The sequence below is a fragment of the Strix uralensis genome, chromosome 3 (genome assembly GCF_047716275.1).
Source record: "Strix uralensis isolate ZFMK-TIS-50842 chromosome 3, bStrUra1, whole genome shotgun sequence".
In the NCBI taxonomy this organism is placed as follows: Eukaryota; Metazoa; Chordata; class Aves; order Strigiformes; family Strigidae; genus Strix; species Strix uralensis.
The window spans coordinates 41,264,696-41,336,784 of record NC_133974.1 but is presented as its reverse complement, the minus strand read 5'-3'; the positions used below and the strand labels follow the sequence as shown (position 1 = coordinate 41,336,784).

General features: G+C 43.4%; 1 protein-coding gene across 5 annotated transcripts; it reads left to right on the top strand.

Annotated features, from left to right (window-relative positions):
- The first annotated feature begins 41,813 nt into the window (after positions 1 to 41,813).
- CNR1 (cannabinoid receptor 1) lies at positions 41,814 to 60,458 on the top strand. Of its 5 annotated transcripts, XM_074862045.1 has the most exons (4): positions 42,521 to 43,039; positions 49,316 to 49,408; positions 49,852 to 49,908; positions 54,926 to 60,458. In XM_074862045.1, the coding sequence occupies exon 4, from the start codon at positions 54,987 to 54,989 to the stop codon at positions 56,406 to 56,408; it is 1,422 nt and encodes a 473-aa protein (XP_074718146.1). In that variant the 5' UTR covers positions 42,521 to 43,039; positions 49,316 to 49,408; positions 49,852 to 49,908; positions 54,926 to 54,986; the 3' UTR covers positions 56,409 to 60,458. The 5 variants fall into 5 exon arrangements, with proteins under 5 accessions (XP_074718145.1, XP_074718147.1, XP_074718146.1 ...); XM_074862044.1 differs by lacking the exons at positions 42,521 to 43,039; positions 49,852 to 49,908 and adding an exon at positions 41,814 to 42,091; XM_074862043.1 differs by lacking the exon at positions 49,852 to 49,908 and having other exon boundaries at positions 42,522 to 43,039.
- The last annotated feature ends 11,631 nt before the right edge of the window (positions 60,459 to 72,089 follow it).

The window sequence follows — 72,089 nt, the reverse complement described above, 5'->3', positions numbered from 1 at the left end:
TGGTGGTAGCTGAGTTTCCCAACTACTCCAGTGAGTGTCCAAATATACTTCAGAGCGCACCACCTCTTTACATTATTTGTACCATGAGAGCACCTGAATACCTGAGTCAGGTGGTGCTCCATGGCCTGGCACAAACACTGAGTCAGAGACATTTCTCACTTTGAGTGGCTGATGTAAGAGCCACCACTTTGGTCATCACTGGGGCTGCCGTGTCTAAAGAGAAACTAGAGCCAAAACCCTGATTCATCTTCTGAGATATACATGAATGCTCAGCTTCAAGTGCACACTCTAGTCTTACAGAAATGACCTGAGAGAACTAACGCTGTGAAATTTTGGTTGTCCTCTACTGCACAAGAAGAAACATTGTGTTTAGTTACATATAGGGTTTCCATGATTAGAAAGACTTGTTCTTTTCTGACTGAAGAAGAGAGGAAGACACAAGACAGACCTATTTGCTGCCTAGTAAGCATCATATTCAACCTTTCCCTTTCACACTGATGCAATAATTGTATGTGTATGCTCTGTCTCACTGTGAAGGCTGTGGTTAGGTCCTTGCTTGAGTTATTAAATGTCTGACTTTCCCATCTCTTGCCAAGGGATGTGGCAAGAGACTCCTGTTTGCCATGGAGACCGTCCCCTGTCTCATCTATCAAGATGAGATCCTCCTGCGAGCTGCAGCAAGGAAACGTCCCCAGCCTGCGGGTCCCTGGGGTCACTGCTCTGCTCTGCTCATAGCCAGTGCTTCAGGGCAGCCCCCAGACAGTGTAAAACATGCACTGCCAGCTCCGCTCAACCCACTGTCTGGCTCCGGGACTGTGGCATGGTGGTGCACCTGTGTCCCAACTGAGGTGTGACACACTCCAATGCCAACTGGTCTTGGAGCTGCAAATAACAGGCTAAGGCCAAGAGTTGACTTCCTTTGGCAAGTTCATGTCCTCACACCATGCCTCAGTTTACCCTTCCGTTACATGGAGGCGATCACACCTGCTTGCCTCACAGACTTGTAAATGCTATCTTCAAGGTTTCAAATGGGAAATGTTGTAAATGTCAGCTCTAATAATTTATATGTCACAAGCTGGAAATACACTTTCATGTGTTCCCATCAGGAAAAGTCGGCATTCAGGGAGTTAGGAAGAGTTGGGCATCTCTGCTGCATTGCTGTGCTCCTTTCCTTCCCATTGCAACAATGCAAGCGAAGGTAAAACTCGGTAAAGGGAGTTTAAAAATGAATTGAAGTGTAGAATGCAAGAAAAGGTGGCTGAGGTCGCAGCACAGCTAATATGCAAGAGCCAGACCTATCCAGGCTGGTGGATAATGAGTTGTCAGGATTATATGTGGCAGCAGAATGGCTGGATTTGAAGTGGAATTATTGAACTGATTATGGGCAAGTTCTTGTATCTACATCCTGCCGGAGTGCAAATAATGAGCATCAAACAAGGCGAGAGGCACGCCAAGCCAGGAGAACAGGGAGACAAAGTATTATCTGTCAGAGAGAGACACAAATTGAAAAAAGGGAGTCATTAACAGAAGGAGATAAATCTGTGGAAGGAGAAGAGTGACAAGAAAGAGAGACGATTTTGCTGTAGAATAGGAAGTACTCATTTTTTAATGCTATGTATTCCCAACGAGTGAGCGGTTGTATCCCACACCTGGCTGCTGTGGTGTATCTGAGATTTCATGTGTCATGCCACAACGCTGCTGCATGTACCTTCCCTGGTCTGACATGTGCGTGTCTCCCAGTCCGTATGTGCTGCTGTGAGCATGGTGTATCCCTGTGAGTGATGAACTACTTTCATCAGTCCGCACTAAATGTTGAGAATTAGTGGAGCTATAAGCCATATTTCATGTTAGGTTACAGGGGAAAACAGTAGGAGATAGGATTTATGCTCTCTGCATAAATGAACTTCATAAGCTTTTCTTCGCAAGGGAAAAAGAAATTGTGTCTGATAAAGTTCTGCACTAGAAAAAAAATGCAACATTTCTAAAGTGGGAAAAAAACAACTTTTGTTATCACTGGTGATTAATTGAATTGATGCGTAACTGGTGTTCCAGAGCAGTGGAGATTAGAAACAGTGACAGAGTATGCCCCAGTGGTCCCCATTCTGCTATTACCTGAAATTACAGTCCAAAGCAGACTGACTTGTGTGCCCCACAAATTCATAAAAATTCAAGAGCCACTCTCACCAGTCTACTTTTGATAAATTCTTTTTGATTCAGTAACCTTTCTTAATGGAATTTCTCTCTCTGTTCCTCTCTTTTCTTTTACCCTTTTTTTTCAACTTTGGTCCACACATTTATTATTCCCTCCCACTCTCCTCCGTGGGAGTGCAGACCTCTGACTAAACATCCATGTGGTAATCTGTACAGGAATTTACTGATGGTGCATGACAGAAGGGACTTAAAGAAAATTATGCATTTCTCAGATCTACCCTAGGGCACACAAATCAAAGTCTCCCCTGAACACTATATAGTAAAACTGAAAGTAGCTACACTTTATATGGAAATTAGATGATCCTAGGACATAATACAACTAAACATATATCAAAACACAGCGACAACGAACACAGAAACTGCCTTTTCTTTAGTGAGGATATAAACCTCTATTTTGTTTTAGTTCTCCTAATGTATGTCTTTTTCTCAGGTGATGGGAAAAAGCCCACTAGGAATACACACTCACTGAACAAGCTCCAGAGCTTGCGATTCTTTTTTCATTTTTATTTTGCTTATAGGCCACCTCTACTTTTCACCACCTTAAGAAAGGTATTTATAATAGGTCACACAATAGCAAATACCTTGATCTCCTATGGACTCAATCAGAAGGGAAGAACATAATTGGGGGGCGGGGGGGCAATATCTCATGGTACTTCTAGGGTAGGGGAGATGCAAGGGAACATTTTTGTTTTCTTTTTCACTGATTTCTTGCTTGTTTTATAACAAAAGGAAACGTACAGCGTGGCAATGTGATATCTTGTACGTAATGCCTGCTGCTTTTCCTCACACTAGTTCCTTCCCCGGGGGATGAGCCATTAACAGCAGAGCCCCTCCAGCTGCTATTGTTGATGGCTGTGCAAAAGCAGCTGCCACATGCAGGTTCATTGCAGCTGGGACATAGATCCTACAACATCTGGGATTGTGTCACTTCCCTCCAGGGCTTCTGCGGACCTTTCATACTCCATTTTTTTGATGAAATGGGGAGTGGAGGCTGGAGAGATCCATGTATGATTTGTGCACTGAAACAAGCTGAAAACGGACAGAGAAGGTTTGATGTCAAAACCAAACAGAAAAGCAGACTATAAGGAAGATTATGTTTATTCCACTAGTATTCCTTGTTCAGCATTTGAAGAATTAACTTTCTGCAATGCTTCATATTGTCATGTTATAGTATGAGGAATCAGCTCGTTTTGAGGCAGCATAAGAAAAAAAGGGAGATGCCAAAGTTCAGCACCCCTTGGGGCTATCAGTTTTGATGGGCTGACGGATTAGCCCAAACCCTTTCCCACTTCCATAGGTGCGTGGGATCAGATGGCAGCTTGCAACATGTCTCAACAGAGTGCGGTGATACAGGTCAGCTCATCTCTGAACGCAGCGGGACACCAAAATAGAAGCAGGAAAGAACAAATAGCCAGAACATAGAGTGTGTTTGCTGAACAGCTATGGGTTCAGACTCCTATTCTGTGACAAACTTTCTGTGGGCAAGTCTATTAGTTTTTCTGTGCCTCATTTACATATTCATAAATTCAAAATGAAACTAGTTTCCTGTCTCACAGGACCACTATGAAAGGTAAATTATATTAAATATTGTGACCTACTCTAGTGCTGTGATACCAGAGGCTATTTAAGTACTGAAGAGAAAAGGAGGGAAATTTTATACACAGTTTCCCATTGTGGCAAAAGAAGAGCAGACGGTGCTGTCAGCCTTTAAAAGACCAACATGACACTGGAAAAAACCATTTGTGATTTCCCCCAAAATAAGCAAAGGCCTCAAGAAGTGGGAACCCATTGAGGGCCCAACTGGAACAAACAAATCACTGGAACATCTAACTGCCTGCTGCTTGCATATATTATGGAAATATATTTCCATGTGGTGCAGGTGATGGTGGTGGGTGACTCCCTACTGTGGGGCAGGCAGATGATGGAGGCAAGGGATTATCCCTCTTTATTCATTAGATCACATAGAATATCCCATCCAGTTTTGAGCTCCTCGATACACAGGAAAGACACTGGTTAACAGGAACAAATTCAGCAGAGAGCCAGCAAGATGGCTGGGGGCACTTGCCCCATGAGGAAGTGCTGAGGGAGCTGGGCTTATTCAGCCTGGAAAAGAGGTGACTTTGGGGGCACCTAACAGCCACCTACCACCTGGGAGGAAGCCATTATGACATGTCCTGGGGTCCCTTCCCACCTGAATGACTCCATGCATTAAAATATCTTTCTTAACAGTAAAGAAGGAGAGGCACAGTCCTCTTCTGTGGAAAAGTATTTTGTTTATGCTTAAAGATATCGCATGTATAGATATAATCTTTGGAAAAAGCCCTGCCAGTATACTGTATCCTGTAAATATCTGAGGATATGGAACAAGACCTGTTCAGTGCCTGGGCCATCTTTCTCAGCAGATGTTATCTCTTAATTTCTTTTACATGGCAGATGAGATGTTTCCCCTTCAGTAACACACACATTTTTAACAGATATCACAGGTGTCACTGAGAAAAAGTTTCCTGCCTTGTTTTTTCTTTTCCCATTTTAAACAATACATAAACTGTCCTACTGAAGACAGAAAAAAAGCTCAGAGTTAAAAATGCCCCTATTTACAGCAGTGCCTCAATACTGCTGATATTACAATGTTATCATTCATGCAAGCAATGGTACTAAGAAATCAAGGCAATCAAGAAGGAACTGGAGATGATGCTTCTGCTAATTAAAAGGAAAATACAGGTACCACAGCAAGACCCCGGCTGCCCCTTCTGTCTCCCCATCAGCTGTGTGCAGATGTTTCTGCTGGGCTGAGGAAGAGGCACGGTGACAGAGGAGCCTGCTTTTCTCCATGAGAAAGGGAAAGGGCAGTGAGTGTTTCCACCCCAGGTGACCAGCCCATACAAACCTGCAAGTCCCTGCAGCCCTGTCCTCTCTGCTGCTGGCTCCGCTGGCCCCACCAGGAGCATTAGCATTGTTGTGGCACACAAAGATACAGCCCTGGCTTCTTTATGGCTCAAGAAGATTGTTAATTCCAACATTTTGGCAATTCGCTTCCCACTTCACAGGCCCAGTGCCCACCATACACAACTAACACTGACTTTAGGTAGATCCCTTGCCCTTTGGGTGCTTCTCATGTATCCTCCTGTGTATCTAAGACTTGCCCATGACACAGACATCTGGGCAGGATTCACTCATGAATCTCTGGGCAGACACACATAAAGGGTTATTATTTATCACTTCTTTTCATGTGAAAACGGCTGTGCGGCAGTGCGGACAAAATCCCATCTCAGCACTGGAAGGATAGCTGATGCTGTCCTGTGTCTGTATCATCTGAAAATGCTTTAGTATCCTGCAGGATAAAAACATAGGAGTATGGTTACAGTGTTCATTGCATAGGCTAGATGTAGCTAGGCAGTATATCATCCTTCCAGAAAATGTCCAGGAGAGCAACTCTGAGATAGGCTATCTTCGTATTAAACAGCACTCTGTATTATAGCAGTTGAAACTCAGCCATTTGCTTCCCAAAGAGGAAAGCATGGCAGATGCCTTCACCATTGTGACCTGTCACGTGAAGATTTATAAGCCATGAGGATGCAAACAATTCAGCCCTCCCACTTGGCCAGCAAAACAAAATACTTGCTATTTGTTGGGAAAGTAAGTAGTTCCGGACTGGTGCAGCCATCGTGGCTGCTTAGAGGAGTAGAGCCCATCACCCCACTTCTCTGCTGGCACCACAATGCCAGCAACTCTCTCCTCCTGTGAGCAAGGATTTGAGGAGGATCATGGGCTTCAAGGAGTGAATGGTGCTTGCCAGCTGAATCACAGCAGTTGGTACAGACAAGATTGATGGAAGGGCAGAGGGAGGTAACTTCACCAGGAAATATGATCGGTTGTCTTTGGGAGGGAGACCTTTGCTATAGAAGAGAAAATTATAGCAAGAATGAGTGGAAGAGTATCCTGGATAAACTGCAATTGGAGTAGACATACCTCTGAATGAGAAATGGGAAAATAGACCAGGAAAAGAGCAGAACAGGAAGGACCAAAGTTTAGAGAAGACATGAGGGTTTGCTTAAGGTGGTCAAGGAAAGATAAAGAAGATATAAAGGGAAATGAAGAATTTGGCTAGGGGGTAGAAGGCAAACAGGAAGACTGTGGTGAGGCAGGGTGGGGGAAATACAGTGAAGAAAAAGAAGCAAAACAGAGGGCAGGAAAAAAACAGGAGAGATGTTGCTGCACCAAGTTTTCACAGGCGCTTGTGATGATAGTTACCCGGGTGTCTATGTGCTGTTCTCCCCACCTCCTTCAGGCTGGGAGCATGGTACAGATGCCCATGTCAGCCCTGCATGAAGCCAGCACAGACCCGCAGGCCTTACAGGATGTGCAGCACATCTTCCTTGCCTCAGATTTGTACCTCACTAAGAAGGCCTGCTTACAGATTGGTAGCCATGTGCTGTAGAGCCCGGGACCCAATACCTGAAATACAATTATTTACTTAATGTTCACAAATTAATATCCACCAGCTCCTGGAGTAATCTGGCTCTTCAGTTTTTGGCAAGCTGCTGTGTCTCTCTTTTCCACTATTTTTTTCTTTTTTTGTCCCAGTGCACACAAGATAGTGTGGAGCTGTTGATGTGTTTAGTACAGGTTTATCTTGAAGACATCTGCTTATGCCAAGGGAATAGTATGAACTCCCAGTGACCTGTAGAGCCTGCATTCCTAATTAGCGGAAAAATATTCCGTAATCAGGGTATTGCCATTTCAATGGAGTCTAAAGATAGAAAGGTTATGTTCTTGTCTGGGGTCACGAATAATCACTTCTGACTATATAGTTTCATTCTGATCTAGAGTTAACCAGGTGCAAAGCTGGTAAGCGTCAGGACCAGATTACACTGTTTTACAGAGTACATCTACCCTGAGGGCTTGCCTTATGTTTTTACTCACATTTTTGCTTCCAACCTCTAACAACATGTACAAACCCTTTAAGCATGACTGGGTAAGTGCTTTGAAACAATGCCTGCTTTTACAGCTGCTTTGCTGCAGGCCATCAGCCCTGAGAAGGTGCAACAAGCACGAAGAGCTGAGCATGTGCCCTCCAGCATCCTCACACCATCCCCAGCATCTGCCAGCCCTTCTTGCCTCTAGTTCCCCATCTGCATCCTACCCACCTGCCTTTTTTTTTTTTTTTTTTTTTTTTGTATTTGACTCCTGCCCACCTGCCTTTTTATATTCTCCAGAGCAGCATTCAGCTCCTGGAGCCACCCAGCCTCTTCCATCCTCTGCACCACTTCACCACAGCGAGGGGTCAGAAACTGGCTTCTCTCATGTTGAACGTCTCCACTGCAGGGTTTGGGCAGTAGCAGGCCTGCCTGCAGCAGGCATGGGGAACCATTCCCAGGGCCATTCAAATTACTGAGTGTGGTGGCAGCATTTTGGTTTGGAGTTTGACAATGCTGACTGTACCTTCCCCAAGGAAGGGCTTTGCTATCCCTGGTTTAAATACCCTGTGAGTATCTTCTGTGGTGCAAACATAGTCACAAATGCACAGCTCAGAGGAGCGAGGGGAAAGGCAAAAGTGATATACCATAATACACCATTGGGATATATCATAGCTGGATGGCTAATACGGGTAGGAGAAAAAAAAAAGATGGCCATAGACAGTTACAGAGCTGCTCATCCAGGCTGCAAGCTAACATTCTGCTGTGTCTTCTCTTCTGTCCCAGCCTTCTCCCCAGCTGGCAAATCCATCACTACATACCTACGTCGGAGAACATCAAAAACTGTAAATCTCCATAACTATGCCTTGCTTCTTCCTTTGACTGAGCTGTTTCAGGCACAAATGTATGTTAGAACATTTCTCATATGTCTAAGCATTAGTTTGTAGCTGGGGAAAGACACTCTGCTCTGATTTTATGCTATTTCTGGAGGGTGTCTCCCCACCTTCAGAACATCTATTTCACAACAGGGACTGAGAATTGCAATGAGTTTAGGTGATGGGTCTATATGGCTTCTCTATAGAAAGAACTCTGAAAGCAGTGCATCGTTTGTATGATTGTAAGGATGGCCTCCCAAACTGTAAAGCAGTGGCACAAAAGCCACCAAGAAGAGTCCTCCCAACACAAGAACAGTGTCCAGGAAATTGTGGGTTGGTGCTATGGAAATTATAATTACAGTTCAGTTAACATATGAAGAATAGCTTTTTCTCTTTGCCAGTGGTCAGGCTCCCTGTTGTCACCTGTAAGAACTCTGCTGTGATTTATTAAATAAGATGACATGATCTCAGATAGGTATGCCTCTGTCCATCCTCCTCTCAGCTACACATAGTCAAAACTCCTTGAAATCCTGCTGGGAGACCTTGAGAAATGTTCTTGCTTATTTAAAAAAAAAAAAAAATCGGACACAAAAAAAGAAGAATTTGTTGGTGAAATAAGTTACATTGTGGAAAATACCATTGGCCACCTCCAGGAAATCCACAATGACCGTTCCTTTGTCCAGGATTTGTGTCTCTCGGGCATGTTCCCTTACAGAGTGCATACATTTGTGGATGCTCACTGTTATCTTTGTTGTTTTATTTGCACAGGGGAACAGTGTCAATATTCCATGGTTCAGGTTGTCTAGAGGACAGGGAAGCAGTGATGGCAGACTTAGTTCTTTCAGGAGTAGTGTCCAAACACTGATTATCAGAGCCGAATAATTCAGAAAGTTTTCAGATAATCTTAATTTAGGCCCTAATCTTCCCAAGACAATGCTTATACTTCATTTTTTCCTTGGACAGTCATACTGAATCCAATGGGAGCAGGGCAGCACATTTAAAACAGCTTATCACAAATCACCTTTCTGCCTCAATCATAGCCTGTTTATAGATATTCCGTGGGGAAAAAAAAAGTAAGTTTGCTTTGGCCCCACTTTAATTCCTTTTGTGTTAATTTTCTGTGACAGTTTGGGGAATAGAACTTCAGTAACAACAACAACAACAACAAAAAAGCATGAGGAAACAGGTTTTAAAGCCACATATGGAAGTTCTTGTGAAAACCCAGTTGTATGTTTGCATAAACAAGGTTTCAGGCTAGGTATTTGCACAGTGTTCCTGTCAGGAAACAGAAACGATGCATATGATTTATCAGAGCTCCAGCAACTACGTACTGTGGATATTTGCTTTCAATCCACAGAGTTAAAGATTAGAAAAGGTATCTGTTGAATTCATTTGAATAACAAATAGACCAGGGAATCACAATCTGTTCTCAGCTATTCAATGGATGAAGAACAGTAATTCATTGAATATATTAGTCTCTCAATTCTAGTAATTATTAGAGCAGAGTTAGAGATTTGAAAACAATAATTTCAGGAGCTATACATTATTTCTGTGAGCAACTAAGTGATGTTAGTGTATGTACTTCTTGGCTTCTGGCTCAGTCACAAGTAGTTTGTAACAAATCCTCCCCACTCACCGTTCAGTGGCTGGCTGACAGTGTACCCAGCCAAGCACAGGTATAAGGATTTTTAAGATCAAAGCGAGAGTTAGCTACATTATTCATGTGGTATTATATTTTTGACCCCTGCTTGTAACTCACAAATTACAGTTATAAAACTTAGTCACCTACAACAATTGCAAATGAATTTCAGCAACTATTTGAACAGTTGAGCTAATCTGTACCATGAGTACACAGGCAAGGAAATCTTGGACATTTTCATTTTGTAGGAAAGCATGAATGAAAGGACTTCAAGGACAACTGGTAAAAAAAAGCAAAAGCCTTCCTGAGAGAAGAGGGACAACACTGGAGATCTGTCAGCAGCTGGTATTTCCATGATCAAGGTTCAATTTTTGCAGAATTTGGCCAAAAATTAAGGCAGGTTTTGCAACCCTCCTATCAGGCAGCTTTTCCCCAGAGTGTCCATCTCTTTGTCAGCCCCTGTGGAGAGGTGCCAGGCTCCTGGGCTCCAGCAACCTTGGCTGCCAGAGGAGTCCTGGGAACCCCGGGCTCCTGCAGCCCCACCAATGGCACTAGGCTCCTGGGGGCTCCCAGAGGGGACCGGGGGCTGTGGCCTCTGAAGTCTGCAGGCTCATAATTTGGAGAACCAAGTGGAAGTTCTGCAGCTGTGTCTCACAGAGAGGATTTAGGAACCAGTTGTTCTTCCCTCAGAAGCCATTCCACCAACTCAAGTCAGAAGCAGCTGGATGCCTACAGAAAAATCTGGAAAACCAGCATTACATGTGGAAAGAAGAGGACAGAGCACTAAGAGAGATGACAGATTGCCATTTTGTACTCACCCAATTAATATGCTCCTTCCTCCATTTGCTCACTTTGTCTTTCCAGGCTTCATAATCTCTGGTGAACAGATCAAGGGGTGGAGCTGAACTGGCAACTGTCACCTTATAACATCGCTCCTATAAACACATAGTACTAGCACAGGCAGAAGGCACCGTCGTGCTGATCATCATCCTCTGAGTCAGCCATTTGCAAACACCTTCTCCAGGCTGTCATCTTGCCACTATGAATTCAAAATCTGAGTCAGAACCCAAATTAAACTGCTATAATTAACAGTCCAAATTTAACCAAACCTAGCAGTTTTGTCATGTTGCATTCTCTGCACACATCTGAGCATCTTGCGTTTGGACTTCTTTGTGCCCCTCTGCTCAGACCCTTGTGCCCAAAGAGCATCAGTGGTTTTATGCTCCCGTCAGGGCAGAGTCCAACAGCAGCTGAACAAAAAAACTCATCCATGCCGGATTCGTTTGCTTGTTAAATAGCAAAGTACCAAGAGTGATGGACTGGATGCTGCTGCGTGCTAATCTATAAATACCGATGAGTAAAAGGGGGATGAAACTTTGCAAGTTGTTTGTCAGTGAAGCAGAGCTATTGTATAACAGAGCGGCCCACTGCAATGAGGAAGCTCCAGGGCAAAGCCTGGGCTGGCAAGGGAAAAGCCTGGGTGCTGCATAAGGGAATGAGGGGTGGAAGCATCTTGCTTCATAGGAAACCCCAGGAAGCTTAGACCAGCCAAGATTCCTACGTAGAAGGTAACTGTATATCAAACAAGCTAAACATGAGCACTCTTTCCCTTATCGTTTCTAAAAGCTGTTGTTACGAATGAATGTTTCACTCTGAGGAAGGTCTCCGGTCACTGTGGATGATTTAGGAGTGTCACTGTGTTTATTTTTAGGGAATTCCCTGCATTTATTTTTAGGGGACTGCAAACAGGTGACTTACGGACTAACTTGTGTTTTTGCAGCCACAGGTGATGGCATGCCAAAACTGTGGGTGGAAACATATTTTTGAAAAACATGTCTTTTTAAGATTTAGAGAGAATTTTTCTTCCTCTGCTTTCTTTCCACTGCTTCCTTTCCTTTCTCTCGCCATCCAGTCTGAACAATGCATTGGTCTTTTGTGTTTTGTCAGTTACTTACTTTTACAGTTCTGCCTTGAGGCCACCACTAAGAGCTCCCGTTTCTTGACCCAAGTGTTGAGCAAGTGCAACTGGAGAACCATCCACTGTTCAGAAGTGCTTACAATCTGCATCGATTGGGAACACGTGAAGAGATTAACTCAAATTCATACAGCAGATGAGCAGCCAAGTTGGGATAAACTCCGTGTATCCAAATCTGATTTAGCTAGCCTATGCACTAAACCACACTCATTCTGCTGTCTCAACACTTCGCTGAGATTCCTCTCCATCCTGCAGCCTTCTGTGGATGCCCACCGTGTGTATCCCTCTGTGAACACACACCATTGAGCCTGTTGCAATGGAATTTTTTTTAATGATACTTATACAGTGCTCTACTTTCTTACAGAAATACCTACATGTCAAAAATTATGGAAATTTTTTAAGAAGTCACTGAGAAACCCATGACTCCCATGCTAGCTGTGTGAAACATACATATTTTGGTGTTAATCAATTTGCAGTCTTCTCATGATGTTCTCTTCATTATTTTCGCATCAATTTTACATATCACTGTATAAATGATCATTTCTTGTCTTTGGAGAGAAAGAGAAATTTATTTTTGACAATACATTTTTTAATGCCTACAACTGTACATTTCCACACTGAATCAGGAAAGTACACAGCGTTCTTCAAATCAAACTCTTGTCCTTCACTAGCTATTATAGAATCTGTGTATACACATAATAGACATATAGATAGTATTATATATCTGCATATACACTTACATATGCAGAAAAAATTCAATGGAGTTCTCATTTATACTCTCAATGACCAAGCTGAGACATAAAAAAATCTTGCCTCATCATACATCTTTCTACTCCAGTGAATTATTTTTTATTGATGTTGCAAGTCTTAATTTTAAATCCAGTTTTGATGAAAAAAGTGGCTGATCATCTGCCCTGTTATTATACAAAATATATTTCTATCAAGTGGAAGGAAATATAATTTGTAAAATGATCAATTACATAATGATTCTAGTGGAGAAATACATTCTCTAACATAATTTGTTAAATGGAGGAATTTAATATGAAATAGTAGATTTCCAAATTTATACAAATAACACCAGATGGTGAGTAGCTAGTTTTAATTAAATTAGGTTTGATAATTATAGCTGTTTAATTTTTAGGTTTGACTCAGATTAGAAAGAATGTATTATTTCCCTGTAAATTTATTTTTAGTTTCCTTCCAAGGTTGTGAATATTACATTATTCGCCGTGGTCTGAAGTGGCAGAGAGCTGTGGTCAGCTTTCTGGCGGCTCATGTTGGCCTGCCTCAGTCCTACTTCAGCAATCCAGAGGATGCAGCATGCTGCACTTGGGCTGGGACCCCCTGACGAGAGTCAGAGGGAGTTTTGCCAGTGGAAGCAGGATGGAGTTTCTACCACAGCACCGAAATATGTTTTTACAGCCCAGTCTATTGGCTCCAGCACTGCATTTCAGCTGCTTTTGAGCAAAGGAAGAAGCCTAGTGAGAATGAAGTCTTTTCCATTGCACAGAGTCAGATGACCCATGCTCGGCCACTTGCGTTTCCATGCTCTATCTTCAGTGACCTATTTACACACGCACACATTTGCACTCACTGCAGCTTGTGTCCTCTGCCATTTTATCAGGGAGGACTATGCAAGGGTGAAAGCCCGGCTAGCCACACACAGTTGTAAAGCGACGAGCTCTGGGACTTGTACTCCACTATAACACACCCTTTCTCATCACTACTGCTTTCCAGAAGTTCATCTGGTCTGATCCCAACTTTGAGCTCGCTGCATCGCAATGACTCCACTGAGCCATGGAAATAAGCTTAAAGCTACGAATGTGTCCAAGCCCTTTTTAGACCGTGGACAGAGTCCAAAGCCTATCTCACAGGACCAGCTCCCTGATAATCAATGCTCATGATCTTATGGGAATCACCTCCTGCCACTGGATCAAGCCAAGTGTAACATGGCCAAATTGGGATCCATATAATTGAGTCCATTGTCATTTACAGGTTTTGCAGTTTCAGCTACAAGCCCAAACAAATGTTTTCATCAACTTTTTAGTAACATCTGCAAAATGAGTGTTGGCCTCAGCGATGTCTTCGAATGCTCAGCTTCTCCCCAGCAGTGAGAAGTCGCAGGTAGAAATATCTGTATGGGAGTAACTGTGAGACATTTGCTCCTTCAGGCCTATCTGATGCTCAGTGGAAGAACTCTTCCACTGTGACTGAATTTGTGGCACGCTTCTCAATTTCTTGAGCTGTTAACCCATCTCCTGGAGCCTGTACACCATAAAAAGAGGTGGGGTGGGGAATGAAAAGATTTGATTCATTGGATCATCACAGTTCAAAGGCACTTAGAATATTGTAATTGTAATTGAATATTATAATTGAACATTATAATTTAGAATTTGAATATTGCAATTAAAAGACATGTTCAGGATCTGCCTATAACTCCTGGAAACCATCAGATGCTTATGACTTCCACCAAAGAACATATTAGACTGCAAGAATCCAGTCCAAGGGCTTACTTGCCTTTTCAGATGACATTATGAAACTTAAAAGATGCTTTAAATCATCTCCCCCACTGCAGCTTTCTTAGAGCTGGCACTTGGGTTGGCACGCAGGCAAGGTGGTGCTGTCCTGCCTCCTCTCTCTAAAGTCCTTTTTCTTTTATCTCAGTTTTCTCTCGGCAGGGTTCTTCTTCCATTATCTGCCTACTGCAAATCCTGTCTCCTGCTCTGCTTTCCTTTTTTGTGTGTGCTGAAAAGTGGCCTCCTTGAATTTGTATTATATTGATTATGTAAATCAGCACTTCTCCTCTAGATTGCTTTTTCTTTGTGAACCGGGAGTATAATTTGCAGTCTTCTACCTGATAATTGTGAGGATAATTTGAGCTGTCTCTTTGTGGAGTCATCAGTGACTGTTTTAATTTCCATATGTGAGCAGTGCTCTTTTTTTTTAACTTTTTCCCTAATCCTGCCTCTTTCCAAACTACTGGATTTATTATGTTGTTCATAATAGCATCACCTGAAGTGTATTTTGGAATTTCCACTGCTAGTGAGATTGAAATTTATCTACAATGTGACAGGTTTTTCAACATTTCCAGAAAAGACATAATCCCGTAACTATCAGCCTGACAATAAAATTGTCTATCTGTAATGGAAAACTGAGGACTCAAATACGGTCATTTCTTTCTCTGTGAAAATGTTTCAAAATGAAGTAAAACAATACAATTTTGTTGTGAATACTACATGTCTTTCATCGACTTGAAATGCCAACTATAGATATCAAAATTAAAATAATGAGAGGTTCATGACATACTGTTCTTTTATTCAGCACCGAATGCAACCCACTTATGAAGTGCCATGTATCACATTTAACAGCAAATGAGATTTAATAAATCTATTCACAAGGTTTCTAAAGGATAAAGGAAAAAAATATAACAGCCTCTTACTGGCAAGTGTCTCAGAAAAGAAGACCATTGCTTTATGATACCATTTTTAAAAAAGCACTGCAGGCAGTTTCATTCTCCCTTGTTGATATGATGCCGGTAGTGGCTGAGCACTGAAAATATGCTGAAGGTTTTATAAGATACAGGTGAAGAGGAACTCTGAGCTAATATGTTTAGGTGTGAGACCCTAAGCCAGTTCCCTTTGGTGTCAGTGGTCCTCTGGAGAGAGCTCCCAGAGCATCCAGAGGCTGCCTAGAGTGTAAAGCCAGGATGTCTCTACAGTGCCCTGGGCAGGACTAATGAAAATATGACCATGGCTCTCTCTTCAGCTTTTCATTCAAGATCAGACATTTCAAGCCTTCCCCCATGGAAAATCCATGTAAGATGTGGTTATGATTGAACTAGTTTCTTTGGGGCCGAGTTTCACTAGGAATTGAACCATTATAAAAAGAGAAAAATCTCTTAAGCTGCAGCAAAATCTAAAAAACTCTCTCAAATTTCTCACAAAAACATTTCTCCACAAAAAAACCCCAACTTATGTTGACTAAGGAGTTTTATTTTTATAAACTCACAATATTTCCTTCTGCTATTTTAATTAATAAAAAAATGTATCAAACGCTACATAGACTTTTCTAAATGCAAAGTAGTTTGGAAAAAGTATCAGTATGTTCCATTCCAAAAATGTCCAAAATGGATCACATCTTGACCCAATCAATATGCTTTTTTTATTTCTGTCTGCAAGAGAAATGTCATTGTAATTAGTACATTTTCATGAAATATTTCCCTTTGGACAAACTGGCATTTTCTAATGAAAATATTCTCTTAGAAAATTTCATATCAGTGCTACTGAATGCACTGCTCAGTTGCACCTGCAAATAAACTCACACATCTGGACTCTGTTGAAATCAGTGGTAACTCTGTCAGAGGCTTCAAAGAGTCCAGAATTACAAATGTGTAGGTACGTGTGTATGAATATACGTATCTGTATCATTTATGTGTATCATCTATCTTTTACATATCTATACCTAGATAATTATAGCTCTTGCTATATACACACCAGGAAAATGACTGGTCTAACAGATGGGAGTCCTGCAGGAAACCCTAAGAAGCGCCAGGGTTGGGGGAGAAGCGAGGCAAAGGCATATGTTTTGTTGTAGCTTGAATTACCAGAGAGCTAATCCCCAGGAAGAGGGTACATTTGACCTTCTGCAGCATGGGGAAGGTTAACCTTTAATATTTCTCAATCAACACATTCCAGGGGAAACTTTCTGTTTCATTGCAGTATTAAAAAAGCATCAAGATATTTGCATTTTTAGCAAGATGGAGATTCTAGGGGATTTTTTTTTTTCAGCACTAGTCATGCAATTTGTCAACACTGTACTAGCTGAACAGTCAGTCAAATGATACTCTCTCTTAATTCTTGAAATGTGGCCAGTTTCCCAAATTTAAACAGTGTCCCAAGATGTTTATTTTCATTCTTGGTTAGTTGGTTAATGGTTTGAATGTGATATTAAGCATCATTATCAACTGGTGAAAGGTGAAATGATTGAAATGAATAAGAAATGCTACATTTCAAAATGTATGGGGCAGTACTGCTCCCATGAGAACTCCCTGATAGATTTCGGGTACGGAGAGTCAATACTTTATCATCATGACTGCTCTGTTCTTAAATATTCTGACATCAAACTGAACACTAAAGTATAACACTGAAATATACTGTGCAAGTAGTAACTTAGTGATAGAAACTGGTATCCTTATAGGAAAAATTTCAGAAGAAGGTGAAGTTTTTTGAATGGTAGGATTGGGAAAAAAAGTGTGAATGACCATTAAGAACACATTTTCAATGCATGCACAATAGTGCTAAAAACTACAGATACAAATACAATAGGCTAAGAAATAAGCTAACAAATTTTCAATGCATACACAATAGTACTAAAAAATACAGCTGTAAATACAATAAGCTAAAAAATACAGATATATGTTCTCTGTTAGCAGTGTGCAAGCACATGCATGTCTTATGTCTGTATGTGTAAGTGCATGTCTGCGCACATACGCATGGAGCTATGAAGAAAGGGCATCCCTTTCTCTTTGACATCTACATAGAAATATCTTTCCCCACTAGTTCAGCTTTTGAAAAGTCAGTAATATTCTTTGTCTTAAGCCCAGTACAAAAATCCTCTGAGATTCATCTTCTGTTCTGACCTTAATTCTGTTAGTCATGTCTAGATATTGTAGCAATCTTTAGGCTAAAGTATGATATGTCGCACACATTCAGAGAATGGAAGCTTTAACTTGAAATTTTTCTGCTTTTGTGTATTTATGTCAGAGCTCTAGCATTGCTCTTTCAGTGGGGAAAGAGGGAGATTATGGGCTTATTATGTGGCCAGGGGTTTCTGTACTTCAAAAAATATAGGTTTTGATAAGCTGTCTCTCCCAGCAAGGAAATTAATATCCCTGTTGGGTTTCTTAGGAAAGTAGGTTCTGTACATGCCAAATATCAGTCTATCTGTCCCTTAGCATTCGCTGCAGGAAATGTACACATGTATGTGTAAAGATGTGTATTTGCATACATTTGTACAAATATGTATGTGAATATTTGTAAGTATATATTATGGTAATTAAAGGGAGTATCTCTGTACACGGAGCTGAAATGATGTTTGTTCTGGTTGCCATGTTCTGCGGATTCATATTGGAAGCCCTTAGATTTACTTTATCAACATATCACAGAATTAGCAAATGAAGCTTCAAAATGTTGCGTTAATTACAAAAGCAGAACCAGAAAGGTTAAAAAATGTTGATGTGCATCACCGGGGCAGCACAACCTATTGAGCACCAACTGATGAAAATTTATTGTGGGAGTTAAGACAGGCATATACCATGAGTGTAAGAGGAATTAAAGTGCACCAGAGTGCTTTTTTATATCCAGTACTCCTGATAATGTTCTCACATGCTCACAGAAATAACTCTGCATTTGATTTTAATTGTTTAGCTGGCTGGACGATGATCACTATCTATCAAGCACTTAGGCTATTTAAACTTAACACTGAGGTATTTGGGAGCTGATGGCAGGCACCCACCGAAATTTCAGCAATATGGTATACAGCCCCTGAATGTTTACCATAATATTTTCACTTTTCTGATTCCCAAGACCATGCTCTGGGATCACAGGCATATGGTGGGGTCTCTGTTTAATCTGTACAGGGAGATGAAAGAGCAAACCTTGCTAATGCACCTGCACTCCCTCAGTCTGGCTAAGGGAACGAGCATGATGTTTCTGTTATGAAAGACTCCACTGCTTGCATTAGAGATGGCAGTGAAGTAGCCTGAGGGATATGCTTGTGTGTTGTGCTAACAACATATGTTAGATCTATGACAACATCCTCTTCACTTGCTCTCCCAGGTGCCTTAACTACAGCTGAGACACAAAGACTGGTGGTACCTGCTCCAAGAGGAGAAGAGTTGGGACCAAAGAGGTAAATGCTGGAGACAGCTTTCAGGAATGGAGAACATGAGTTATGCGTCATGCATTTGTTTGGTTTCAGAGCTAGCGGTAAATCCAGACCCCTGGTAGGACCTAATTACCTCCCATCTGAACACTAACTCAGAAACTAAATGCTGTCAAGGAGAGATGGGGACTCATTTCCAAGAACACAGGCACAAACACATTTTTATTGGCCATAGCGAATGGTACCGTGTGTGCCAATATAGCATGGATGTCTGACTCAGAACATAAAGTGCAGGTGCCAGCAGCAAGAAGATGCTGCTAAGAAATACCAGCTCTCTGGGACTGCAAAGTATCAGCTGTCTGGGGAGACCAGAACTGGGAACAGAAATTGCTGCTGATGACTGAAGACATGTTTTCTTTGCCATCTCATCAGCTCCCCCCGTGCTCTTTGCCCTGGAGTCGGAGTAGAGTCGTGGCAGCGGGAGTGATGGAGCCGCCCCCTCTGAGACTGATCCAAAAACTCTGGCCCCCTTTTTTCTCAGAGAAACTTGCAACCTCAGAGACTCTTCATCCACACGGGAGAGGAGTGAGAGGCCAGCGTTAGATAAATGCATCTATTCCTCTCCTCCTCAAGGGGTATTCCTGGAAGCGGATAAGACCTCATGGCTTGCCCTCATCCCTGAAGTCTGATCTAGGAGGCAATCTTCGGAGAAAAGAAAATCAACGGCATTACTATGTTTTGTACAGTGCCTTGCACAGTGCATCCCTGATCTGACTGGGCCTTTGGGCACACCAGACCTACAGGTAATAACAACAAACAGTGACTGTCTCTGAGGATAAGAGTGGGAAATGAAATTGTCTTTGGATAAAAATAGTTCCTTTTGATTGTGTATTTTCTGCTGGCTCTTTGCCTTCAGGCAACATATGACAACTTGATGAGCAGTTTTTTTTATCCCCTAGGCAATGTTTTATTGCTCTCTGCCTTAAAGTCAGTCAATATTTGTAATTATCTGTCCATCCCACAGGTAACTGCAGGACTTCTTGGAAAAAAAAAAAAAAAAAAGAATGAAGATGGCAGCACAGTTTCTGACAAGATTTGGAGAATTAAGATGACAAAAAGCAGGCTGGTGGGCATAAACCTCCTGCACTGATCCGAGAGACTTTCTTGTTTTGTATATCCTTCTGATCCTTTATACTTTAATGTTATGCTTACTATGCAAAGCCCATGTAGGTGCAAGTGTATGTCTTTCTGTGTGTATGCACTTGCATATGACTATATTTGCTTATTTGCATATGTGTACGAATACATGCAGCATCTGTGGGTGGTGAGAAGCTAAAGGAACATTTTCAAGGTTGACAAGACCAAAATTTGATCCTCCTTCAACTGACTGGGTTTTTCTAAGTGCGTGCTGAGGCAGCAGGAGAAAGAATCCCCTTTTGGGCTGAAGGATGCAGTGAGACCGAGGCTGCAGGAGGATAAAAAACCCCAGCTCATCAGCTTGGTGCCAAAGAGTTAACTCAGCACATGGAGTTTTCTGTTAGCACGGTTAAGCTGTCGACAAGCCTCAATAGCACTGACATCCTCTCCTCCCTGGTACCCAGTGCGAGCCAGTAGAAACTTGCCTGGAGAAGAGTCTCTTGAACTCTGCACACAGGATCCTAATGGCCTGCGTCCCTTGCCAGCTATCAGTGACAGAGCTGACACATAGAGGCAAGAGAGGGCACAGCTGGCATGCAAAACCCTGCCATCAGCATGCCCACATCTGCTGAATCTGTTGTGAGCAGTTCACCCAGCTGGGATTTTAATACAGCTACATCCCTCCTTTTGGAAAGTGGTATTTTTCCCCCTCAATAATAGAGATGTGAAAAAAAGAACCAACACCAAATTAAATGTTTTTAGTGTAGCACATGTGTGTGAAATTTTAGGCCTGTTGACCTTGGCAGGGTCCCTGTAAGAAATTAGTATAAAATTAGTGGCATTTGTTGTTCTGAAAGGCCGTCAGCCACGAAGGCAAAGGCAGGCAGAGGGAGAAGCAGCCGGCTGATGCAGGGCCCAATCCTGGAGATCCTGCCTGTGATCCCGCTGTGCTCGGCAGGTTTGGGTGCAGGGTGCTGGTGGGTAGTGGCAAAATGAGGGGGTGGATGCGTGGCACAGTCAGTCCTACACTTCACAGCTCCTCAATTGCAGCTGCCATCAGTGGGAGTTTATGGCACCAGGCACCCTACACCCAAACCTGTGAAGCACTGCGGGAGCTCACAGGTGCTGACAGCTCTTGTCACCTCTCGGAAAGTGCTCAGACCCACACAGGACTGGGCCACACACACCACTCCCACCTGGCATCTCACCTGTCGGCTACTGACTCTGGCCACAAACTCTAACAGATTTTTTTATTCCATGGATGGACAGACAGCTCTCAACTTGACCCAGCAGATTCCCTTCCTTTCTTCCGCAGCCTTTATATTTTAGCGAAACACCTTAAATAGCATTTGTATAATCATGCTTTTCTGCTGACCCATATTCTTAGCACAGGTTCAAACCCTGCTGGCAGCTGCTCCAGGTTCAGCTTGTTAAATCCTCTCTGGGTAGCTGGGGAAGCAGAATTAGTTATCTGGGAGGAGAACCAGGTGCTAGGAGCAGGGGAGGGAAATGTAAGGGACAGCCTAGTTCCTGGAGGCCCTAGAGCTGAGCCCCACGTTCAGTTTCTCTTCTGCTGTGACTCTTGCGAGCCAAACCCCTCACAGGCAGGAACCTGGGCGCTGGTTTAAAGGCTGTGTGCTCTGCTAAGAGATAGGGCAAGGATTTAGGGCTGGAGACGATTTATGGATCCTGATGCTGGATTTTGAGGTGCCTGGTCCTTGGGGTGGAGTCTAGAGACAGAGATGAGGTGTTGAGTGCCCTGCACCTCTCAACAAAAGCCAGAAGAGCCAGTGGGCTGAGTATACAGCTCTGTGTGGGTTACCCCATATGAAATGCTGACACTGGCTGTATAACATAACAGCATCTCTTCCCCCACCTCATAGGATGCAGATGCATGCACACTGCAAGAAAGAGCTGATTTCTAATTGATGCTCTTAAAGCTGAATGCATTTGGGGTTCCCTTCTTCCTTTTTGCACAGTATCCTTGTGATAAGGACTTGGGATGGCAGAGATCCCAAGCAAAAATCTCTTTTCTCTGAATCTCCAGTCCCTCCTCTTAAAACCCGTCATTCTTCAGAACCAGATATGAAATTTGTTAAATTTTACTTTTCCTAGCATGGCGACATGTGGGTGCCAGTCCTTGCTACAAGAGGCTTTTTTTTTAAGCAAGATTCAAGTGCAGGGTAGTCCTCAGGAAGGTGGGAAAATGTGGATTTGCAGTCAGGAGACTAAACAGTTAGGGTGAGTGCCTTCACCATGCTGCTAGGAGGTAAATAATATGTCCCTGTTTTCTCTATCTCCACTTTGTGCTAAGAATCCATTTTCCAGTCTGGACCATGGGGAAAATACATAGTTTGTGGATGTCACTGGGCTTAAGCATGTGATAAAGGTTGAGTTGCTAAGCTGTGATAAGGTACTCAGGTACTTAAGGATCCTAGAGAATATAGCTGTCAGAAAGGTAGCTAAAGATTTGAGGCATACACGGGAGCAAGCACAGGTTTATAGGCTCTTAATCCTGTACTGGGTTACCAGAATTTGCCCATATCCTTTTCCAGACTTGAGCCTTGCCATATTCATAGCACAGTAATAGGGTTCCACCACCAATCAGTTTTATTAAGTCTCATGAAGCTGCTGAATCAAATTTTGCCTCCAAAGCCACTATGGTATAATGAATGCGTGTGCTGTAAACTGGTAAGCCCGCAGTGTATGGTCCTTCCAAGAGCAAAATATTTTCTTTTCAGTCTGATAACTCATCTGGAAGTCTATAAATATAGAGGGCAATCCCATATTTCCCTAAACAAGAGATGTGCGAGGTGGGGGTTTTTTTGGTTCTCCAATGAATAAAGATGCTTAATTACAGACTTCAGAAAGAACTTAGGCAGCACTGTAGTTGTAAATATGACAAAGAAGATCAGCCTTTCGGAGATGTGGTAACAACAAGCAGACCAGAACGCATGGACCTATTAGCAGCATGAACCCATTACACTTGCTGAAATATTTCTAAAAGAACTGAGCGTGGAAGCAGACCAGTAGGCACCAAAAAATCCTGTGGAATGACTTTGTTGAGCTGGCCAACTGCTCTCTACTTCCCAAATTCACCTTTTCATAGACTGGAGAGGAAATAATAGAGCACTGCAAACACCTCTATTATTTGACCATGCTCTGATATTGCAAAGGTAAAATACGATCATTCATCCCTAAATTTAAGGAGTCCAGGGAAAGTCCGTTCTGGTTTAGCTCTGTTGAAAAGATGTTACATAGGGATACATTTTAATCTTTAATGAGAGTTTGGACCAGACAATTAATCTATGTCTTTAATGATGAAGATGTGGATAATATTGCCAGCTTAGTACTGTAAGTCATTGGTGTTGGATGAAAGTTACTAATGGAGCAAAAAGTGATGGTATGTTTCTCCCTGGTCAAATGCTTACAGAAAATCCTTTTCTGGCTTGTTGGTCACAAATAGAACTTACACAGGGAAAAATCAAAGTTCTGCTGGACTTCAGGGGACCCAGAATTTAGTCTCAAACTTTGGATTTTGTAGGAGGAAATGCGAGAAAAGGAAATAACACTTGCATTTTTTGAAAGAGACAAAGATCATTTAAACCCTGTCTGGGAAAGAGATTAAGTACTTCAGGACTTGTTGATAAACCAGAGCTGCAGTAGAACAGTAGAACACTGATAATGTTTTTTCTTTTTCTTTTTTTTTTTTTTTTTCCACTCCTAATCCAAATAAATATCTCCCTTCTCAGATATTTTTCTCTCAGGAGTTATTGAAGATTGTGACACTTTGAGGGAAGGTGTCTGCTCTGTTCCTGCCCTTTCCCATTTCTTTTACAGAGGTGCTACAAGGCTCCAGAAGTCCCTTACCCTCCTCTTAGAGCAGTCCTCAAGTTCAAGTGCTGCAGAGACCACCAGAAGGTGTCTGCGGCAAGCACTGAAGGCTTCTGCTGAGATGCTGTGGGCATTCAGAGCCAGGCTGAGGCCACAGCAGAGCCTGGAGGAGATGCCACATTGCCCCTCAGGAGTGCTAAAACACTGCCAAGGACCTTAATGCTCTCCAGAACAGCCGAGGACCGAGAGGGCACAAGCATAATCCGTAACCATATTGTTCCTTTCCCTCCCATGCCACCTCCTCACCTCCTACACACACCCTGCTGTGATCTGTGTTATGCAAACTGACATTCCGCTCAGGCACTTTTTGAATACCTGAATCCCCAAGTCAGACAGACAGACTTGCCTGTAATTTCCTAAGATCTGCCATGGATGGTTATAATTGTCAGTTCTGGCATCTGCCAAGAAGCCCCCCGAGACAGGGGGACCAATAGACTTTTGCCAGGGCTTCTGTTCTGTACTGGATATCACATGGCAGCAGCTCAGCTATGTAAAAAAACAGTCTTGCAATAATTTGGATTTCTCAGAGAAGCCTCCAACACACTGACTGGTACCTAGGAGCTGTTATGTGCCCCAACAAGTCAAATATATGCAATTATAAAGTAACTGCAAGGGTGAATAATGTATCACACATCATCATTCGAACATATGGACTCACAGATTCTATGTAATGAGCAATAGTCTGTGTATTGCTGGGATCTCATGCAGCTTGAGGAGTAGGTTATATATTCATATAGTGTGATGCGGCAGTCCTTCAGCTTGTATGTCCCCACAAAAATAGCGGAGCTGCCACAGCCCTGCAGTGATGCTGCTGGATGTGAGACTGGTCAGAAATGGACAACTGAAGGAAATCACCAGTTTTAGGTCTATGTGCATCAAGTCCTAGAGCCCATTCCAGAAATGGCAGTGCTAAATCCCAGCTCCACAGGGTGTCTAACTAAAAACTGGCATAGGTTACATCTCCTCTAGTGAAGCAGGTCCAGGGCGCAGGCACAAGGAGTTGCATGCTCTTCTCTGCACTGTCAAATGGTTAGTATGGGCCCTGGAAAGGTTTTGGTGTGGATCAAATAGTGCTCTTCCAGACAGCGGCCAGGGTCAGGGACTGCCACAGACCAGAGTGCTCTTGTGACTAGGCACCACAAGGGGAAAGGATTTCAGTACTCCGGTTTATGCACCTGGCATTCAACACACATAAGTCCAAAGCTCAGGTCCAGGCTCATAGCCTGGAGCTCCTCCTGGAGCTCCTACCTGTGCCTCCCTGCTGAGCCCCACAGCCCCAGGCCAGGCTGCCCCACCAGCACAACAGAAGACATTGCCTCGCCTTGCCAACATCCCAGTGGTCACAAAATTCTCCTGGAACTGGGGATTTCTGGCCTCAAACACACAGAACACCAGCTAAATCTGGTCTAACTCTGAGTCTGCAGCCCTATCTTAGTACAAAAAAGGAAGGGCAGTGAGCAGCAATGTTTTCATCAGCTGTTTTTCTAGAAGCAGGAGTGTTTTTCTGTGGGTTGCTTGTGTGGGGGACAAGACATGCACCTCTGCGTCATGCATGGACAGAGTGACAGCTGTGACCCAACTATCCAGATTTCCAATGGAGAATGAGTAAGTAGCCCTGGTTCCTACCCCAGGGATTCAGGACTTAGAAAGCCAAAGTCCAATGCCATAGCACCAAGGAGCTGGTGGGCTTTCTGACAGATCTGGAGTTTGCTGCTGCAAATTGTAACTTCAAATTTCCATTCTATGGGGAATTCCAACATTTTCCATTCAGCGTCGGCATAAAAAGCCCCCGGGTTAACTTCCCATACTGCAGATTTTTGTGAGGAAATATAATGGCCATCAGCTGAAAGGTTTTGCTTCTGTTTTGATTTGGAGAGCTTTTTCAATTTTGCAATTTAATTTTTATATATGAATAGAGCATAATAATTATTTTAATTATAAACAATATCAGATATGGTAATGCAATAATTCATTAGTATTCTAATTGTTAAGTTTTACTGTAACTGGTATTTGCTTTGGTAATTGGTATTTTAATTGACAATTGCTATTCCAAATGGCTACTGGGGTAATTCTTACTAGTAACTGGTAATTACAGTGGAAATTGTTAATTGGTATTCTAATTGGTTTGGTAATTCATATTTGGTTTTCTCATTGGTAACAGAGCAAAGTGGTCATTTGTAACAGATAATTGGTTTGGTAATTGATTTAGCAATTGCATTGTAGCAAGTACAAAATAAGTGATCAAAACACTCAATTATTAATAATATAAAATATATAAATTTGTATATAAAATTTATAAAAATATGTAACAATTTGAAATGAAAGCTAGTTTAGGAAACTGACAATCAAATGTTTCCAAACCAAAAAACTCTTAGTAAAATGTCTGTTTTTAAGAAACATGCCTAATTTTAAGGACTTCTTTTTAAAAATGGAAATTGGAAATCAACAAGATCCTTTCAATGTTTCAATTTCAGCAAATAGTTATTTTCCATTAAATAACTATTCTCCTGGAGAATTTCTGACTGGCTTAACTGTACCATCCTGCAGCATCAACACTCAAACCTGCTACAGAGCTGGTCTGTCACCCGCCTGCTACCTCTGTGGGATAACATTGTGGGGTGAAGCATCTCTGCAGGTACATAGGCAGGTTTGTAGCCACGTACATCACTCACATCCCCATGGCATCAGCATAGCTGCCTCTGAAGAAAGTCATAAATGTTACTGAACCAAGGGTAAGTTTACAGGGGCAATGGGTGAAGGGTCTCCTCTCCTCTGACTAAGATGACCTGGCATGTGCAGGATCACATGGCAGGGGATCAGTCCCATGGCTGAGCTGGTCCTACGGAAACCCAGCCCCAACAGTACCCACATGCAGACCTCCTGGACATGGTCCCCAGAGGAGCATTTCCTTGTTATCCTGCTTTGAAATATCCCCCCCCTGAACTATCATCTGAACATCACATGTCCCTGCAGACAAGGAAGTATTTTCCCCAAGACTGCTCTTCAACCAGGATGTTTAATGCTGTATGAAGTCAGCTATGGTAAAAGAAGCTGGGTCATCAAACAGATTGTTCCTCATTTCCCATATACATGCGATGATTGTTTCCAATACTGGGGGTCCTTTGACATTCTGCAATACAGGGAATTCATAGAGCAATCCACTGGGTGGGAAACCATGTGAGTTTAAAAAAAAAAAAAAAGACTTTGGACTGCTGATATGCTAATGACATCCATTTAAAGACAGCAAGACTAAGATATGAAGGGAAGAGTAACTAAAATTGCTCACTACAGCCTTTGATGCAAAAAATACTTGGTTGCTTATATAACTGATGGTACAAATTTTCACAGAGAAATACCCAGCACTGCCAGCACTATTTCTGTCCTATTATGGCCTTTGGAAAACTATTGATTTTCTTTCAGATGCATCAAGTTGAGCATCCAATGTACATTCTTCCTGGCCAAAATGGTTTGCCTGAAGATGTTTGAATATCTGGCTCATTAGACTGTGTGTTTCCATGATCAGCATAGAAATCCAAGATAGAAAAGACCCCTTCGGTCATCCAGCCCAAGTCTCAGCACTGCAAATTGTTCCCTCTCCCTCCTATACATTTTTGACTGTTTTATCCAGTCCAGTTATAAATGCCTTAAATAATGGATTACCCCTGGAAAATCGCTCACCACCAGTGACCACTGTTATTACGAACTGGGACTGGGATTGCATCCAGTTACAAGAAGGGAGATTTCAATGCGATACATACAAAAGGAAAACGGAGGAAGCAGCCAAAGGAAAGCTATGAACGGAATACAAAGAGCCTGTGTTTCAAAGTAAAAGACCCACCGCTTAGCAAGAGAGTATAATTGTTGAGACTGAATCTATTTCAGACAATCAGAAGGTAATCTGAACCTTTAACTACAGAACAGAAATTCCTCAGAGTTGGGTGGTTTTTTCCATCAGCCAAACCTCCTTCAGTGAGTAGCGGGAGTTTTGATGAGAGTTCAGTTGCTAAGACAGACATTTTGAGGGCCTGATCTTCAAACTGTAAAGTTCTGCTTGTAATTTCACCTACCTGAATTCCAAGAGAGATTTTCTTCTGTTTCCTCTACTTCAAATAATAATAAGGATGGGGAATTATTTTTAAGGGGCTCCTTATAAACTGAAATATGAGGGTGCATTTCTAACACCATTTTTGAGGCCACCTTTATCCTTCTTAAATTATTTTCAAGCTCTCTAAGGGTTTCAGCAAAACAATTCAAAATGCTTGTCTCCACTACCCAGTAATTCAAGACTGATTTGTAAATCCTTACATAATGTTCATGGATTTTGTCGTGTGCAACTACCTTTTTCAAACACTTCTCCTTTCTCTTATTCTACTCCCAAGACTTGTTTAATTTAGCCAATTAAAAATCCATTTATTTCTGATTTGAAAATTAGTTAATGCAAATAAAGCCTGGCTGACATTTGCAAGTCATTTGCAAATGCCCTTATAGCCTGCAATCACTACTCTTCCATCTTCCAAACCCACATTTACTCGTGTCTCTGTGTCTTTCATATTTATTTTGAGATACATCAAGAAAACATGATATATTGCTACTGGTCAGCATGTGTGTTACATATTACTATTCACATGTAAGAGTTTTGGCTATGTCTACATTGGAGCCCACGGCAGAGAGTCCTTCAAAATTAATGATGAAGATACCTGAAGAAGTTCTTCCTACACAACAAAGACACTAGCTGGGGTCAAAACCACAAAGTAGCCATCCTGTGCCCCATTCTACCTAATAAAGCCCATGTGCACCAAGTTCTGGCTCCATGCTTTATGGATATACTGTATTGCTTCTGGACCCGGTGCAAGTATTAGTATGGGCTGATCATACCACACTCCTTTGCAGGGGTGGGATTGTCCTTCATTAATCTACAGGCAATGTTGAAGGATTTGATACCTTATTTCTGACACAGGAAAAAACAAGAGAACCATAAGTCTTATTAAGAAGCACAACATTAAAGACCTAGATTTCTATCTTCCCCCAACTCTTCAGTTCTGAACTAACATCTACTCCAGCATCTCCAAATGCTCATCTTCTCTCCTTTTGCATATATTTTTGATGCTAGTTTAAGTTTGAAGCTAATCTTAAAGCTGGTATCAGCCTCTGCCTAGGGACACCTTCCATGCTAGTAGAAATGCTGGTCAAGTGATTGCTAGCATTAATAATCTGGCACTTTTCCTTTTTTTTCCCTTCCTTCTTCCCAAGAGAAACTGCAGGAAAAATACAGGACACTTTGTTTTGAATCCTGACTTACATGTTTGATAGTTTCAGTATCAGTTAAAAAAAACACAAGGTTACATCACCAAGTTAACCTTCACTTCTGCAAAGTGCAGACCTCATGATCCTGGAGAAAGTGGTTCAACAGCAACATTGGCCTAAGGCCCAGCAATCTTCAAGTGCTCTTCCATTGCAGGCAGCAATGCAGCATGAAGATATCAGACAGGTTTAAACACTTTAGCTCAGGTATTGGAAGCTGATTTACTGCAGTGGCACAGATGTCTACATGTGCTAATTTAAGTTGATTCTCAATTTCTTGTAGAAATTGCTATGACCTTTATTTGTTGTTTTTTAGAGTCTCACTACAAGAGAGGCCAAAGTGGAATCAACTCTACATTAAGACACCTATATTTTGGTATGTATGTGAAAGTGTTTAGGTGTTAACCACAGCTGTCCAAGCCCCCAGGGTAAGTCAGCAGAGAGGCAGTCAGTGCAGCCAGTGGAATTTGCAGAGTAATTGAACTAGCTCCAACTTACAAACCTAGAGCTTGACTAGGTTTCCAAATCTAGGTGCATCTGAAGTGCCTGGATATCAGAGGTGTCTGCCCTGGAGCAGCAGGTAGCATCACGACCTATAAAAGATCCATGCACTTCTGAACAGGTGACTGTAGGCAAAATGGGATGCTCTAAAGAGGACTGGATTGCACCTGAGGTGTGTCATTATGTATGTTCAGTAGTGGGTCACCTGAGTGGGTCACCTGGGAGCTAAGACACACCACGTGCAGACACCTACTAGTAGTCACATTTAAGTGTCTTAATATGGAGGTGGCCATCACTCTCAATGTGTGATTATGGAGTACGTCATACTGATGGGCAAGTTTGCTGTTGTGATGACCCTAAAGGATGGATGTAGGCTTCAGCTTGTACTGAAGGACCAGACCACAGTGACTTCCCATTCTGGTGGACAGCAGTGTCTCACTTCACAAATAAGGGTACTCCACTCTTCTCCCTTCCTTCCTCCTCAGGTCCCCAAGATCTTTACCAACCTCACCTCTGCAAATGCTCACATAGTTCCAGGCTGTACTACAGAAAAAAATTACTCCCGTACTCCTGCCCTTTACATATCGTATCCTGTCCCACACCTCCCAATATCTAAACCTCCCCTTCCTTCCTGATGAGGTCAGGAAAGTTTCACTTTGCCCTTCATGTGGAACAGTCTAGCCCTAAATACAAGAGATGACAGGCAAATGAGGGTACAACATCCACCAGGAAGTGGGTAGGGGTGAAAAAGGACATGAGTATCCAAAAAACAATGATGTAGCAGCTCCAGTTAGACTTGTCTTTGTCAGTGAGGCTCGGGGAGGGGGGTCAGTTATTGGTGGATTGGTTTCTTTCTTTCCTCTCTTCAATGTGAGACGTCAGTGCCTAGGCAGCTGGTGTGCTGTGACAGCTGCTTGTCATGCCATTCATAATTGTCCCATTGATACCTTGTGCTGCCTCTGGCTGTTTGTTGTATCCACCTGTTGCCTTTGGTCTGAGCTCCTAAACCCTGTGTTACAAGGGCTGTTGCTTTCCAGTGTGCTCCCTTCAACCCTGCCATGGGCCCCCGTGTGCTACCACAAGGTGAGCAATAAATAAAGAAGCACACAATTATTTTAGGAACAGCGCTTCAGGAGTTGGTGAAAAGGTTTAAGTTAAGAAAAGTTGGATTTCTGGTGGAAAGATTTGTCACTGGGCATGTTCTATTATGGTCATTTGGCTCATTACTAATGTACTACTTCACCATCTCTCACTGCTCTGTCAGTGGAAAGAAAAAACAGTAAGGAGAAAAAACACATTTACAATGGCTTTGTATGCATTTTCTTAAGCTCCTGTGTCCGTATATTCCCAATATGGAGTTCTGGAACATTTGGATTCTTCAGCTCTGTAGGGATTTTCATCTGCTTCTAAACACTGCCAGCTCAATGGACAGATCAATTGTGCTTGGGACAGACAATCACATTATATAATGTTGTGTTTCATAAAAATAATACTTTCTTTTTTTTTTCCTCCCACTTCAATCAAGTTTTCCAGAGCATACTATCCAAAATTATACAAGAAAAGTAGTGAATTTACAAAGTATCTGTTATCTGCAAGACACTGACTCCAGTGGCTTTGCTGCCTGCATTGCATTCTCCAGTTTATCAGAGAGGGAGGTGGCAAAATCTGGAGATTTTTATACAATATGAAGCTTCACAGTGACTTTATACACAGTTTAAATGAAACAATGAGGACACTAATATTCAGAAAATACTGAAGACTCAATAGAAAAGCTCTAGTTTGTCTCAGACAGTAAAAATCTGAACCTTCCCATGGAGACTTTGTTCATGTCAGCATGCACACGTTGTTTATCAGAACATCATGTTCCTCAAGAATTTGACCTTGACTGTGGTTCTTCCTGGGTAACAGAGGCCTACAGAAATTAAATCTAAAGTAATACAGAAGCACAGGAACTCTAGATCGTAAGGGATCTCTGGAGTCATCACAGAAGGTTAGCTCTGGGTCTTCCCTAGCCGACTTTCAAATATGTCCAAGGACAGAGACTCTGCACACTCTCTGGGCAGTCTGCTCCACAGCTTCACCACATTCACTGTGAAAAAAACCCCCTAATATTTCATGTGAATTTCCCTTGCTGCAACTTTGTTTATGCCATCTCTTATTAAGTAGGGAAGGATTATCCACCTGCTAGCTTGAAGAGCCTGGGCAGAGAAACACTATTACAAGAAACAAGAATTCAAGCAAAATTTTAGGCTGATTTCCCACGGAAAAGAGATTCACAAGACCACATAGTCAATGTCTTTGTCAGTTCCTCACCAATACTTTCTGAACTTGATAGTTTGTATCAACCAAGTATGATGGAAGTATAGAAATCTCAGATGTTAGATTTCTACAAGTTTGATGAAAACCGGTGTGGGAGTAGATGAGATAGACAGTACCCTCACTGACAAAAAGCTGCAATTTGAACTCAATTGTTATTAGATACCTGAGGAGCCACATGGCACAAAGGCATTCTGAATGCCCCAGCTAAAAGAAAAGATGTGATCATACAGATAGTGTTGTATTAGTCATCAGAGAATCCAACCATGGGATACAAATCCATAGGGAACTAGGCTTCATTAGTTCTGCTGCTCATGAAATGCTTTGGGTTTTTTACCTTTACTCTTGTGCTTCAGCTGAGCAGTCATAAATTTCTACAAGTAAAAAAGCTCCTTCATATAATCTCCCTTTATATATCGTCCTTCTCTTACATGAGAAAGAGAACGGCTAAGAATAGCTGGTCAGATGATTTACTATTACAATTTTCTGCGGGTATATGGGATTTCTGGATGTCACTCAGCTGCCCTTAACAATAGCAAGGACACAATTGTTTCCATAGTAATACCCATTCCAAAGGGGTGAAGGTGTGTGTGTGTTGGGGGGAGAGTACAAAGCAAGTGGGAGGCACAGTTACACAGACTTGCATAAAGGACAAAAATCAGGCACAACAGAATTTGATTCTGTGATCCTTGCTATAGAAATTCCTCTTTTAAGGTCATCCTATTGCACTGAATCCAGCAGAAAACTGACTTGGGCAAGTGTGCAGGCTAAGACTCTTTCACATTTTAGACGATGTAAATACACGAGAAAGCTTTATGTATTTTGTCACTCTCCTGTCTTGAATAACTTAACCACAACTGCACCACTGTTAAGGAGAGAAGACATCCCTAGTTTGTGGTGACAAAAAAGCAAATTCACCATACTATTTAATTTTCTACTCAGTACAATAGGCAAGTGTGGTCCATCAGGCTATCCTCCTAAATAACCTAATGGTCTAAAACAGATGATCTCTCTGTGATGTTCTTAAAAAGAGTTAACCAAATAACAACTTTCTGACAACCAGGCTAAATGTGCCTTACACCTTTCCATCTAAAAATACCCTCTGAACAGAGAAATTCTGCTGCTGCAGCATCTGTGAGGGCTTTTCTGCTGCATTCTAGTATTCTTGGTCACCCTAAAGAGAACTAGCATTGCAGAAACAAAGGAAAGCAAACACTGAAGTAAACAAAGCACTTCTGCCTCTTTCTTCTATGGTTTAATAGAAAATGCTCATCACATGGTCTCCCAGCTGCAGCAGGAGAAGTACCCAAGAAGGTTTTAATAAAAATAGCTTTTATAAATGGCTGAGGGAGGGGGGAAATTGAAGAATTTATCCACAATTCCATTTGTCCAAGATGGCTCCTGGTGCTGGTGCTAAAAGCTCTGCTATTGACTCAGCCAGTTATATGACCCTTTGAGCCAGAGCCAATACAGATGAGCAGAAGATAAGCTCAGGACTCAGCGAGAGGAAAATTGGAATGTAGATAACAAAATAATCTAGTCCATCTTCTAGTCCTTAAATGATCTTTTTTGGTTTTTAATCTTCTGCAGTCTAAATATTCAGTAGCTGTGAAAAGAGCACAATTTATTTCCGAATCTACTCCCCAGGTTGGAGTTCAGAAGTCAGCTTTCCCTAGCCAACCATAAAGGATGCTTCCAAGACAGTGCTCTCTCAGGGAGCCATCATGTTGATTTTTCTTGAGATAAAACACATCTTCTGGCCCTTAATTCTTTTAGTGTTTTCTTCATAAAGTAAATTGATTCTGGAAGCCAAAAACCCCTTCCCAACCACAAAATGATGCAAGAAATCTAACTCTTCTCAACAGGGCTTCAAGATGGAGTCATGCCAAAACACAATCACAGGAGGGCTTCCTCTAAAGAACGTCTGTCCCACTAGCTGTTTATCCTGTTCTCTTCCTTAAGTTAATGCCGCAAGGTGAGTTGCATGTGAGTTGATCCCAGGTTGATCTGTGTCCAGAACTTCACTGCCATTAAGGTGGATTTACTTTCCAGTGGATCCAGGGACAGTGTGGGGCTGTGAAGTGATCAGCTGTCATCATCCAGTTCCCCCTTGTCCTAGTAGAGAAAATGTTGAGTGGGCTTGAGTTTTGTGATTTGGGTTTTGTTGTTTAAACTTGCCATTGTAAAGCACATACACACAGACACTCCTCTGCTTTACAGAGCTGAAAATGCTAGGTGACCCCTCCATCACACAGGTGCCACAAGATTTAAGGCGAATATTCTGAAATAACAAAACCTGAGCTGACTGTGCTTCTGCAATCAAAGTGTTTTATTAAATGAAAACAAGCACGCAGGTGTACATTTTATGCTGAGTACTCTTTTGTAGAGTAGGGCTGATGGTTGGACTCGATGATCCAAAGGGTCTTTTCCAACCTGAATGATTCTATGATTCTATATGACACTACAATGAATGATTTGTGGGGCAGGATGGAATTCCGTTAGCAATCTCTGACGATACAAACAAATGTAGCCACAATAATTGTATTAATTGTGGAAAAGGCATAGAAAAGCTGTCAGAGGCAAAAGAAGTCTGACTGTCTCTTGACGACCAGGCTGTGATACAGCCTGAAGGCTGGCACAACTGAAGAGAGAGAAGTTTGTGCTTCTTTCTTGTTTGGAGTCATTGCATATTTCTCCAGAAAAGCAAGGGGAAGCAGGTTTTCCAGACTCACTATGCTTCCCCGTGCAGGGCAAACTGACGGGAAGACCCAGCCTGGGGAGGGAGAGGAGGCTGAGAGGAGCCTTAAGCACATACACCCCAGGCTACCCAGGAGCATGGCTGCACCAGTGCACCAAGCAGTGTGCTATGACAGGGAGAAGACCCACTGCAGTCCCCTGCAACTATTGGGGAGGGATGAGGAGAGTAGATTATGAGCTACCAAGTCCCTTTTCCCTCTGCAGCAGTGACAGAGCAATGTGCCTTTCAGTGGGATAGCACTTACGCACTGCTACTTTCAGTGCGTTTTATCATAGCTGGGTTTTATAGACATTACGATAGCAGTTGAGCTCTTTCCCTCACCCTCCAATAACGGCCTCATTTTATTAAGTGCTGTACAAACACATACACAGAAACAGTGCCTCCTCCGCACAGCTACATCTCCAAACGAACTTGAGCTAGAAAATGTGTAGTTTTCATCCAAACTGGTAATTGTTTCTCTTTTCTGGAACTGAACATGTATGCCACACAGACTGATATATACTGTCCCTATTTAAAAACTGACATGATGGGTTGTTTTCACATCTAGCAGGAACAAGGAAAATGCGAACAAAAGTCAAGAGAGAAAACAAATCTGTATATTTCCATGAAAGAAGCAATCTATTTTAGAGTCATCTTAGGCTGTGTTTTTAGTTGGGTTTTGTTTGTTTATTTGTTGGTTCCTTTTGCCATACTGATGAATGATATCGATTTGCATCGCACAGAAGTTGCAGATACAATCCTATGCCTATTTCCATTAAATGCAACATTCAGAGCACCCAACAACACTTGGAGACTTTCCTGACTCTGATGCCTCTGTACACTAGCAAAGGTAGAGCATTGGGAAAAAGCTTTGTCATCTTGTTTTTCTCAATTCCTTCCCTTCACCACAGTTGTTTTGTTTATTTATTTATTTTAGGAACCCACTTTTTTTTTTTTTTTTAATACTTTGCTATGCATATTTATAATGAAAAGATGATCTGTGTCCTCATTACTGCTCTATTGCTCGATGATGAAAAAACGTGTTAACAAAGGAAAATGCTTTTCAGTCAGCTCATAATGTTCCCTGCTGTTGGACTGGGACTGTAAAGAGTATGGTTTAATGAAAGAAGGTGAGAAGGTGAAAAAAAAAACTAATGAGGGTGTTTCTCTACATTGAAAGATCACTTAGGAGCAGCAGTGATTTCCTTTGTGTTAGAAAAATACAAAAAATAAGGTTCAAAAGCAGCATCCCCAAGGTCAAAGAGGCCCATCCTCTCTAACACAGTATACTCACTTTCCCCCCTGACAACCTCCTTTTTCCACCTGGACCAGCATTTTGTAATTTTCAGATGGTGGGGAGAAAAGAAACTCATCTGCCTCAGCCAGCTTTTAGCTCTGAAGGAACATGCAAAAATGCCATAGCAGGCGCTCGAAGCTGCATGCACCATTAACGGAGTGGCTCACGAACCCTTACCCAGAGCTGCAGCCACAGATTCAAACTCTGCAGAAAAAGAGACTCCCAAATCTTTAAGCTCATGAGATTACTGCCATTTGCTCCGGAGACTTGGGATGAAGAGTGAGTCAATACTAAGCCACACTGAGCAGAGCACACGGTGCTGAATAGTTCAAAGCACAGAGCCAATTAGAGTCGCTGAAGCCAGAAGGCACTGCTCCGAATGGGAGCACTGTGTCATGGCTTCACACTGAACACAGCAGCTTCTCTCCAGTGTGCCAGTGGAGCCTTGAGCATCAGAGGGAGACTGAGAAAGAAAGGAGGAGGGGATCATGGACCTCAGCCCAAAGGAACATTTCTAAGAGTCCTTCCCCAGGCATCAGCAAATGTGTGACAGGCAACAGATGTCAGATAAGCAATTCCCCGCCTCTGAATCTGGGAAAGCCTTTGTTTTAAAACAGAGGTTTATCCACAGCAAGTGCTCACCAGTCTTCTGGCTCTTCTTCTTTTCTGTCATCTTTGTCAGGAGCTGGTGGAAAGCATGGGATACAGCACAGTATCGCTGCCATCAGAGCAAAAGAAAAAACCTTGTTAGTACCCTGCAGTGCCACCCACAACAGAATAGGCAAAACATTACAAAAAATCAATATAGCAGAAGATTAAGCTCAAATGCATTCTGCTTGGCATGGCTACTAACACCCGTCAGTAGTAAACTGAGAATTTTTTTAAAACGCATGCATTCTTAACTGTGTTACATGTCTTTCTCCTCTTCTTAATTTGTAGAGTTCATAACCTAAATTACCTAGAAGAGTGGCTAAACTGGTTCATCACTGCTCAACTCCAATTTAAAAGGACAAAGCAAGAAGCTGAAGAGAATAATATTTGGGGAACTGGATGGCTTCAGGGGATAGTTAATGATGGGATAGAGAGACTTGAATGCCTGCATCACTGGTTTTAATTTGGTTCAGGGGCAGTAGTGACACAAAGTCATTACTGTATGAGAGCTGTTTGTTTTCCTGCATGAGACGAGTTGGTGGTCTCAGTCTGTTCCTAGCTGGTAGTCTGCGTTACCAAAGCCAGCAGCACATCTCCCACTCTCAGCAGCTGGCAGAGTCAAAAAGCCAAGGTCAGGCTTGGGGAAGGAGCAGGGCTACCATGCCACCTGAGCAACAGGCTGAAGTGTGCTGCAGGGACAGCCCAAAACAGGGACACTGCCAAGCCTCACCAGTGACATGAACTGTGACTGCCCGCTGGCAGCTCAACTCCTTCACAAGAGACCAACAGTTGACTAAATATGGAGCTAGATAATTAGCAAAGCCCCAGGGTAACCCACTCACTTTCATGCGTTCTGTCATTCCCTGGGATGGCTTTTTTTTATTTGCTGGATGGCAGCAAAGCTACTGCTGGACAATAACATTTCTGATTGGGTTTTTATTGTTATTATTTGCAATGTGTTAGTGCCTGCAGGTCACAGACAGGATTATGACTTTGTTGTGATAGGTGCTCACAAACTACTAGTAAGAGACAGTTCTTGCTTTGATGACCTTATAGTTTAAACAGAAAAGCCTGAGAGTGGTGAAAGAAAGGAGATACTATTATCCTCATTTTACAGCTGGAGAGCACCAGCACAGAAAGACAAACAGCAGGACATCCTGAGATGCTGAGCTCATGGAGCTCTTGATGAATTCAGTGAAAGTTGCAGGTATTCAACACTACTGAAAAAAGGGGGTCAACATCACATAACAAGTGAGGAGCAGAATCAGGACTTGGTGGGTTCCAGCCCGACCTTCCGACCTTGCTTGTTTGATAGCTTGCGGAGAAAACATAGAAAAGCTGAAAAATCATGTTGCCTTAAGAGTGCTTGTCTGTGCTGCAGCAGCACCTGAACAAGTCAGGTCCTCAGGCTCTGTGGTTTAGGAAGAGAAGGCTAGCACAGGAAATGCTCAAGGTGTAAGGTCTTGTCTTTCAATATTTTCTTTTCCTTGTCCAAAGGAATTTCTATCATGACCTTCAAGATATGCAGGGGCAGAACTGTGAACAGAAGAACATGGTGAAGTCCCTCTTCAACTTTTTCCAGAGATTCTATGTCTGTGGAAGAGCTTGTGTGCACCCATGGTGCTCACTGCTATTCAAGCAGCAAAGTCTCCCAAACTGGACAGATAAAGATGAGCTTCTGGGGCAATCAGCCAGTCTTCTAAATTAGGAACTGGACATAAGACCAAATCTTGTCCTCACTTGAAAACGATTTAAGAAACTGCCACATAAACCTTGTGAAAACTCATTTGCCTGTGGGCAGGACACAGGATAAGAGTGTTAGAAGCCAGCGTACTTCCAAGTGCCTCTTGGGAGATCATTTATGTCTTCTTTGATAGTTGTATCTACCTATGGATGAAGGGACAAAAGTGAGGAAAACCTCCAAGCTTATATGACACAGCAACAGGAAATGCTCTTGAAAAGAAAAGATGGAGAAATTCTGAAAGCAGCCATGGAACTTCAGGGTCTGTAAAGCCAGAAAGCAAGCAATCTTTCTGAGATAACTGAAGCATCTAACCTGATTGTTGTATGGATTTCTGTGAAGTAAATCATCAGTCTCAATCATTAGGCACCTCTGATCAACCCAAATAGAGAAATAAAATGCTTCATGGATGGAAGACAACATTCATAAAGTGGCAAAGTTTATTTTTCATAAAAATATGAAATACAGGTATTTGGGAAAAAAAATCTGACTGAGAGGGCAAGAATTGGTGGAATTTGTGATTTAGAAAGAGCATAGGATCATTCGGATTATATCATCTGTCACCCTCTTTCCTCTTCTTCCTAAAATAAAGACTGAAGGAAATTCCAGTTACAATAGTACTGGGCATGGTCATCAGATACCCGGCTGATGCAATGCTTTGAAATACGTTAACTGGGAGCCACCAAAAGAAAAGTGAGAACTTCTGCTCTCAGGGTCTATGGCCAACCCCACCTTCTCCTTCAGACCTCATCTTTGTTATTCTCTCAACTGGCAACAAGGCTTAAATTGCAAGTAAAGACAAGACTGCAAGTAGCCCTCCACTATTTTAGGTATTTTTTAATCATGCACTTTAAAAAGGCAGCCGTTGATGCGTTCTGGGATTCCATCCTGTGGTTGAGAGCACAACAAAATTCAGATATTCTAGTTTCCCTCAGTGTTCGGGGTTTAAAATTTTGCTCCAAATCAGAATAGCAGAATTCTTTACCTCGAGAAAGTTGTGGAGAACATTAATTTCAGGTAGATGGAAATACGTGATTCAGCTTTTCAAATTTTGTATTATTTTGTAATATATAATATAAAAGGAAATATTTTGAAACCAAAACTCATTTTGAAGGAAGAAATTGAAACATTTAGCTTGGAAATGTCAAAACGAGATGTTCCCACACTGTTGGAACATCCCTTCACCACTTACTCTTTTTTAAATGACATTTTCAGTGCAACCGACACAAGTTTGCAAAGCGTTTCGATTTTGACAGGGTTGCATTTTCCAGTGGAAAGCTGTTCTTTCAGAGGTTTTCCAACCAGCTCCACTAGGAACAGGTGTCACGGGATTGCAACAACCTTCCCTTTGCCAAATTGCTAAATTAAAAGCAAGATCCTGGAAAAGTGGCTGTGTTGTACAAGGCATGAGGAGTCACAGGACGCCCCACCATGAAGAAGGTTGAGAACCTGGTGCTTGAATCACCTCTGGCTACCCATACGTCTCGTCTCCTGTGGAACTGCTATGCTTGTGGGCTGAACTGGCAGTAGCAACTGTGGGGGATTTTAGGGGGAAAAAAAAACCTCAGTGTGTGGGCATGGCTACATGCTCAACACTGCAATTTCCCTCTCTACCATCCGAGTTTAGAAGTGACAGAAAGAAGGATTACCCCGAGATTGGAGTAACTCCCAGTTCAGGATGGGGATCTTCAGCAAGCCACGAATGTGGAGGTGGGACGAGCAGGAACACATGCCCTTAAATTCTCTGCGTGGGCTGCTTTTAGTCCGGCCGATGTCCACTGGATGTGACTTGCCTTTGCCGAGGGGACACGTCCCTCCATGAATGTGGAAGAGAAGCTTAACCTGGTAGGTTCACTTTTAAAAGCAAAAGTACCCAACTCTTTGAAAGAATTAAAAAAAAAGTCTTAGCCCTCTGAGGAGGAAAAGTCAGTACTTCCTGAAACACACAGCCAAAGAGAAATCTGTTCTGATTTACTGCAGTGTTAAATAAAGGTTTTTTTACACACCACCACTTCTGAATGACCAAACAGACAGACACTAATATCAGAAACTCGAGCTGGACACAAATGAGTTAGCCTTTTTTTTCTCCCCCCCCCCCCACTTTTCTCACAGAAATGTCATTTGAAATTATCTCCTTTCTTGTGAATTTAACGATCACCATTGGAAAGAGCCATCGGTGGAAAAAATATAGGCAGTAATTATGATCTTGTAGACTCTCCGTGGGACTAGATGCAAGGAAAACACTGGATAGTAAGAATGGGTCTGTGCTCCTCAGCAGATGCACTTCCCTGGATGGAGCCCCAAGACGTTGGGTGCCTCAGGCCTTGGTGGCACAGCTCAAGAAACCTTCAAGAGGAAAACTCACTGGCAGATGATGGAGACACATCTCAAGTTGGGCACCCCTGACAAATACAGCCACCTGAAATCTTTAACCCTCACTTGTGAGGAGTGGAGTGCTTGTTTCCCTGAGGAAGGAGGCATATTCCTCCTCCGTGGGTGAATGTGGTAGATGGTCCTGTTAATGTCTTTAGACACTATGTCAAATGATAAATATTTATCATGTTTCTGTATTAATACGTGTGAAGGCGAATACATATTTATGACACTGCAGAGGCAGAAGCACGCGGAGCACAGCCAGCTGGATATCAGAGTCTTTAGAAACCGGCTGTTGAATAAAGCCCAGCTTTCTGGTTTTGCCCATCACCTGCCCGCCTTTGGAGCCATTTCGTCCCTTGGCGATGAGGAACTCCCCAGCACTGCTGAGGGCTGCCATGACGGCTGCCGTGTAAGCGCCAAACACCCCAAGGCAGGACTCAAGGCTTGTGAGGAAAAGGGAAATAGACGACAGTAAAACTCTGGCGTTTCACAGGAAATCCTGGCACGGGGAAGGGGCTCGGCCTTGAGGGGCGCCCCGCGCGCGCAGCCACGGCCGAAGGCCCAACGGCCGCCAACGCGCACCAGCCCCCGAGCGCGGGGCCTGCCGCCGCTCTGCCCCCAGGCCCCGCCGGCGGGAGGCCGGGGCCGCCCGCCTCAGCCCGCGGCGGGGCGGAGAGGGCGGGCGGCCGGGCCGGGCCGAGCCCCGCGGCGGGGCAGCGCTGCCCCCCCGGCGGGGAGGCGCCGTCCGCCCCCGCGGGCCGGAGGAGGCGCTGCCTTCCACATTGGCTGGAGGCCCCGCGCGCCGCCTCCCCCGGCCCGGCCCGGCTCCCCCGCGCTCGGCGGGGCGCGGCGGCGGAGCGGCGGCACCGCAGGGCCGATCGCGACTCCGGCACCCGCGGCCCCACCGGGGGGCGAGCGGCGGGCGGGGGCGCGGGGCACGGCCCGAGCCGGACGGGGCGGTCGGGGCCCGCTCGCCGCCGCCCGCCCCCGCGGTGTCTCCCCCCGGTGTCCCCGTGTCCCTCCCCCGGGGCGAAGTTTGGCCGCCGCTGCCGCCCGTCTCCCCTGGCGCTGCCCGTGCGTGCGGGGCGCCTCCGCCGCTGCCAGGGCCGGGACAAAAGGCACACTGACACGTGATGGGAGCCGGGCTTCATAAATGGGACCGGAGAGGGGCGGAAGGCGGGGGGGGGACGCGGCGGCGGCGGCGTGTGCCGGAGCCGCGCCGGGCGCCCGGCGGCTCCCGCGCTGCCTCCCCGCGCCGAGGCGGCGGCGGGCGGCGGGCGGAGGCGGCGGCGGAGGCGGCAGAGGAGGAGGAGGGCGGCCGGGGGCGGCGGCCTGGGGTGGGGGGGGGCCGGGCGCACGGGTGGCACATGGAGCGGCGGCGGGGCGGCGGAGCCCGGCGCGCCGCCTGAGCCGGGCGAGCGAGGGCGGCGGCGGTGGTCGGAGAGGAGGCGCCGAGGGGAGGGAAGGGAAGAAGGGGAGGTAGCCGGGGGGAGAAGTCTCCCACCTCCTCCTTCCCCTCGCCGGCACCGCCTCCTCGGCGCTCCCCAGTGCCGGGGTGCCCGGGCGGGGCGGCGCTCCCGCTCCCTGCCGGGGGTCGGCGCGGCCGGAGCAGGCGGGGGACGCGGCCGGTGCCGTGCGGAGGGTAAGGACAGCGCGGGGCTGGGGGGCGGGAGGGGGCGGCGGGTGCCCCCCCGGCCGGGGGCCAGGGAGCTGTCGTCCCCCTCAAAGTTTGTTGGCGGCGTGGGTGGGGGGTGAGGGGTGTCCGGGGGGTGACGCCGCCTGCCCCGACGGCGGAGCGGCCGGAGGGGAGGCGGCTGCCTGCGGGATCCGCGCATCCTTCCCCGGGATCCGTCGCCGCGGCGCCGCCTGCGCCGGGGGGAGCGCGGGTCTCGCCCCTGCCCCGGGCACGGCCCCCCGCCGCCGCCGTCGCCTCGGGCGGCTGGGGAGAGTTGGAGGGTGCCCCGGGGCCACCCGGGAAAAGCCGGTGGCCCGGGGTGCGTGGTTTGCTGTCGTGAGCCCGGCCGGAGGACGGGGGGACCCCGGCTGCCGAGGGGGGCCCGGCAGCGGGCGGGGGTGCGGGGGGCTGGCGGCGTTGTGGTTAACACGCGTCTGTTCTTCTGTGCGCGGAGCCGGCAGCCTCCTGGGCTCCCGCAGGACCCTATCTGACATCGGGGTGTTTCTCCCCTCGCCCTAGCCCACCGGTGATGTACAGCGGGTGGCGTTCAGCCCGGTTTGCCGGTGCACTTTTCCTCCCAAAACTCTGCCGTTGAGGCTGTAACCGAAATAAAAGGCGGTTCGTGATTTTGTGCGCAATGATGTTCCGTTAGAAGATGTCACTTAGGCATCCAGCATCTTCAGAATATCCCGGTAGGGTTTTTGGTTGGTTGGTTTGTTTTTGTCTGAAATTCGGAGCTCTGGGGGGAAAACTGCCGAAAAAGAGTGAGCTTTTTAAACTTCACGCAGTGTTTGTCATGTGAAATCTTCAGCTGTTGAGAAATAATTCTGAGTAACCAAATGGGCTTATTTTAAATGGGCATCTTTTTGTCTCAAAGACGTCTGCAAATCTCCATTGAGAACACCCCTGGATGAGGTATGTACCAAGCCTTTGGTAGGAGAGAGCTCGTTACTGTGATTTCAGTTTGATTAAGTAAAATGGTGTCAGAAGATGAAGTCCATAGTTTTCCTTCTTTCTCTAAAATTATCATCAGTGTTATTTTCTGTATGGCAGCAAATGATCATATTGACAGTTTCAGCACATGTTTTCTTCTTCCAGAAGATAAAGGGACATATATAACATAGAGCCAGATAGCAAAATACTCCTTCTTGAGTATCTGCAAGTTTGGGTTTTTTTTCAAAAAGAAACATAGTCTGGCTTTTTTAACCTGTTAAAGGTGTAGTAATGTTTCTTTTTTTTTTTTTTTCCCCTTAGATGTATCATCTTGTTTTCATTGTTATTGTTCACCTTTTCTTAAAGGAATATAGCATTCTCTGCTGGGGGTGGCATTGCCGTTCACATGTACCAAGATCATGCAAAGGATTAGAGTGATATTTAATACGATATTTAATAACAAAATGTGCAACATTGCAAAAATTACTTGGGTGTGCTTAATTCTTTTTGGATTACACCTCATATCAACTGTCAGCACTGGTTTTCCCTTCTCAAGAAAGGAGAAAAACCTTGTGACTATTGTAGGAATATTTATTATGCAGGCAGTTTATTAAATCAGCCGTAAAAGAAATGAACGTAACATCTTTAAACAGTTTAGAAGATGAATGTGTAATTCCTGATTTGCTTGAGGTTAAAATTAGTTTTGTAGCAACCAGGAACAGCTTTGCTTTATTATCTGTTGGTTTTTGGAATGAGAGGCAGAACCATTTGAATAAAAACATTTTAAAGCAGAATTGATAAAAGCAATAACTGTTTGAGCCAGCAGGCATCTATTGCCGGGGGGGGGGGGGAAAGTTGGGTAGGTAAAGAAATTGACTATTTGCTGTGAATTTACATCGTCGACCATTCAATAACACCTAAACCCACAGTAATCAAAGCAAAATACCTTTAAAACTAAAGGTGAAGGTAGAAGCAGGTTATAATATGGTGAGGATGAGCTGGTGGGCGCCTTTGATCCTGGCTGTTGTTCTTCGGTGAATTATGTTAGCTCAGTTGCATAAAGGACCCCATTAAGGGCTTTCATGCTCTGCTGAAGGAATGACAGGTCTTAGCCAATGCAAGTCTTTCTTTCCCTTTCTCTGTTCACAGGTTTCTGATTGGGCAACCGAAGTTTAGACATGAAGTAACTTTTTTATTTTGTTTAAGTAATTTCTGACTTTCAGCCTTTAATGTGGCTGTCCCAAAATGCTTGCAGACTGTCATCCCGCTGGGAATTTTCATGCTGAAAGTGTTATGCGCTAGAGAGGGAGAGCTGGGATGGCTTTCCTTTCTATTGAGTAGAGGTAGGTGAGGAGATTAAGAGGCAAGAAAGAACCCAAACCGATATATTCACTTAGTATTGCCCAGTAATTTTACAAATACATTGCCATTCCTGGTTCTGCAGGTCTCGTGTACTATCTTCCATTCACCTAGTTTCTCTACTTCTGCACATTTTAAGAGAAATTTCTGTAGTTTATCCGATGCAAACTTTGTGACCTCTCTCTAGTCATGCTGTCGGCTACCTAGGCATCTGCAGAATTCATTTTTCTCAACGGTAGTTGCTCTTCATTTCTTTGCAGATGTCTATATTGGCTTTATCTGAGTCTCCTGAAACAGTAAATGATTTTAGATATGTTTTGCTGCAATTTCCCAAATAGTTTAGGCTATGTAAAATGATGAATGCTCTGCAAAACCATTCATCGACCATTTAAGTGAGAAACTGGAGAGTTTTCTCTTCTCTAGCAGCAAATTCACACACTTTGCTGCTGATTTAAAATATGTACTATGGGCGACCCTAACACTGGGGTTTGGCCAAGTTCAAAGCAGCTGTGCAGATGGACACAGAAGACAGAAGGCAGAGGGAAATAGACCCTTTTAATCATAACAAGGCTGCTCTTGTTTTCCTGTCTATAGTGGAAATGCATGCCAGCCCCTCATACTTAAAAGCAAGCTTGCAAACGTGCCAGGATAGACAGCAACAACATTTGTTATTAATGCAAAGTTAAAAATGTGACAACCTGTCTTCTCAGTACTGCTCTTTACGTCTCCATTTCTAAACTGACATGTACTGTTGCAAAAAGTGCACATCCGATCGTTGTCGGTGGGATAAGAATTTCCCTGCCAGAACTCAGGCTCTTTGAAAGTGCGTGGCTTTGTTAATGATTGCTGAAACCAGCCACGACCTGTCCTTTTGAAATGGTTATAATGACTTATAAATCAATTTCTTGTTAGAAAGAACTTTTTTTTTTTTTCTTTTTCCCGAAGGTGCTATTGTTGCCTATGAAAAATGATTGGGTTTGCAACATAAGGTTGGAGCACATTTTATTCTGCCATTTGTGCCTCATGCAGGGGCATTATGGTGATGCACACACCAAGCCCGGTTCTGCCTCTCTTCAGTAGGAACATCTTTTTTTGATCAAGCTACCCACACCCAAATTACAGATAAAATAGGTATTTCACTACTCTGTGTGTTAGTATGATTCACTCCTTATACTTTGTCTGGACTTGGTGAAACTGGATGTTTTATACGTTTCAGATGTTGTCTTGTTTGTGTAGATCAAGGCTAGATGGCCTCAAATAGTACCTCATCCTGTATTAAGCTGTTTTATGGCAGTTGTATATTCTTAAGAAAGGCGTGCTTACTCACTACAAGGTACTGAGCAGGAGCAGTTCCATAGGGGATACTGTCAGTTCCCTTTCAGCCTTCACTGGAGTAATTTTTATATTTCTGCATTTTAGGAAATCTTTCAAAGTTTGTGCTTAGGGGCTTAGGGGGCTCCCACCTTCCCGTTGTGGTGAATATGTGAAACATCCTCTCAGAAAGCACTGGTTTTAGTCAGTTCTGCCTCTGTTTTAAACAATGCAGTACTGGAGTCCAGACCATGCATGTGCCTGGAAAATTAGGTGGCATAGGTTTGGAGTGTGTATCTAGGTACCTATACGTATGTAGACATGCAAAATAATTTTTACAGGATCTCAGTGACAGATGTACTCAGTTTAGATTCTTGCTTTTCCCCAGGAAGGCTGTGTACAAGGGAATTCAAAATCAGTCATCTCGCCTATATTTTTTTGTATCTACACTTCTAGCTTGTCTGCTTGTCCTCTGGCACTGGGAATTTAAGTTTACACATGACAAACACTACTGCAGCGTTTGTGAGACTTTAGTTGTTCCTCTAGGCATGTGTATATGTTTGTGTATGTCTATCTGTAAGTTTATGCATAGTAATATATATATAGATATGCACACACACACAAATAAAAAGTCATAACTCATCCCTCAGTATCTTTTAACTATTTCTCCAAATCTGATGTAATATTGGCTGGATTGTCTCCACAATTTGTTGTTCTGGCTACTTGGATATCATATTCTACTGTAATTCTTTCTCACTTCTCCTCTTCTCTCCCTCTCTCCTTTTTTTAAAAAAGAAAAGCATCTGCATATTTTGAAGACATGCACCATTGCCAAGCAATCTGGTGTAGTGGCTTAATATGCTGGCAAATAATTTCACAAGTTGTTTGTGTGTGTGAAGGCAGTATATTTGAATATCATTATATTCTGAATGTAGCAATGAAGAGAGTTATCTGAGCTTATTTAAATTTTATGAAAGGCCAGACAGCTCCAGAAATGAAAGAATGTTTTACATTTTTTAATTGGAGTGCATATTTTCGTCCTTCACTGATGCTGATGGCGTGGGACATCGCATTTTCCAAAACCCTTCCTGTCCTAGCTTTTGAGCACTGCCAACACAATTTTCAGGAGAAGTAGACTCCAGAGGACTGAGGTAGAAGGGATGTTGCTTTGCAATGTGTGCTGACCTTCTGTGCACTAACTTTCTGTCATTGCCTGTAAACCCCTCTTCCCTTTTCCCCTTTTGGTGTGTTTATCTGCTCTATGGGTCACTCAGTGGTTCCATTTGAGCACTCTCTCTTCCTTTCCACCTCTGGGGTCCATATGCTGTACTTCATTTTCCTTGAGCAGTTTGATTTTTATTAATGTCCCTGGCCAGATTTGCTCAGCTGATCTCTCCCAAGCGTCCCCAGCTCGGTCCCATGTGTCAGTGCATACAGTGCTGTCCTTTTCTGTGACCTTACCAAGGATGGCTTCTCAGAGCCCTTTGCATCTTCCTTTGCTGTTTGAATACAGATCTGAAATGGACTTTCAAAAGAGCAAGTCATTGCGTGCAGAGCAGTGGGTCTGTTCTTTCTTTATGGTGAGATCTGAAAATCCCACTAGCTATATCCTTCATCTTACGGAGATGTCTCTGAAGTTTGCATAGCTCAGAAGAGGAGGGAGGTTTTCTCTCGTGAGTTTTCTCCTTCACCTGATCTGCTTTCCCCAAGCTGATCACAAAGGCAATTCTTCTGTTCCCCTAAAATCTTCATCCCTGCCTCCCAGGGGCTCCTTCCACTTGGATCTTCCTCTCTTACCTTTCCCTGGTTTGCTCCCATCTCACCTGGAGATGTCCTGTTCCCTGCAGTTCTCTCTCCTCCCAATCCCCTTCACACCAATCACTTAACCTGCATTACCTTTGCTCTCAGCATCTCCTTGCTATCTCACAAAGTCTTTGATTAAAACTTGTTATGGCCACAGTTTGTTGCAGGGGGAGTACGAGGCAGACATGCACTCTGTGCAGTTTATGAGAGTTCTCCCTGGAGCCTGATGTTTTTGCTACCTTTCTGTCTCTAATCCTTACTCTTTCAATAAAGTTTACTCGTATTTTCTGCTGCAACAAATTCTTGACCTTTTTTGTTCTGCTTTGGCCTTTACATGGAAGCTGTTTTCTTTCCCCCCACCCCTTAATAAATGTGTTTTTCCCCCGGTTTCATCCTCTAGATGTTACATTCTTCTGGGGACCTTTAGCATTTAGTATCCAGTGGAGCCTGGGTCTTTTATGTCCTGCTCTGCTCTTTCAAATGTCTTCTCTCCCTTCAACTACACACATTGTGGGCTAAGCTGCTGTCTCTTCTAGGTACTTCCAGGAGACTGAGTGTTCAGCCCCCATCTCTTTTGCACCTGGCTGGGCTTCTCTGTCTCCATTTAACATTTATGTCAATTCTGCTCAGCAGTAATAAGCACCTGCACCTTTTGGCATTACAGAATGGCTAGAAAAGAGGCTGTAAATGAAGCAATTTCTGTCGGAATGTTGAAATCCAAGATAAACCGTTTTGCGAACAAGTTTGAGAGTTCAAAATTGACCAGCTTAATGAGTTCTCTTCCATTTTCTTTAAGATGTAAATACCATAGCATTGTATCAAACTTTTCGTATTACCTGTTCATTCTGCTTTACTGGGAAATGGGTCCCTAAACTGGAGCTGGTTTTAAGCAAATACCACGTCACTCTTGCTTCACTGTTTCCCCTTCATCTGAGCTTTTCGCACTTCAGCAAGCCTCTTCATCCTCTCCCAAAATTCTGTCTTTAGATGAAATTAAGACATATAAAGTAAACTGTGAAAAATCTTAAAATCCCATGTTGTTTTAAGATAGCTATCTCTGCCTTCCTTCCTTTCTCCCAAAAGCTGGGCAGACCAAGTAGCTGTAGTTTACCGTTAACGTGACCCTGATGGCCCTTGCTGGTTTGTGACTTCAGTACTTCATCTTGTCTCTGACTTAGTAGGAAATGTGTGTGTAGGGTGTTGTATTTCACAAGCTGAGGGGTTTTGAATAAACTCCGGAGCTTTGGGGTTTTTTCACAAGCAGATGGGGCAACTGTCCTTGCTCTTCCCCCTGTGGCTGGATGGGATGTGGGAGACACATCCTTGGTTTGCTTAATTCAGAGAAGGGGCTTCAGGCTAAGCCTCTCACCAGGCATGTACCCTGCCTGCTGGAATGTCAGTTAGTGCCTTTATTTCTGGATATTTAACTCTTGATCCAATGTGGAACAACTCAATCAGTTTAGAGACGGGCTGCAGAACGGGGAGGCTGCCAGCACGCTCATCTGGCTCGCAGGAGAGCAAAGTTCGGGTCCTTCGCCTGCACCAAACCAAGCAGGACTTCAACCTTCTTTTGAACCTCTCTGATCTTAGCCACACGTGTACGCCCTGGCTGTTTGGGAGGCAAGGCACAGCCTCTTTTTCTCTGTGCAAGTCACCTGTGCTAAAACTGATACATGTATCTCACCAATAAAACTTTGGAGGAAGGAAATAATGTTATTTTTTTAAAAAACATTGTCTCTCACTGATTAATGCTGTTTTCCCCCTTGTTTTGTTTCTGTCATTCAGATTGTCAGCTGCTGGATGCTGGGGGGTGTCACGTAGGGGCAGTTTGCCCCCAAATTAGAACAATCCAGCCCCTATCCTGCTAGTGTGCAAACGGTATGTTAATTAACATAAATAACGATGTAGCTGTGCTTTCTTGCTAATTAAGGTTCAACTTGCCAAAGATATCATTACATTACATAAGAACAGAATTTGGTTCAGTACTTGCATGTCCTAGTTTACCCCATAGCCAATAGTGCCCCGCTGTAACTAGAAGATAGCATCCCTCATTTGCTCCTCTCCTAGTGTCTGTTCTTCCCAATCCCTCACGCAGAGAAAATTCCTACTGAAGTGAATTCAAGTTTTCCTGAATTAGGAGTGACAGCATATTTGCCATTTATATCCTAGGAGTAGCACAGTGTTGGAGATGGAGTAGTAAAACAGTAAATAGGATAGGGGTAACATTGCTTTCGCATTCTTGTCAACGTGTGTTTTTTCCTTCCTTGGTGTTACTGAGTCTTAGAGTGCCATTTCTCAGACTGCGCATTTCTTTCTCCAAGGGTTAGAAACCTTGTTCTGTCCTCGAAGCAGTATTGTTCGTCACCATATGGGATAAGGTAATTATTAGCCATATAAATTTTCATTTTATAGGACAGTTCTAATTCCTGGAGGCCAACAGTTACTATGGTAGATCTCATTTCTCTCACACTTTTTCTGCTGACTACACACAAGTATAAATTACTGCTGTTTGTCCTACGGTAGTACTTTTGGACCCAGTGTACTAGGCACTATGCAAACTTAACAGAAGATAAAGCCCTTCTCTGATGGACTTACAAGGCTTATAACATGTAAGCGAGGAGAATGCATTTGCATATTTTTGTGCATTCAAAAACTATGTTTCAATTATACCTACTTTAGCCTGTTCTTAACTGGCTGTGGGTATCAGAAGAAATGCATAGACATGGAGATCAAAATATTTTCTAAAATAAAAGCTAGAAGTGTTTGACTGCGGATTTCCCTTTCTTGATTTAATTCCTTTTCTTGCCACGTCAACATTTTTGCAGTTATCAGTAGCATCATTGTATTGCTCATAATTACTTTCCGAGGAAAAATGCAAATATTCACTGTTTCTATTCAGGCTATTAAAATCGCTCTATCAGTCATCCTGGTTTGAAAATTATAATAAATTCAGCCTTTTTTTTAGATGTTAAAAACTTTCCAGCCTTCCCTCCCCCCGAGAACAGCAGGAGAAGATAGGTAATAGCATTTTAATGAAGTCACGTTCTTGTTCCCTGAGTGAACTGGTCCCGTGGACCAACAAGAAATCCAGGGGAGGTCTAATTCTCCCTGTTGCCCGTGATGAGTTGCCAGTCTTTTACGTATTGTATATTTTATATTTTACCTAAGGGGTCTTTATATTCTGATAGCATCCAAGCTTCTCTAAAGGCTATATGGAACCACACAGTGGAGGGCAGTAGTAAGACTTGCCCCTCAACTCTTCACTAATTCTTTCACTTTGAGGGCAAAGCCTCACTAAGTTGTGTCTTCAACCTTCAGCTGATGTTTAACACCTCATGTGTTTGAACCTCGGTAAAGCTGGCTGGAAAGAAGGGCTAGAAGAAGTTAAATCCAGGTCTCTGCAGAGAGCTATGTGGTGTGTTTGTAAAAGCCACTCCATCTAGTGGCAGTCACTTTGCACAGCTGGTCTGGGAGTGCCCATCAACAGCCAGCCCCCAGTTGATGGGAGAAAAGTCTGAAATGGTGTTCAGCTATAGGTTTTTTTGGTTTTCATCTTCAAGATAAAAGATTCTTGAGATTTTTATCTATTGTTTAATCCTTAGCCGTAATCATAGTTCATTACTTACTGTGAATTGCTGCATGCAGTTATGGAAATATATCAAAGATTTTGAGTGCTGGCATCAGTGCGGGCTCTTCCTCATCTTTAGTCAATGTTTCAGTTTTTTTAAAGCTGTTTTAAAATGAGTGAGGTAGTAGAGCTCCTTTAAGGAAGGGACAAAGCTGAGAGCTTTGAAGACTTAAAGGCTCTGTTGGAAAAATGGATTCCAGGAGGGCAGGGAGGCTCTCCCTCGCTGCTGCCCTGTCCCTGAGGGGACCTTGCTGTGGCACACAGCTGTCACCCCAGACCCATCCAGAGAGGAGGGATCTCTGCAGGGGACCCTTGTCCTCTAGGGAGCCTGTGAGAAGCCACTGAGGCTCTCAGGGTATTTCATGTAGAGATGGTCATGAGTCTTGGGCAGTATGGGTTTGGGTTGTGTTGAAGCCAACTGCAAAGAGCAGTGTGGCATGGGGTGTCCCATTTGAATGGGCAGTGCCTGCTCACCACTTGAGGCTTGGACAGAAGAGCTCAGAGCCAAAATTTGTGTGGGACTGGCACGTGCACCTGAGTGAACAAAAAGACCAAGAACCAGACCACTGTTTCTGTCATTGGCTTTTCAGTCTATGTCAAATCATGCAATGTCTCAGACTGGGACCTGGACTCTCCTGATAACCGCAGTGCCAAAGGTCCAGCCTTGTTTTCACTAGACAGCCATGAAAAACCTCACTGGTGACTTCAGTGTGTTTCAGTATTGTAGCTTATACTGGGACAAGCTAGTATCTAAATTAAAATAAACAAAATTCCAGTAAAGTGCAATTTCAGATCAAGCGAATGGCTGTTTTACTGCAACTTTAATAAAAATCAACTGCTACTTGAATAGGTGCATGCACACAAACTGCTAGAAATTTCCAATTATGATATTCCCAGCAGCAAACAAAAACAAGATTAATGTCAGCTGCATCCCCCAAAGCCTAAACTACACCACTAATGAACTCCCAAGTACTCTCAAAGAAAACTCTCTTTGCAGAGACAATAAGGTGGAAATTACTGTAATAATCTCAATGTAAAAATACAGAGGGAAAAAAATCATTGAAATTCAGGGTAAGACTTTCCTCTCCTGATCCCATTAACCATGTTGTTAGCATAGCATATGCATGCATAGTGATATTGTCACATAACTGACTGCCACCTTCAAAAGAGCACGCAGGAATTTGTGTTCTTTCATTTGTATTTCAAACAAAGGTAGGGGTTGCACGGTGACTTGCACCTTATGCTGAGGAAGTCTATACTTAACATGATTCCAGCAGGGACCAGCTACCTCATAACAATTTGTTTGTCTGTCTAGCAGAAGTACGCAGTTGCATACAATTTTTGAAGCTTTACTCAAACATAATCTTCTCAACATGGGGCTTTAGTCATTAAAATGGTTGTCTTTCTTCTGTCAGAAATAAGCTGGAATAACAGAATACCCCAGCAATCTTTACATGTTTATAGAACTACTTGATGTATTTAGGGTTCTTTTGGGTAGTTTTCAAATGATTAACACATTCTTCACTTCTGGTTTTAAGCTGGTGTTATAATGCCAAATTTAAAGTTGCCAGACTTCACCCAAAGAAGATTTGCCAGTTGTCAGCAGGATCATCTTTGCAACATGCAACATCTGCAAATTTTACTAGGAACGGCTGTAAAGCACCTTCTGGAAAAAAAGTATCTTACGTATTAGATTATTGCTGTTCATTTTTAATGTGTACTTCAGTGACATTTCCCTCCCTCACTGCTCACACCCTCAAAATTAAATTCCTTAATATTGTCTGTTTGTTCAATAATTATGTTGTTATTTGCTGAGCAAACAATGTCTGCAAAAGCGGACACAGCCAGTATGTGTTGTGTGTTAGACTGTCCTGGTAAGGTTTGTTTATACTCATCCTTGTTTGCAGCACTGGAGCTGCACTGTCTTCTGGAGGTCTAAGTTCATATATTCCCTTTAATACTCAGTGCCAAGGCCTGCTGTGTCAAGTGCAAAACTTTAAAGAACTATGGAAAAAGTCTTGAGTGTTCAGATGCTATGTGTAAGTGCAGTATAAATATCAGCCAAATGATCTCTGCTTCTTTTGGAAATGCTCATGATTTCTTCTGTTTTTAAGTATTGGTCTGTTGTAGAGAGGAATCCTTCTTTGTTTTAGTTTTCATGGGAAAACAGCTGTGGTACCTACTGTTCAGGTCTCCTCTTTAGGAATTGAGGTGATCAGTACTCTGGGTTTTGGCAGATAATCTCTTGTGGCCTTTCTGGCCGTTTATTGTCAGCTGTGTAAAGTGAGCAGGTTAAGTCAGTACAAGCCTTTATATGGCATCTGGGATTTCCTGAGTGTCACAAACAATTTCCTCCATTCTAAAAGCATGAAGAAGCTTGGTTTTGCTCCTGTTGCTGATGTAATCATCAAGATGTCCCACAGCAGATGCAGAATACCCATAGCACACCAAAGCAATGATTCTGGCTCTTATTTACATTCAGACCACTCTCAGCCACTCTGGCAGTGGAAGGGGGCCCTAAAGCAGATGTTCAATGCATATTCAAGGCATGTTATATGGATGAAGTTACATAAAGGAGCACAGCATAAGAAGAGCTGTAAGACTTGTCTTACATGTTGATGCATTTAAGATGCTCAGATGCTGATGAGGGTGCTCTCCCAAGGGCACCCTGACCAGGAGTTACACCCTGCAATTAATTACCATCCATGAGCAAAGGCTGGGCATGGCGGGACTCAGAGACCACCAGCTACCTGGGGACTTCTGCTAGGCTCCCCATTTCTGAGGGGACAGAATATTTTTGAGGGTGTCCCAGTGGGACGAGTTACTTTTCCATGTTTCTCACAGAAGCAATGGTTCCTGGTCCCTTTTGCCTGGAGTTTTGGCCAGAGCTACACTCTGACCCAAACCTGGTGCTATGTTTTTCTAGGCAAGCATGAACTGCCCTGATTGAGGCTTCGGATCTACGTGGACCACTCCGCACTGATGCACTCACTGACTTAGCAGTGCTGGTCAACTTTCCTGAAACTGTGACCAGGGCTGGGTAACAACTGACCTCCCCCATATAGCCCAAACATCCCAGTTACCTTGGTTCACGTAGCAGAAGGAACAAATAATGAAGCTATATCCAGATCCCTGTCTTTGTAGAGTAAATACCTTGCTAATAAATTTGTAATAACAAATTCATGATGTTAGTAGACCTCAGACTGCTGTAACAGGGTAATGTGAATATATAGGATACTGGCTGAACTGTGGAACTTAAGAGTGCATGGCTCTTTACCCGTTCCCTCTGTGTTGTCAGGTTTTCAATACCCTTGGTGCCTTTTGAAAGAAAAGCAGTGAAGGTGATGATTTAATGCTGCTCCTGCAGTGGCACTTGCTATTATCTAAATGAAGCAAGCCCAAGGAATATTGGTCTTCCAACGCACTTTGTAATCAGAAGCCAAGTTCAGGTCTAGAGAAAAATATCTTTCTGGTGGAGCAGCTTGGAAGGTTTTGATGAGAAATGAAAATTACATTCCTGTGGAATACTCAATTCCCTGTGCCTGCGTTTTTCACGTCACTTCTTAGTGTAATTCAGTTTTAGTGAAATCCAGGGGATTCCTTTCTAAGTGCTCGGTTCACCCTGATTCCTGCAGGTGGCAAATGCTAGACCTGCCTGCATTGAATACAAGAGAAATGTAGATTTTGTTTGACACAGTTCAACTAAGTTGTTTGTGGAGTTTGTCTCCCTGTTTATCTTAATGAAGTCTGATCTTTTCCCCTTCTAGGATTTCCTCTGATGCATTTTTCCATCCCCCAAGTCTCTCTGAAACCAACAAGACTGGGGTTATGAAGTCAATCCTAGATGGCCTCGCAGATACAACTTTCCGAACAATCACTACAGATCTCCTTTACGTGGGCTCCAACGATATCCAGTACGAAGACATGAAAGGCGACATGGCATCCAAGCTGGGATACTACCCCCAGAAGTTCCCTCTCTCTTCCTTCAGGGGTGATCCTTTCCAAGAAAAAATGACTGCGGGAGATGATCCCCTGTTGAGCATTATTCCCTCAGATCAGGTCAACATCACAGAGTTTTACAACAAGTCCCTGTCCACGTTTAAGGATAATGAGGAGAACATACAGTGTGGGGAGAACTTCATGGATATGGAGTGCTTTATGATCCTGAACCCCAGCCAGCAGCTGGCCATCGCTGTGCTGTCGCTTACCCTGGGCACCTTCACCGTCCTAGAGAACCTCCTTGTCCTGTGCGTCATCCTCCACTCTCGAAGCCTCCGGTGTAGACCCTCCTACCATTTCATCGGCAGCCTGGCTGTGGCTGACCTCCTGGGCAGCGTGATTTTTGTCTACAGTTTTGTGGATTTCCATGTTTTCCACCGGAAGGACAGCCCCAACGTCTTCTTGTTCAAACTGGGTGGAGTTACAGCCTCCTTCACCGCCTCTGTAGGTAGCCTTTTCCTCACGGCAATAGACCGGTACATATCTATACACAGGCCACTAGCTTACAAAAGGATTGTTACCCGACCAAAGGCTGTCGTAGCGTTTTGTGTGATGTGGACCATTGCTATTGTAATAGCCGTTCTTCCTCTGCTCGGCTGGAACTGCAAAAAGCTCAATTCCGTTTGTTCGGACATATTCCCTCTCATCGACGAGACATACCTGATGTTCTGGATCGGGGTCACCAGCGTCCTCTTGCTGTTCATTGTCTATGCCTACATGTACATACTGTGGAAGGCTCACAGCCACGCTGTTCGCATGATTCAGCGGGGCACACAGAAAAGCATAATCATTCAGTCTACGGAGGATGGTAAGGTACAGATCACTAGGCCTGATCAAACTCGTATGGACATCAGGTTAGCCAAAACCTTGGTCCTTATTCTAGTCGTTTTAATCATATGCTGGGGCCCTCTCCTCGCCATCATGGTGTACGATGTCTTTGGGAAAATGAACAAGCTCATCAAGACTGTCTTTGCCTTCTGTAGCATGCTCTGTTTGCTGAATTCAACAGTGAATCCCATCATCTACGCTCTGAGGAGCAAGGACTTGCGACACGCCTTCCGCAGCATGTTCCCCACCTGCGAAGGAACTGCGCAGCCCCTCGATAACAGCATGGAGTCTGACTGCCAGCACAAACATGCCAACAACGCAGGGAACGTGCACAGGGCTGCCGAGAGCTGCATTAAGAGCACAGTTAAGATTGCCAAAGTTACAATGTCTGTCTCCACAGACACGACTGCTGAAGCGTTGTAAGTCAGAGACTTCTCAGCGTTGTCAGAAAAGGAGTTAGTTTAAAACAAAAAACAAAAAATCAACAACAGAGAAAACCAAACCCGTGGCTTAACGTGTTTGTACCCTCCTGTAATATTTTTTTGGTTTGTCATTGTAAGCTGAGCGATGATTGTGTTAAGAGCATCACCATCAGCCAGTTCTTCAGGTTTTACAATTAGGGATTCAAGCTAAATTTTCAAAAAAATTTTCTCAGAAAATGTTTACTGAATAATAGTAACTTTCCTGAAAGAGCACAGAGAAAATAGCAGGTTAGCAAAGGCTCCTTTTGGGGGTGTGAAGAAAAATTGTGAAACCTAATTGAAAACTAATGCATCCTAAACCAATATAATCAGATAAGAAAAAAAGCCTTGTAATCATACTGTTCATTTCAATGTGAAGTGTATTTCATGTCTGTAAGTAATAGGAGTTTTTCATTTTTTCCAAAAGCGGCAGTGCTGAGTTTTAGAGGTTTTGTAAAACGTGTCGTGTCCCGTGAATTGTATGCTGTTTTATTATGTGTTATTGATATTTGTCTGATTAAACAAAGTGATAAGGTAGACTTCCGTGGAAATAATGTGAAACGTGATATGTAAACCCCATTGAAAACACTTAACTGTATTTGAAGAATTCCTATGAGCTATTTTGGAAATTTTACACTTTTAGTGGTCTTCTGTGGACTTAGAGGAGAGGTTTTGTGTTCTTCTACTAAAATTATTTCCCCACTACCTTTTACTTTCACATGCATATGAGAGTAACAGCAACAAAGGAATAGAGGAGGAATGTAAGAGAGGAATGCACTGGTTCAGACTTTTAAATACCACTGCGTTTATACAGAAGGACGTTTATGGTTTTACAGACTATCGCCCTGCCCTTGGGCGTCGCATGAATACGAACACTGAAAAGCGAAGGTCCCGGATATTGGCTCCTTTAACAGGCAACTGGTTTTAAGCCACGTGCTGGTGCTGGACCACTGAAGACAGCATGTGTCAGATTCAATGTGTGATGTTATCACTGTGCAGTCAATGTATACTTGAAGTGTGTCGCATTCCTGTATCTCAGGTTTAAGCAGATTGAGAGCCTGAGATGCCAAACTCCTGTCTTCACTAAAAGAGAAGGAAGTATTGTCAGACATTTTCTTATTGTGTGAGCGTGTATATAAATAAATATCTATGTGTGTGTAGGTGTGTGTGTGTGCGTGTGTGTGTGTAAGTATACTAATCAGTGTGAGTTATGGTAGCATAACTAAGATAGGACACTATGACCAAATGTAAACTGTTTTTCTTGTTGCACGCTTTGCACACGAATTCTGTTTCTAAAATTGAGTTCTTCCAACTGATTACTGATGAAAGTACCGTATTAAGAACATCCCAATCCACTCTGAGATGTGTTTTTATGTGCTAGAGAAAGCAACCTTGCAGTTGCACTTGAGAATAAGGGGAAACGAGGCCGAGCGTGGCATGAGCCTGCACTGACAACTGCAGTGGCTGTCGATGGTGTTCCTGAAAACTGAGAAAGCCGGAAGTAAATGATAAATTGTTTTAAGGTTGTCAGTATTCAAATCTGATTCCTTGAAATGAGGTGAGTCTCACTGTGAATGCAGGATACAGATGACATGGTTTGACACTATCAGCTTCGAGGAAAGTTATTGAAGGAAAATGGTGAGTCTGTTCCGGGGTGTAATTTTTTCTGCAGCCTGGGACTTTCACAAGGAGCATGTTACTGAATAGTCTTTCAGACATGGATATTCTGTAATTCCATGCTGAATTGGAAGGTCTGGGGTCCTATTCTCTGCTGCCTTGCTTTTTTGGACCATTTCCTCACCCTTCTTCTGGCAGATTTCTGCCAAAATAGCTGCAAAGGCAGCTTAGCCCGTTAGTTGCCTGATGCTTGCCGCAAGAGGGGTGACTCCCTCCATGGCACCAAGTGAGTGGAGCCAAATCCATGCTGCCCTGCTGCCTGTCCTCAGTGTTACGTAGGGAGAGAGAGGGGTGCGACAGCCCGGGGTCTCTGGCTGCCGTGGTGTCCCCATGGCATTTCTCGCACCTCAGTACAGGCCAGAGCAGCCAGTAATGCAAAGGGCCCAGACAATTTCAGCCAGTGGTGCTGTGGAGGCATAAGTGGCTCCAAGTTCAGGCCAGGGAACACATTTTAAAGATCTCATCAGGTGAGGTGCTGAGCAGCAGCTGGAAGACACAGGAGTACTTTCCTCCTCCACGCCCCCTCCCCTGCAGCATTACCTGGGCGGTAGGACAGGGCACCATGCTCTCGAGGGGGTCACGTCAGTCAGCCGAAACTGGCAGATTGCAGAGGATTCCCAGAGGATGTGCAAGTCCTCCTTCTGAAAGATGTTTTTCATATCTAGGTCTAGTCCATCCTAAAGTTGTCCCCTTGGAGGAGGCGGGGAAATTCCGTTTGAAATGTAAAGGTATTTTAAGAGCCATTTTTGAAACTGTCTTCTTGTGAACTAAATGCAAACTTTGTGGACTTTCGTTGTGCATTCGAGTTCTAAATTTTACATGATAAATCATGGGACAATGGGGCTGTCTTGGCACTTAACTTGGTGCTTACTGATATAATAAGAAATAGCATCCTGTGAAATGTTACTGTCTATCATCAGTATCTTCATTTGCATAATGAGTTTTTCTAAAGCTCTGGGAACTGTGTCGGTTCACTTAGAACCATTTATTAAAGAGGTGGCAACAATTTCCCTACATGTTGCACACTAAGTAGAACTTATCTTTCACTAGAAAAATCTGCTGCCGTTCCAAGATAAACTGTACTTAAACTTCAGCTTTAGGTATTCCTAATTTGCAGTTGCCTACCTTCACTTAGTGATAGCACAGCCAAACAATACTGTGTTCTACCGTCACCCACACCATCATCATCAACCAACCAATGATAGTTGCAGTTATGTATACGTACCAACTCCAAGTGTAGCGTATCTACCAAGAAAACCATCTGTGTCACATGTGTGCAGAGTTAAGATTCTCAACAGTCTAATTGTATATTTGTATAATATAATTTTCTCGATGCTGTGCAGTCACTATCCACATCTTCTTGCACTGGCCTTTCAATGAAAATTTTAGTGTGTCTATTGTGAGATAGACAACGCATTTTACCTGCTGTTATCGGGCTGAATGTATGTAAATAAGTGAAAAATAAAAAAGTCATCTGTACAAGCAGTGGCCTAAAAAGTCTGTAATTGTAGACTAGGATAATTGTTGAAGTTGCTGTGACATCTCAAATACTACCTTTGAATAAACTGTTTACAGGGTCTCTTGGGATGCTGTTTCATAGTGGAAGGAAAATCTTTCCTTGTGATAATACGAGGTAAAGAAATTGGATTACCTGAGCTTTTTATTTCCAGTGTTTCAAAGTGGAGAACATAACTCTTTATTGTCTGTAAATCTAACATTATTACTTCCTCTTAGAAGAATATTGTATCATTAGATGTTTGTTTGAGCTGGTAACATCCTTGCAACTGCTGCAATATTTTTCATTAGCAACCTGTATGATAGTTTGTACACAAGTACTGTTCGGATTGTCATGAAAAGTAGCTTTGACCATTTACCTACCAGTAGCAGAATAGTATTTCTGTAAGATTTCCAGTGTATTCCTACCATATCATATTTTATTTCTATAATGTAATTAAACTGTTATTTATTCAAGGAGAAAAAGTATTCCTCTACTTTTTTGTTTTCCAAATTTTGAGATAACTGAGGAAGCCACGTGATGATGCTGCCTCATCCCACAATCTGGTGCTCTACGTTTTGTTTATAAGTTTGTCTGTCAGATTCTGAAACAACTGCTTAAACAACTTGACAACAGGTTGTCAAGCTTTGTGGGTTTTAATTGTACGTTGATATGTTTGAAGGAGGAGGTAGATTATATGTTTTATATTTGTGTATTCAGTACTATGGAGACAAGAGAGAAATGACATAGTTAAAACTGAATCTCCTGTTTCATTATGTAGGCAATTTCCCCTTTCCTCTGTATTAGCCAAAATGCAATAAATCTCTTTTGCCTTCCTCAGATGCATATGTTTGCACAGAGATGTCACATTAAGACAAACCCATATACTTCAGAAAAACAAAACACAAAAGAGCAGAAGCAAGGAATACAAACTAAAATAGTGCTGCTAGCAGCAATGATGACCTAAATAGTTATTGGCAGTTTGTAAATGTAATCAAAGACCTGAGACAAACAAAAAGTTAGTCTAGTTTTGGCCAGTGTGAGTGGGGGGCAGAGTTATGCGTGTCAGAGGGGAATGATGAAGTGGTCCAACAGGGATGCACAAAAGCTGTTCAGGGAGGGCAAGCTCAGCCACGCTGCTGCCTGTGGGGCACACTAAAGTGCTCCCATCGCTGCTCGTCCACAGCTGAAAGGAAGGGTTTAAAAAACACTTACAATGTGTGGTCCCACACGCCCAATGCAAAGCCCACTAAATGCTGTAGAAAGGTCCCTGCCTGTTTCAAAGGATCAGTTTTCCATATGACTTAATCTCAGATTCATGTTACTTGGGCAATTTTCCTTCTCCTCTGAAAACAGTGGAGGTCCTTAGGGGATGAGTTGAGCATGTCCTCGGCCCTTGGATCATGGTTTTACCACAATAGTTGTATTTTTAAAAATTAGGTCACTGAAGAATTGAGAACGTCTTGACAAAACAAAAGCAACTAGAAATGAAATATTAACTCTTAATCTTTAACTGCATACTACATTTAAATGAAGAAGTCTGAATATTTCTGCTGAAAGCTGTGACTTCCAAAGCAGCCAGGAGACAATTCCCACTGTATTTGCATGCTAACTAGAAAATAAGGGCTATACTGCCACAAACCGACACTTCCTCTTGATGGTAACACCTGACTGCATTTGTAAGTCTATTCTAAACAACACAAGAGGAAATAATGACAACTTTCCAAGCAACTGCTTTCCCACACTATACCAGCTCAGGAAACGTGCGGGCAAATATACTGTCATCGTTTCAGCCTTTCACGTTAACATCGATTATTATTTCCTCTCTTCTAACAGTTATTTTAAGAAGTCACAATATCATAGTGCACACACATCATCATTAAAACATCTGCATTTTGTTATTTTTTAAAAAAATGTGTTGTCTTCAGTGAAAGTCCAACTTTGGCTCGATTTAAAAATTAAATTATAACATCTGGGAACAGATTATAAAAGAAGAGAAAAGAATAATTTTGCCTGTGTTTAAGAAAGCATAGGGTGGGGGGGTTATTTGACAGTTTAGAATACATGTCTTCCTCCATTCTGCCTTTGTCCATTGGTCTTTTTAGGATATAAAGAGTTTTCTTTAAATAGCAGCACAAGATATGAAGCACATGATTGCCTGTAACAAGGCTCCTTAATATGAATGGTCATCTAGTACTAATGTTTAAAATTCAGTTAGGAGAAAAAATTATAATAAGCCCAAGGTAATCTTAATGACTAGGTATGACATGCCCTGGTATTGCTTTCCAATAAATCATCTTTGGTATTCAGAGCAGCACTCAGTTTAATGTTAAAGCATATTAAGGTATGGAATCCTGTCTCACTAAAGTCACTAAGAATTTTTTATTGACTTACGCAGAAATTATATCTTGCCCCAGATTTTCAAACTATGAATCTGCATTTGGAAAGTGCAATTTTATATTCCATCATATTTGCATTTTCACTGACATTAAAACAAAGAGGAGACAGAATAAATAGCAGCCTCTATATTCATTGGGGTTTTCTTACCTCCAAGATAATCTATTTCAAATTCTGGTGGGTCAATGCAGAAGCATAAAGTCTGGCAGGAGTTTGATGGACTTGTCATAGGAGTGAAGCAATTTATTTATCCATATGTGTACAGATGGGGTAGAGAACATCATGAACAAAACTGCTCTCAGTAATGCTGACAGAGTCACTTCCTGACCGCTTGCACTGATGCTGTTCTGACGCTGCTTTCTTTCCTTCTCTCCATCTAGATGCATATATATGTGTGTGCATGGTGAAAACAGGCCACGTACATATTCAAAATCTTTACCCAAAATAAAGAAGAGCCTCTACATGTAGTAGTAGCAGTAGTAATGATAATAATAAACAACTTCACAGCCACTGATTTCACAAAGGGGAAACCACTTCTGCCATTTATAGCCATAACTGGATGGATCCAGCCCTGCCATTGCTTTTTTTCCCCCCATGGATGTTACTGAAAGTCCCTCCAGGGCTCAGGACCACAGGGATACCCCACTTTCCACCAAGCTGAAGAGAGGGAAAAGGGAAGGGAGCTGGAAATGCCCCAGTTCTTGTTTGCAGCAGACTGTTCCCAAAGCCACTGTGTGTGTAATGCTGTGAGGATCTCTGGGGACTACCCCACAGTCTCCCTGTCCTGCAGGGCTTGCTGTAACCTGGCTGAGAACAGAAGCTTCATCAAGAGGGGTGAAAAATAATCATTTCTGGTTGGAACTCTGAAAAGAAAGGATTTAAGATGTAGCAAGGTAATGATGCAGAGGTGGGGACCTGCTATGTGTCATTTCTTAGTTACAGAACAAGGATTAGGGGTATCATTTTAATAGAGGAATGTGTGGAATTATATAGGCTATGGATCCATCAGTAAACACTCCTCCCAAAACTTCACAAGGGTAATAATAAATCCTGTAACGACTATCAGCAGCAGCCTGGGAAAAAATATGATCATTGTCTCTGCAATGCTTAACTTGTAACCTAATTCAGAGTCATTTTTTTAATTATACACCTACCTGCTACCAGTGCAGTTTGAGTAGGCAAAATTGATAACAGGCATGCTCAGTAAATCCAAGGTTTAAAGCTTTAGCTAGAATGCTAATGTCTAAATTGAGTAATACTATCAGTCATGAGAATTACAGTTATCTGCCTCCTTATCTTTTCCTATTTATTTGAGGAGTTTTATTTATTCTTATTATAGCACTAGCAAAACCTGACAGCTCTGGCAGAGGGAGCGACCGTCTCTACACATGCAGCCAGTGGTGTTGCTAAGCTGCCTACAGCAGTGGGGCCAGGGCACCCAGGTGCTGCGAAACACTGATCTGGACAAGGAGGTGAAGAGAAAGGATTTGACACTTCATAGCAAGCCTAGTAGTAGATGAGAAAAGAGCAAAGCCTTCCAGGCCCAGCTCCTTCCCCAGGCTCATCCTACATCCCCTTACAGCTTGGAAGGTGCTGGGTGGATGCTACTGCAGGGGGAGGAAAGCTTCAGGTTCAACCCCCCAACTCCCACCTCAGCAGCTGATGATGGGCTTCTTGGCAGGGACATAGCCAAAATTGTGGCACCCAAGGGTTAGTGACCACGTCAAGGCACTTGCAAAGGGAGCTGCCTTCTGCCTGCCTGTGCTTCATCAGTTATGAGTGTGGGTTGTGCATAGGTTGAACGTCTGCTTTTTTACACCAAATAGTTCTTTAAGAAAAGCTTCCACTTTCAGCTTTGATGTTCCTCAGTCACAATCCTGGAGCTGACCAAAATGTGGCTATGTGCAGATGATAAAAAATCCCAACATCTACAGTCCTTATAGATAAATTACAGAAAGAGTAGCTTACCAACAATATGTCATAAAAGACTCAAAAAAGACCACATTAACCACCTACAAATTGGGCATTTAGCCCCAACAGTTTACTATGCAAGCAATACATGCAAGTAAACCCTTTAACCTCATTTTCCCTGGGAACGCTGAGGATCTAGTTTAGCTTAGTTAAAGGACTGAGTTGTCTCACTCAATGGCAACGCAGGCAGGGGTTGCATCTGGTGCTGGAAAGGACCACTCCTATAGTGACTGACAGCTGATCTCCTAAACAGATATCTAAGCTGAGACCTTTAGGGTTCTCTCATTCAAGATGTTCTGCCCTGACTTGAAGTGAGAGTATCTATCATTTGGTTTCTTTTTAATCCCGTTCAAAATACCGCTGGGCCCTGCAGATGCTTTATTATTGCAGACATGATGAAGCTACTGGCTATCGTAAGAAAGGACAGAGGGGGCCTTCAAACTCAGTGTTGCTCTATACTTACGCTTTTGCTCTTTGCCCTTTCTTGCTGATTACACCAGGTTTTTAAATAGCTGTTCAGGATCTAATCTTAGCTGCTGTGTCAGCTGGCCCCTGCTGAGGCTTAAATCCTTCTGCTGACTATGAAAGTGTAGACTGAAGTCTCAAAAAGGAACAGGGCACTTGCCTTCTAGAGAGCAGAGTGTGGAGGTGGGAATGAATAGGAAAGTGTTTCTTGTAGGAAAGTGAATAATGGCAAAGCACAAGAGCATGGGCTGATCTACATTTTCTGTGGTCCCTTGCCCTCTGGCAGTTTGTTCCTTCTCTCTGTGCTACCTCCTCCATAGTGCCAACACAAGCGCTTGCATGGCTGATGCATTGCAGTTCAGATCCAGCTGAGCACATCCAGCTAAAAAATAACTTTTTTTTTTTTTCTTTTTTGGACGTGTTATGCCTGCCAGATCATTTCCAGACTGTGTGACCTGGGTTTCAGAGCTGGGAACTGGCACAGGATTTGTTACACAGGCAATGCAACAGCTCCATCAGACCAGGTTCCTGCTGTGCCAAGCGTGTAATGGGACTTTCAGGGTCTTGTTCATTATCAGAACAGTCTAAAAGTATTCTGCACTTCCAAACAGGAGTGCTAAGGGAAATGAGTTTCAGAGCCCACTGAAGCACCAAAACTGCAGGGGCTGCATCTGTGTGCTTCAAATGCAAAGTCCTCACCAGAGCTAAGAAAACTCTCCCCATTTTCAGTCAGTGACTTTGCTGGCATGAATATACTTTTTTTTTTTTCCAACAACAAAAGTAACTTGGGTTGGAAAATTTCCTTTGTCTTTTCTTTCTCTTGAAAGATGCCTGTGCTCATGATGAGTCTTTGGAAATGCCCATGCTCAGCTGGATGGGCAGAACATGCAAGTCATCCATCCAGCCACATGGCCGACTTGCCACGGGCGCACCTTGCTCTGGGCATGCCATGATGAACACCTCTCCGCACGGGTATGCAAAGTCCCAGAGCAGGCAGGGTGAGCTTGGTGCTGCAGCAGCCTTCAGATTGCAGTGTAAGCACCCTTTGGCGCAGGTGCCCATGTCACATCTGGGGCAAACTCTTCTCACTGCCTGCTTTGTGTTGCCCCTCTGTACTGCTGTATCTGTTTCTGTGTTGTTACTACTGGGAATCAAAGTGGTAAGTTGCTGGGAACTGAAGCAGTTAGTTTCTCATCACTGCAGAGATCCATGGAGATGCTTTGCAGAAGGAGATGCTGACCAATTGGTGGGTAGTTGTGGAAGCAAACTACATCTCAGGTGCATCCACAGCATTCAGGCAGGACAACCACTGCAACCTCCCCAGCAGCATGAGCACTCAGTGCCTTTTTGCTTCTCAAATTTTATTTGAATCCCTACCAATGACAACACGAGCACTTGGGAAATGTTAACTCTTAGAAAAAACAAGTCAAACTTTGATTTTACAGGCCTGTATTCTTAAAAAAATAAACTGTCTAGCTCTGTATCAAAAAAATCAATCTTCTCTAGAGGCTAGGTTGGTAAATAAATCAGGAGGAGAAGCTGCTGTAAATGAGATGATCTCTACCACATTCGCAAGCAGAGCAGTAGAGGCCAGTCATACATCAGTCAGTGACACTGCTGAGCTGTGGATGTGTTTACTCCACAAAAGTAATTGCAACCATATCTTTCATAGTAGAGCAAAGTACCCCATATCTTCTCTGGGGTGCAAAGATGCACATTGGAAGCTGGTAGGCATCATCATCCCTGGCAGCCCAGACCATTCCTCTCCTCACACTAACGTACGTGTGTACCTCGTGTACCCTTAAGCCATCCTAAACTAAATTGGGGACCAAATGAGCCAGACATTACCAGTAACGTGTAAGCTCTCTGGCCAAAGAGGAGTAGACTCATAATATTCTTCTTTGCAAGTCACTGAGTTTATGGCCTGTTTTTACATATACTGCTGTTACACCTGGCAACTCATGATAATAGAGGTTTAAGGTATTAGCAACAGCACAAAAAAAAAAAAATACACAGCCTTTATCAAACCATTCCTGTGAGGGAAAAAAACAGCATTGCATATGTCAAAGGCTGCATTATTAAAGCGATATTTAGTCTGCAGCTAAAAGGCCACACAAGCCTTTACTTCTAACTGCAAAGTCAGATCTCCTCAAGAGACTTGACTGGGATTTAAAGGGTAAGTATTGTGGAACGGTCTGCAGAGGAGAGAGCAGTCCCCTTAATGCTGTCTTTTCAGGACATTATTCTTTCCATTTGTATAGAGACAATTGCTCCAGCTAACCTGCCTGTCCTGTACCCTAGGCAACCTGACAAATTAAAACTAACTGCCTAATCCATCAAACAAATGGTTTGCCCTGGCTCCATCAAAAGTAAATAAATAGCTATCCCCCCTCCCTGAAAAATAAAATGTTTCAATATCAAAGAAAGCTTCTTCCCTGACTCATCTTTCCCCCTCCACATGCCCAAAGGGAGGACCTTACAGCATGGCCACGAGGTCTCCAGAAGATCAAGGTCTAAGGACTATCCATTAGGACAGATATTTTCTCTCTAATACATCCATGAGCTCAGGGTTCCAGGGGAGACTTGAGAGAGACACAGCAAACCAGATATCAACCCCTCTGGTGGGGCTCCAAGATAAAAACCAAACCTTGAGGCTGATGGCTTGTCAGCCAGGGGCAGGTCTTGCAGAGCACTCAGCATTGCCTCTTCCTTCTCCGCTGCCTTCAGCAGCCAGCAAACAATCTTTTCCAGTGCCCCTCACAGTATCTAACTTTGCTTTGAAAGTCTGAATGTATTTACTGCCTTTGATTTCCTGGCTGGGGATGTGTGCTTGGAGCCTGCTAATGAAGCTCGAAGAGCAGAGCCGAAGCACTTTCTCAATGCTGGCTGGCACAGGTGGAGGAAACTGCCTGGCACCAATCACCATTTTTGCATGCATGCTAGAAGACAATGCCATGAAACACTGCACAGCAAGGACAGGCACAGGGTTGGGGCTGTGCATCCCTGCACAGGCAACTCTGCCTGATGCCTTCCCTATCCTGTACTGCCACAAGCCATAAGCAGATCTACATTCTGCCATATGCCAACTTCAGGCACACTAAACCTCATTAATTCAGCATGGATTGGCAGCATCTAATATCTAAAGGCACTTTAGCAACCACCATTAGCACCTCCATTGTGAAGCATAAGGATTTATATGCACCCAGATAGGAGCTCTGGGGTGGCACCCTGGTCCTGGTCTGAATAGATGGGCAAGGGATGGCTGCCTCAGTCATCATAAGACCCTTCGCCTTAGACTCCAGCCACATCTAAACCTTTTGCAGCAGCAGGCACAACGATGGGTATCGCTAGCTGGCCAGGATTTAATTCAACACAGATGGAACTGAGGCAGCCTGTGCCTGATGCAAAGTGCTCCCAGTCTTTGCTTCTCCTTAGGGTCTGCAAGCCACAAAACCAACAGTGCTTCCCAGTTCAGTCATAAAACTGCCTTAAAGCTTTGGTTGTTTGTTTTTTGAAGTGAAGCTTTCATTATCTAGAAGACACATTTAGAGATGCTCACAGCTACTTCTCGCTAATAAAAATAAACATTAGGCCTGGACAGGCTAGGTACATCAGTGCACTTGTTCAATAGCTGCTCCTTCCTTGCCTGAGTACGAGACAGGAATCACCACTCAAGATCCTGGAACTTCTCTGGACGTACCATTATCTGCAGAGAAGTTGTCAGTTCTTGGGGAAGCAAAACACAACACAAAAAACCAAAAGACATTCTCTGTGGTGGATCCCAGATGGACCATGCCCAGGAAACCCATCTACCACACCACAGTGTGGTGGCTCATCAGTCACCTCACTCTTTGTACCCTGTTACAGGAAGTTTGTTTCAGAAGGAGAGCAGCAGAGGCCAGGAGAGTCCCCTGATGTGTACCTGGCCCCTGGAGAGACACTCTGCCAGGTTCAGCAGAGTTTCAGCCAGCTTGGTCAAGGAAACACAGGGCAGCATGGCCCTTCTTGCCAATCTCGCGATGAGCTGGGAGGGCAGGAGGGAGGATACACACATGGCTAAAGACTGTGTTACTGTCCTGGAGCCTCTTTGTCCTGGGAAGGACAGCACTTAGTTTTCTAAGTGCTGAACTGATTGAGAAAGTTCATCACCTCCCAGTACTGCCCCCAAGCGTTGTGTTTATAAGTGATCATGTCTTAGAATCATAGAACAGCTTGGGTTGGAAGGGATCTCAAAGATGGTCTAGTTTCAACTGCCCTGCTATGGCAGGGACACCTCCCACTAGATCAGGTTGCTCAAGGCTCCATCCAACCTGGCTCTGAACACTTCCAGGGATGGAGCATCCACAACCTCCTTGGGCAACCTGTTCCAGTGTCTCATCACCCTCACTGTAAAAAACTTCTTCATCATATTTAATCTAAACCTCCCCTCCCTCAGCTTCCACCCATTACCCCTCATCCTATCATTACAGTCCCTTGGAAAAAGTCCCTCCCCAGTCTTTTTGTAGGCACCCTTCAGTACTGGAAGGCCACTATGAGGTCTCCCTGGAGCCTTCTCTTTTCCAGGCTGAACAAGCCCAACTCTCTCAGCCTGTCCTCATAGAAGAGGTTTCCAGCCCCCTGATCATCTTGGTAGCCCTCCTCTGGACTCGTTCTAACAGTTCTATATCCTTCTTGTGTTAGGGGCTCCAGAGCTGGACACAGTATTCCAGGTGGGGTCTCACGAGGGCAGAGTAGAGGAGTAGAATCACCTCCCTTGACCTACTGACCACACTTCTTTTGATGCAGCCCAGAATCTGGCTGGCTTTTTGGGCTGGAAACACACACTGTTGGCTCATGTTGACCTTATCATCCACCAACACGTGCAAGTCCTTCTCCCCAGAACTGTTCTCAATCCACTCATTACCCAGCCTGTATCTGTGCTTGGGATTGTGCCAGCCCAGGTGCAGGACCTTACACTTGGCCTTGTTAAACTTCATGAAGTTGACCTGGGCCCACCTCTCAAGCCTGTCCAGGTCCCTCTGGATGACATCCCTTCCCTCCAGCGTGTTGACTGCACCACACAGCTTGGTTTCGTCAGCAAACTTGCTGAGGGTGCACTCGATCCCACTGTCCATGTCACCGACAAAGATATTAAACAGTACCGGTCCCAGTACTGATCCTTGAGGGACACCACTTGTCACCGGTCTCCACTTGGACATTGAACCATTGACCGCAACCCTTTGAGTGCAGCCTTCCAACCAATTCCTTATCCACCGAGTGGTCCATCCATCAAATCCATGTCTTTCCAATTTGGAGACCAGGATGTCATGTGGGACAGTGTCAAATGCTTTGCACAAGTCCAGGTAAATGACATCAGTTGCTCTTCCCTTATCTATTGATGTTGTCACTCCATCATAAAAGGCCACCAAATTTGTCAGGCAGGATTTTCCCTTGGTGAAGCCATGCTGATTGCCACCAATCACCTCCACATTATCCATGTGCCCTAGCAGAGCCTTCAGGAGGATCTGCTCCATGATCTTGCCAGGCTTGGAGGTAAGATTGACTGGCCTGTAGTTGCCCGAATCTTCCTTTTTTCTCTTTTTAAAAATGGGCACCTGGAGTATATCCTAAATTCACAGAGGAGAAGGCAGCAGGACTTCCTCCTGCAGATCACAGCCAGACACACGAATGTCATTTCTTGTGAGGGAAAATTGGAAAAGGTGCTGGAAAAGCCATAGAAAATATTTAATGGCTTGAGAATCCATTTTTCTGTGAGAGACCTAGCTTGTAACATTTGTTGTTTTATCAAAGAGAAGACTGAAAGATGACTCTCTTGTAGCATGTGAAGTATTTCCATGGGAGGAAATACCAGCTACTAAAAGGCTCTTTAACCAGCAGAAAAATGCATAACAAGAGCCAGTGGCTGGAAGCTGAAGCCAGACAAATTAAAATAGGAAATAAGGCATATATTTTTAAGAGTAGGGGTAATTAACCACTAGAACAAATCCTCAAGGGAGACTGTGAATTCTTATCTCTGCAGAGGTTCAAATCATGGCTGGATGCCTTTCTAGAAGATGTACTTCGGCCAAAGAAGCTATTAGGTTCAATACATGGGTAATTGTGTGAAATGTAATGGCCTGTGATATACAGGAAGTAAGAACAGATGATCTAATGTTTTCTTCTGGCCTTAAACCTAAGAAGCTCTTCATCTAGATTGGAGGCCTATGCCTATAGCTGAGAATTAGATCCAAGGCCCCCACTGCAACATTTATAAACCTGTGAAAAATGAGTGTATAAACGCGCCAAAGAGAATAGAATCAAACGATGAATGGGGATCTAAGGATGAAGAAACACACCCATAAAATAATTTATTTCTATTTTTTTATGAATAATGCTGGAATGCCATGAGTACCTATAGAAACCAGGACTGTGAGGCAGTAATTTACACTGGAGAAATTTAAATGAAACGGGAAGATATGAGACTATGTTTGGAGACTGTCAGTTTTCTGCGATAAAATTGTGTTAGTAATTAATAATCTCCCAGAAAAGAGAGAGCGAGAGATCATCTGCTACCATGTGTCTATTAGCAGATAAATCCAAAGTGAAAGATATCCCCTCTGGGACTACTTGATGGATTATATTAAATTTAATGGTAATGGGAGGAATACTGTAATTGGAAGATGCTGGAGGGAAAAGATACGGTGGGAGCAAGAGAAGGAGGTGCACTGCTGATATGGAAGACCCCATGGTATAAGAATGGGCTCAGTTCCTGCCAAACTGCACCAAAAGAGCAGAAGATGCTCCATTCCCCATAGGCAAGGACCAGAAAATGTACAGGATGATCTGAGTTAATATGGAAGCCAATCTATATTATCACCAAGGGAGGTACGTTTGGCAACTGCAGTGTGGAAAATAAATATTAGAAATACCAGAATTTTTTTAATCTATGAGTACATTTCAGAGGAATAAAATGACAAGTTCAATTAGGTTCCTCGAAGCAGAGGAGAGAAACTGATTAATCAGGCATGGAAGTTCCTAAGTAACCAAAACAACTGTGTGGGCTTTCTCCTCTTGACTCATGTTACAGGAGGAGGGCGTATCTATCTGAAAATGGAATATATTTCCACATGCTCTATAAAGGAATGTCCAAACATATCTAGATAGAAAATGGTCCCTGTTATCTAGGTCTCTCCAGAGCCTCTTGTATGTTGTATGAAGCTCTGGAATATGTACCGGAATTTTAGGGTGTTTTCTTTGAAGATAAAGTGTCTTTTTAAAGAATATGTGGACTCAGTGCTAACATCCCAAAGGGGCAATATAAACTTCACAAGTAAACTTGTATTGAGCAGAAAGATAACTACACCAAATGGCAACCTAGATTAAAATAAAACAGCAACACATTTATAATGTCTGAAGTCCAAAGGCTTCTTGGAAAAATAGCCATGTCTGTTAGAAACACACGATGTGGAGAACCATATCCCTGCAAATTGCCAGCAGAATAGCAAGAGTTACCATCCTCAGCCAGTGAAACATCAGATTATTATTGCATCTGAGCTGGCTCTTTCCCAGAGCATTGGATACTGTCTCTACCAGCCTCGGAAAGCTGCCATCTGCAGATGGGCTTTTTCAGAGGTGTTGTACACCTCACCGCTCAGGGGA